A 69572-nucleotide genomic window follows, 5' to 3' on the forward strand; every position below is an offset into this window, starting at 1 on the left:
TTCACAGACGGCTCGAGCCAGCGATGCTGCTGTGTTCGGGGATCGAGGGCTCAGCAACTGGGATTAGCCACAGCTTCACCAGCCTACCACATTCAATTTGGTTCAGATGAGACGGAAAAAGAACCTGTCGCCATTCACTAAGGAAAAACAACAATTTAGCTCAGCTGAGACGGGGATGGACAGATCGCTAGCCGATCGGGAAAAGCAATCCGTTTTGAGCCTTCCATAGAGCAGAGCGATCACTGGATGACAGTGAACGACTTATTTTGTTCTTCGTGCGTCACAAAGTGCGGGTTTTTAGGACGGATGAGCTAGAGATGTGGCGCATTTAATCAAATATCACAGAAGGTGTAAATGAACGGCTGCAGAGCTCCAGAGACGGCGGCGCAGCGACGGACGCGGCGTATTGTGCACTTAGCTGGGCGTTCTTACCAGTCCTACATACTACTAGTAATTCCTAACATAAATAGGTAGAAGCTTTTCCGGCATCCAGACTGACTTGTAAAATTTTCATGGCAATAATCAAAGTCAAGAAGAGTTAACCCGGCGGCCGCTGGGCCTCCGCGCCACCCGCCGGCCGCTGGGGGGGGGGGGCATATAGTTGCCCCCCCCCTTTACTTCCGCGGCGATATCGTCGCAACGCGAAGAGATAGAGAAGCGAAACTTTGCACACATCTTCCTGAATACCTAGCCGAGGTTGTGTCCAAATTTGGTGTCGATCCCATTTGAAATGACGTCACAGTGACGTCATAAGTCAAATTATAGATTTGCGACTCTCAGTTTCCTCACGATACATCAGGTATATGGGACCGAATATAAAGGGCCGATTATTGGTTAGGAACTAGATGGAAGTGTACTTATATGTTTTAGGATGACAGCAGGTGCTGTCTAGTTCATTTACAGTTGAGTTTCATGCTCAGCGTCATCAGAAACGGTCCATATCGGAAAACGACAAAACTTTATGACGTCACTGTGACGTCATCTTAGATGCTACAACCACCAAACTTTCTTCAAACATTGCCTAGGTATTCATTTGAAGCTATGCCAAGTTTCACGTTCGTAGCTCATCAGGTTTCGGAGATATTCCACAAAACGTAAAGGGGGGGCAACTTTATGCCCCCCCCCCCCCCCCCAGCGGCTCGTGGGTTAAACCGTTAAGTCAGTGCAACTGTAAAATGTGAAAAGGTTCCATCCTCACTTTTCGGGCAAGCAAAATAAGTATTTCGGTCTACAGCCGATATTCCGCGCTGTCGGCGCCGTCCACAGTCGTCCCACTTAAGGCGGCACCTGGTCAGCCAATCAATAAACCCCATCTGCCTCGCCAACAGTGCTGACCACAAACGCCGTCACAGCCTGTGCACCGCCAGCGGTTCCTCCCACCTCGCCACCTTACACGGTAGCTGCTCGCCAGCGGCCGGAGCCGGGCGCCGGCGCGGGCCGGCCCGTTCAGCCTCCGCCGGGCCGGTCGCGCCTCACCGTTACAGGCCCGCGCCACTACAGCGCGCGCGGTCGCGTGTTTCTCAGGGCGCGAACGGCGGCGCTTCCCAGAGCGGTGCAGGGCCGAGCAGCGGTGACGGCGGTTCGCAGCACACATGATCAAGGTAATCCTTCTGGTTTGTGACCGCAGCACCGCCAGTGCAGTGGCCCAGTGCGCCGAGCGCTGGACGAGCCCCGGCGCGAATCGGGCGCCGCGCTGGTGCCGGCGTAAGCAGCGGTGTAGTGTGGTCACGGCTTGGGCTCTTGAGACCGCGTGACTCCATTCAAGCCGGCCGGAGCTGGTGTAAGGCGCTGTACAAAGATCACAGAAAAACTTTGCGAGTCTTGAGATGGTATAATAACGCAGTTTCTTAAATTTGATAACACTAGGATTATTCTGACTCCAGAGGGGTCGGATAGGTTCGGATTTTGCCGAATTTCCCTGATGGGTCGTGCTGAGGTTCGCTTGGCTTCAGTGAGTTCCAGCGTAATCGACTGGGGTTCAGTGGGTTCCAGCGGGTTCCGCTGGGTCCCCAGAGAGTCTCACACTGGGGACACACTGGGGTCTCACAGGTCGCTGGGCCGCCCCCGGTCGGCTCCCCGGCCTGCCATGAGCGGTAGTTTCGCCACCGGAGCGGGAGCCGGACGCTGCGCGGCAGCCCGACTCCGAACCGGTCCGCCAAGGGAGAGAGAGAGCGGCTCGATCCGGCCGCCCCGGCCCCCGTGGCAGCCCGCCGCCAGCAGGCGCCGGCTGACCGCCGTGTCAAGCCCGTGTCTGAGCCGTCATCAAACACGACTGAGAGTATTTCTTCCGATATACCTACGGCTCTCAGCTGATGGTCGCGTCACCTCCGCAGGTCATCCATGAGCCGCGGATATCCCAGAGCCTTTTCATTTCCAGAGCCCGTGTAGCCAATTACAAACAATGTCACATTATCACCCATTCACCCATTCACGGTAGCTCTTATCAGCTGTTTTTTCTGTCCGCGCCAGCCGCGAGTGCCGGGCTCCCGGCTGCCGGCCGTCGGACAATGGTCCGCCTGCTGACGGCGTTCCGGCCGACCGTGCCGACCGCTGTCTGCTGAGCTGGCCGCTGTCGGTCCCGGCGTTCCCGGGGACGGGTGTGTGGTTCCACACAGTGTCCCGGATTGTCCCGCCGAGTGGGTAGAGTGGCTGCCCGCCGAGGCGGACCGGCAGCTATGTCCGACAGCTCGTCGGCAGACCGCAGGACAGCGCTATGGGGCAGCCGACACCGAGAACGGCGCGGCCGATAACGCGATGGTAAATAGGTGAATGTCTCGCTGCAATAGTGACCGGACGGAGGTGCGGCTGTACCGGGTGAATGTGCGCCGACCAGATACGGGCGCTGATAGGGGCAGCGTTGACCAAGCAGAGGTGTGTCTGTGACCGGCGCCAAGTGAATGTAAGTACTCCGGCCCTATAGCGGACGTACCGCCCGCGTGCAGGCTTGGCTAAGCAGAATGGCCAACAAGCGTGAGGGCATGGATCCGAGGGAAAAACCATTGCTCGAAAGCATTTTTTGCACGCGTAAAAACAAAGTGCTGTGCAAAGGCATGGCTTCCTTATTGATGCAACATCAATATGTTTCAAGCTGTTTCATGAGCAGCTCTACGCTTCACTGCAGTCCTCTGGAAGCTCACGACACCGTTGATAACAAATTGTCTCATCGAGCAGTTGCCATCAGCATCCATTTTGGAGACACAGCAATGTCAATAATCAGAACATCAAACGTCAATGACGAATGACGTCACGATGACAGATGACGTCATCCGATGACATACGGCCGAATACCAGCGGATATACCAGGACGGCAGCAGCGCTGTCCGGCAGAGATAGCAGCGCTGACATGGAAACCAGCTGCCAAATCAGTAAACGTGGTACCTACCTCAGTGAGACGGTGGGAGACAAGACGCAAAGGTGGTGTGGCATCTACAGGATTATCGACCATAGCCGTTGCAGACCTGTGCATGTTAGTCGACTTTGCCGTCATTTATCAGGAACGGAATTCCATATCAAACGTCCGAATCGAAGTCGGGCAAAGTGGAAGGTGGAAGAGCTGAAGTCGAAGATCATTGAGCGACCTGTGTTCCGCAAGACGGACGACCAGTGTCATTCCCCTCCCTACCGTAGCACATTATGCCGCCCGTGTGCGACGATCCCCATGCGGTCGCTGGACGATGACGTACTGAAGCCGCACCCCTCTGCCCAACGCACCAGCAGCTGTCCAACCCGACTGCATCCGGTCAGCGCTCGGTAAAAACCGCCCCCGCCCGAGCCGCCCGGCCTGCACTGCACTGGGGGCGGCGCGGAATCCAACGTACCGCCAAATCAATGCCGTGCCAGCAGGGCGCCTCGGCCGCCGCCGGCGGTACGTATTGATCGAGCGACTGCGAACGGAACGTGAGCGCGCGCCAGAGTCGACTCGGAGTCTGACTGACTGACTGCCGGACGACTCGGAGTCGGTCTGACTGACTGCAGGACGACTCGGAGTCGGTCTGACTGACTGCCGGACGACTCGGAGTCGGTCTGACTGCAGGACGACTCGGAGTCGGTCTGACTGACTGCAGGACGACTCGGAGTCGGTCTGACTGACTGCCGGACGACTCGGAGTCGGTCTGAGTGCCGGAGTCGGCCGGCGGAGTCCGCTCCGGGCGGCGAGAGTCAGGACCGGAGTCGCCCGGACCGGCGGTGATGGACGGCGACGGAGAGGAGCGGCACGGCTCTGTGTCGGCCGTGTCGGCGCGGCACAAACGGGCTCCGACAGCGCCGAGCGACCCGCACTCCGCACAGGTTTCACCTGACGAGCGGCTCCGCGTACTTTGACATCTCATTTGGCGTCAGTCGTGTGCCGTTATTTATTGTGTCGGCTGCGTCACACAAAGTTGATGGGATGCTCCATCTGGTGGGCATTATCAGTGTGAACGTGGAGGAAAGCTGGAACAGCTGGGCGGGAGCAGCAAACAATGCCCGGTGAAGATTCATGTAATTGCCGGCGACACCCTCCTCCAGTGCTCTCCAGAGTCGTTTTCAGGGATTTCTAGACCACTTGAAAGCTGGTTATTTCGGAGCGTTCCGAGCCGACTCTATTGATCCAGCCATTCTCGGCTGGTCGTCGGGGCGTGTTTGTTTACCCGCACACCGACACTGGCAGGCTTCCCGGAAACCTTTGTGCTGAGTGTGATCGCCCGTTTCCCGGCCTGGGCAATTTGTTCTCGGGTTGGGTGGCAAACGTAAATAAAGGGAGACTGGGCACTGTGAAGTAGATCGAGGTAGTCGGTAGAGATACAAGAGGAATAAGCATAGTAGGTATTTCTAGTTTAAAAGGTCAGTCCAGGTCACGTTCGGTCATTTGAGGTCATGTGATGTCACTGAAATTATGCGGTGTCAGGTCAAGTCACGTGGAGTCAGTCAAGGTCAAGTTGAATCATTAAAGGTCATTTAGTGTCACTTTAAGTCACACAGTGTCAGTCCAGGTGGCTTTGGGTCATTTAAAGAGATTTTAGGTCACCTGACTATCCAATCCAAGGTCATGTGATATCAGCTGAGGTCACATTTGGTTGATCCAGGTCAGGTAGGGTCGGTCCAAGTCACGTGAGGTCAGCTCGAGGTATGTGATTCACGGTCACGTGGGGCATTTCAGGCGACCAGGGTTCAGTTCAGGTCTCGTGGGTGGTGTTCGTGCGGGTCACCCAGGTCACTCCGTGTCACATGGTCAAAATGGCGCCATCTGGAAAAGTGCCACCAGGCGTCCCAGCTCAATATCAAACTCGCCTCGCCTCTACATCAGCTCAGTTGGGATGTCCCAGCAGCGTCTTACGTAATGATAATCTCCTGCAGCACACCGAGAACGAGAACTGAAATCCTGAATTACGGCTTCCAGGATTCGCCAACGGCAGTCTTACGACTGGTCCATGGAAAGTTGCCGGCCATGGTACACCATTACCATCTCGTACGGTCCAATATGGTGAATTTCCACTGGGCGAAGGTAAAATTCAAATCAACCATGATCCTAAAATAACAATGTCCGTCAGTAATCCTCAGAAACTGCGAACAAAGTCACGGCCAGTTCAAGCAACAATAAATTCAAACGAAATCCACTTACCAGTTTCTGTGTCCGAAATCAAAATGGCAAATCCGTTGGTGATCGAACACCAAATCAAAAGTCTGACTGCACAGATGAGCACCAATGGTGTTGGCCGTCACATAAACGTCACGAAATCAGGGTTCTCGCTGGTTATCATGACGCCACTCGTCTCTCCCAGACACAGCCCACGCACAGTCACACCACACCACACCGCCAGCGGAGGCCCGGCGCGCGCGACTGCGGGCGCCGCGGCGGCCGCGCGCAGCAGACGACCGGCCGGCTGTGACGTCACACGGGCTGGCTGTGGGTGACGTCACACTCGGGTCGAACGCGCTCGGAGTTCGGACCCTGAGCACTGAGCAGTAGGGTTGTTAATAGCAGGGCTGCGGAGTCGATGGATTTTCGGCGACTCCGGTACTCCGATTCCGACTCCGGCTTTCAAAAACCAGCTCCGATTCCGACTCCGACTCCGGGCAGAATTGTCGACTCCGACCGACTCCAACTCCCGACTCCGACTCCGCAGACCTAGCAGGGCTGCGGAGTCGACAGATTTTGGGTGACTCCGACTCCGACTCCGGCTCGGGTTTCTAAAATCGACTCCGACTCCGACTCCGACTCCGGTCACAACTGTCGACTCCGACCGACTCCGACTCCGACTCCGACTCCGACTCCGCAGCCCTGGTTAATAGGGTCATGAAATTTTCAGGGTAGGTGTAAAATTGATCAACGTGTATACTGAAAGTTTCGCGAGTTATTCGCGAAAAACCGAGGGGTGTCCGTTCGACTCTCCCCCCCCCCCCCCTACACGGGCGAGGGAGACTGCAACGCCGGGCGCCGCTGAAACTCTTAAATTTGAATCGGCCGGGCCCGGCGCCGTACGAATTTTTCGTGCAGAAAAAAGAACGGTATCACATAGCTTCATTAGGCACAGCACAGGGAACAAGGAAAATCATAGGGAACGCTTGATCTGAGAGAAATGGTATTAGCCGTTTTCACGACGGGCTATCCGGCGAGTGTACCTAATTTCACCAAATCTGCACCTAATCTCTTTTACAGCAAATATCTTTTTTATGAATTTATTTCAGTGTTTTAATCGATGATGCTCTCTGATAATATGGCAAAGCATGGGCATATATAGATAAGCAATTAGTGCAACCCTAGATGATAGCTTCCTACTAAGAGACACACTGAACCTAATTTGACCAAATCTGCACTTAATCTGCACCAAATGTGCACCAAATGTGTACCAGATGGCCGTCGTGAAAACGTCTATTGTCGATATGACACACTCCTAGCTTAGAGTGTCCAGCCCGGAGTGGGAGTTGCGCCGTGGTTGGTTGCTTTGGGTTAAGCACCACATCCAGTGGACCAAGGCGCTAGCCGGAACTCTCACGCTGTTCCAAACGGTCAGGCATAGACCCGGGAACAGGGGGGGCAGCGGGGGCGCTTGCCCCCCCCAACTTGAGAGCCGAGGGGGCGGCGCCCCCTCAACATTGAGGCATCGAGAAAGGATCTTTCCTCCCTTTTCCGGACTTCTTTCCTTCTTGTTTCCTTCATACATCTAAACATCAACACACGGTATATTCCTTGCCATCTGAATGGTTTCTGCTGATTGGTACAGTAGGTATCGATTTGACAACATCTGCTATTGTCATCCCGCTTTAGTTTGAGCCTGACCTTGGCCATAAGTTTGGCAGGCCAGATTTTATAATGGACCATTTTGAGTCAACTTTGAGAAATACATAACGTACAAACAACGGTGATAAAATCGTTGCTATAGGTGTATCACAGTTTACCCGCTCCGGGTGTGAGGGAGGGGTGTAGGGCAATGAGTGCACTGACGTGGCGGCTGGCGCCCTCGGAGGGCCGGTATGGGATTAAAGCTCAGTGACACTAAGGGCTTGTGTGGTGCCCTCAGAATAACCACCGCAGGGCCCTCAGAGCCGCCGGTAAGGGGCCTTTAGAGTTTAGAGGCACTGGTGTGGGGCCGTCATGCAGGTGCCGGTGTGGGCACTCAGAGGTGCCGGTGAGGGTCCTTACAGGCGTTGCTGTAGGTCCTCATAGACGCTGGTGTGGAGCCGTTACAGACGGGTGTGGGGCCTTTAGAGCTGCTGACGCGAGCTCTCTACAGCCGGCAGAGGGTCTCAGTGACCGGCAAGGGGTCCTTAGGCCGACAGAAGAAGTCCTGTAGGGTCCTTAGAGACCGGCATGGTACTTTCAGACGCCGGTGGGGCCCTCAGAGTCACCGGTGTGGGGCCCTCAAAAGTCACCAGTGGATGGCCTTTAGATGCGCAGGTGTTGGTTGGGTCCTCGGAGCGCCGATATAGGGCTTTTAGGCACTGGTTTAGGCACTCAGAGTTGGGAGTGTGAAACCCTCAGAGACACCGATATGGCCGTGGGCCCTCATAGGCGCCGATGAGGGCCCCACAGTTGCCGTGGGGCCCTCAGAAAAATAAGTGCGGGACCATTACAGGCGGGAAATGCCCCTAGAAGTGGCCCCTCATAGGCCGGTAAGAACTCTCAAGAGGCCAGTAACGGGCCTTTGGAGACCACCGAGGGGCCCTTAAAAGCCATAAGAGGCCCTCAGAAGCCGGCGTGGGGCCCTTATGGAGATCTTAGTGTGGCTAGTTGGGGCCCATGAGGTACTCTAACGAGCCCCATGGGGCCCTTCTAAGTCGAAATATGGCAATCGTTAGCCCTCAGCGGTCAAATGACGCCACAGGGCCCCTCGGACCCGAGGGTCCCTTTGAACCCGATGGGGGGGGGGTACGTGTCCCCTTAGACCCCTAGCTACGCCACTGTTTCATATGCATCATGTCAGGTATTTTAGGCTCGCCCCCCCAACTTGAAAATCGTTCCCGGGCCCCTGCGGTCAGGTAGCGGCAATGCCACGTGCGTAATGCCCGGGAATCGAACCCGGATGGCCGAATCTACAGGCAAGTAACTTATCCCTAGGACCGGAATGCTCCCCAGTTGCCGCGTGGAGGAGAAAGATTTCAGCATCCTGAGGATGGTAACGACGGAACGGGGGTCATGTACGTCAAGACGAGCACCTCATTGATACCTCACCGTGACCGTGCAGAGCCTATTTTAAGGGAATTTGACTGGGGGGGGGGGGGCAACCTGGAAAATTGTCTTTAATAATCCATTAACCCTCGTCCGTATTGGTGTTTTCCAGCTGCGAACGTAGGGGAGATCCGTGTAAGACGCCCAGGGTCGGTAAGAGGCCCCATCGCTTTTTTTACCAAACCAATAATGTTATTTATTTTTTAATGTTCTTGTAAAGCAGAAGCCCTCTTGAAACAACAACTCACGAAACCTGAGGTATCAGGTGCGTCGCAGCGACTTTTGGTAAGCCTGTTTCTGTTTTTGCCCCTTTACTTGCTAGATATATGCATCTTTATCACCCTTATATATCTGAAAAAACAATGACTATTAAATGCAATCTTATCTCATCGAAATTGTCACATGTTAGCTTCAGAATAGACCATGTTCTGGTGCGCTGCAAATGTCTCATAAACCATAAATATTGTGACGTTAAAACACTGCATTTTTTTAAGAGGCCCTCCCTTCGAGGATTATAAAACGCCCCCCCGATAAAAAACGCCCCCGATGCTAAAACGCCTGCACCTGCGGCAGGCGTGGCATTCTTTTTTCAAGGAGTTTGTTTTTGTTTCTTTTTTTTCTGTTTCTTTTTCTAGAGGTAATAGGTACAATTTTCGTTGGTCATCAGCGTTTGGTTGTGCTAGTTTTCGCATTGTTCGAGCGCTTTGGAAGTGTTATTGGTTTCGATAACACCGTATTTGCTTAGCTTTTCGAAATAAAAGGCCTTGCAGCTGTGTTCGCAAAACGTCTTTTACAAGTCGACTTGCCTTGTTAAACGCCCGAGGGGGGGGGGCGTCTTATCATACCCATAGTGTAAGAGGCCCTTTTGCAAAAAATGTTAAAGTTTACGGTTTGTGTACCCCCTAGATTCATTTGGAATGCAAATATGTATGGGAAAATGATGCATGCTCACAGCGCATGCACACGTTAGCTCTTAAATATTATCAGTTGTCTAAAAATAGCAACTGAGCTTAAGGGGGGGCCTCCTGCACCACTCTCCCCTATATGGGGGTGGGGGTCCGTTGGACCCTCCCCCTTGCCGTTTCGCCCCTGATCTAGCTAGAGCTTTGCGGGAAAAAAACGACCGTGTTGCCCGTGATGAAAGTAAGCCGATGATACCCAATTTTAAGGTCCTAGGTCATTGGTTGATCTTCCAGATCAGGTCAATGACCCAAAAGTCGGGAAAAATGGGACCTGTTAGAGCGTCGTAAAGGGTGGCTGCTATGGTTTTTCCGGGGTGCTGATCACGAATATCATGTTAGTTATGATCATAGATGATGTCTTCATGCATTTAGGCCAGGTCGGGTCAGGTCAGCTCAGGTCAACCAGTAAGGGTTTTGCCGACCGTATTCGTAGTAGGTGGCAACCGCCTCTGACAGTTTCGTAGCATGTTACGAAGGCACCAAAACTACTTCGTAAACGTTCAAATGGTTGCTAAATTCGAATTCAGATCCAAAAACTAGCCTAGAAACATATAAAACTCGAAAATGTGAACCGAGGCCATCAAAGATAAATGACCTGACCTGACCTTCCGGTGACCTTGACACCCACCCTAATGAATGGGAGCAACATCATATCCCATGTTTGAACGTTTGAAACCACGAAAAGACTGCAAACGCGCGACTAATGCGAGGCGACATACGCCGAATCGCGATCCTGGCCAAACATGGTGCCATGGTGCTTGGCCGCCGGTGCATCTGAAAGAACTGTGGTGCCCCTGACAAGCCTGAAGTTCCAACGACAGGCCCGTGGTGCCCCTGACAGGCCCATGATGCCCTTGCGAGGCTGGTGGTGTCCCGGCTAGGCCGGTGGTGCCTCTGCTAGGCTGCTGGTGCCCCTGGGCCCTGACAGGACTGTGATGCTCCTAACAAGTCTGGAGAGTCTCCGACAGGTACGTGGTGCCACTAACAGGCCCAATGCGTCCCTGCGAGGCCGGTGGTGCCCCTGCCAGGCATGTGGTGTCCCTGCTAGGCCTCTGGTGCCCCTGACAGGCCTGTGGTGCCCCTGAAAGGACTGCAGTGTCCTTTGGCCCTGACAAGCCTGAGGTGCCCCCGACAGGTCCGTGGTGTCGCTGACAGGTCCGTGGTGTCCTTGCTAGGCCTGTTGCGCCTCTGGCAGGCCTGTAGTGCTCCTGGCGGGCCTGTGGTGGTACCCCTGGCAGGCCCAAGGTGGTGCCCCTGCGAGGCCGGTGGGGCCCCTGGCAGGTCTGTGGTGCCCCTGGCAGACCTATGGAGTATGGTGCTCCTGCTAGGCCGATGGTGCTGGCTCATGAAATGAAATGAAATGCTCCTGACAGGCCTGTGGTGTCCCTGACAAACTTGTGGTGCCCCCGACAGGTCCGTGGTGCCCCTGTTAGGCCCCAGGTGCCCCTGCGAGGTCGGTGGGGCCCCTGGCAGACCTATGGTGCTCTTGCTAGGTCTAAGGTCGGTGGTGCTCCCAACAGGCCTGTGGTGCCCCTGGCAGGCCTGTGGTGTCCCCGGGCCCCAAGGGGGCGGGGGTCATGGACTCATGACTCATATGGCTATATCACCCTTGGATCCACCACTGGTCATTATAACTTGCAGACTGACCAATTTGACATCCATTGCAAAACTAGTCACAGTTGACAGTAGTATGTTTGTCACCCTGTTCCTTGATGCCCATTGGCCATTTTTATAGTGGGAAAATCTCAACAGCTGGAGGAGGGGGCAATTCTGCTGAGTGCGGGGGCATTTGCCCCCCCCCCCCAGTTAACACGTTAAAATAGACCAGGGCCTCCTCTAAGGAACTTTCACTGGGGGGCCAGAGGCTCAGAAGTCAAACCTAGGGTACCCCCAAATCCAGGTTTCTCATCGGATTTAGGCCACTTATTTTTCGTCACAGCCCTGATGCCATGATTTTTATTTTTTTATTTGGGAAAAATATTCAAGAAATGGTAGGCCACGCCACCCTACTGGTGGATCCAGGCGGCAGGGTCACATTTTAGGTACCTAACTAGTCCGGCAGCGTCCGAAATGGACGAAAATTTCTGGCTTTTCGACTTTCAAGAATAAAACAAAATGCCTATATTAAAAGAAAGAAATTGTATTAAACGGCACGCAGTGCATCAGGAATCTAACCGACCCCAGAAAGTGTGAGGGTTAATCTTTCCCAATTCCCACTGACACTGGAATCCATTAACTAACAGCTACCTACTTGCCTGAAACCAGCTCACCATCCTTAAAAGCTACCGGCCTGAAAATGACTTAAGAAACAGGCCACAGGTCAATAGTAATGAAGGCTAGGGACCAGGGTCATGAAATTTTCAGGAAATGTGCAGCCAATTGACAGTCACAAGAATACTAAAAGTTTTGCCACGCTGGGCCACTTTTTACGTGAGCTATTTACGAAAACCTTAGGGGAGGGTCTACCTAACGGCTAACCCCTCAATAAGTGTGAGGGCTTGTCGCTTCCAGTGCCAAACACTGGGGAATAAAAACTTTTCCTGTGCTATAAAGCTCCGCCGCGTTCTCATTTGACCGTAGCAAGATTTCCTCTTCAAGAATGAACCCGTTTCTCGAATAAAATAGTCCCTCCGTGTTGAAGCGTGAGCATTTGACTGATTGAGAGGGCGACCCGCCGAGACGCTTCTTTCTCAAAGGAATTCATCAATGGCCATGCCCCGTTCGGGCTTCAGTCGGTGTTCGATTATAAAAACTGCAATGTCTGGCTTCATTCCGCGGCTCATCTTAGGCAACAGGCGGATGTGAAATGTTCTTTGTAGATAAAAACAACGATATAAGAAAACTAAAATTAGTAACGTAGTGATCGTGGAGATAGTCTGGATCGGTCTGCATTGTTTGTGTGGTACGCTTTTAGTGAAATTTCCTCATTTTTCTACATTATTTGGTTTAACGGTGTGGCCCCCCAGTGACGCGATTTCAGCTCCACTGGGGGGGGGGCAGCGGCATCACTGGGGGGGCCACGCCCCCCCCCCCCAGTTAACATGTTAGAGGAGGCCCTGAAATAGACCCAGTTTGGGATCGCCATGTAAAGATCTCGAGGATTTCGTATGCAGCGAAAAAAAACTTCATATGGCATCCATAGAGAAAAGAGAAGAAAATATTTTGCTTATTATCGACTGTCGATAATAAACAAAACATTTTCTCTTTTTCAAGATTGCATAGTCCTTTGATTTCATTTTTTTGCGAAAATTAAAAAAATGCAGCTTACTGATAAGCAGTTTTATACGAAATAAAATGGAGCACGGCAAATGTTGACGTATATGCGCCACAATCGGCTACACGACTACGCATGCATGCATGCAGCTGATCGTGTGAAAACGCATGGCGCCTGAAAATTTGTTCCTGCAGTGGTTTGGGTCAGTTTGGGTATTCCTGGGCTCAAAATTTTCCATTCAAACAGATTTCAGCGTTATTTAGGGGCGCAAGATACGCATCTTGGACTCACCTACCGCGAGTACAGCATGGTACTGCTGTGTCAAGTGGTTATAAACATCTATCACTGTAACTTTGATTTGCTGCGGGAGGAAGACTGATAAGAATTGAATTTCCACAAGAAGTTGAATCAGAAAGTCACCTTATTTCAAGAACAATAATGAGCGAAGACGCCTTTAATGGGAGCTCTCAGCCCCTCAGTTTCCTTGAGCCAGAGGAAAATGATATGCTGGGTGCTGATACGCAGGGGTCAGAGTTTGACTTCACAGATTTTACTGTACCTTCGCAAAGTCAAACACTTCCATCACAGATTGACCTGGCATCTCAAGTGAGTGATTTTCTTTTTGTTTTTCTGCAAGTGTGTCTGTCAGTGTTACTGTTGTTTATGATCAATTATGTATGTATGTATTTATCTAATCTATATTACTATTTGAGGAGGGTCAGTCCCACGCACAAGGGGGAAAAGCTAAAAAAATTGAGCGCTCAAAATATTGAGCGTGTGACGTCAGAGACTCCCATAGGCGTAATGCTGAGGGCTCAAAAAATTGAGCCGTTTCAGGAACACGTTTTGCAAAAGCAACTCGCAACACCTAGGGAGAAATGGCAACACCCTAGGAGAATCACTAATGATGCAAAACAGATTAGGCTTTCATATTTTTCACTGCTCAAGCTTCAATGATTGGGGGAACACCAATTTATAGGTCGAAATCTTACGGCATACCAGGATGACTTAAAAACAGGCCAATATTTATTTCGAAATTAAAGTTATTTTTTGTCCATTCACGTTTTTTACTAGGGTTCTGTTGGAAAGAGCATTTTTCATACTACCCAAAATGATTGCGACTCAATTTCACATTACCCATATCGGAGAATATTTTTCATTTGGCGGCGCCGTTTGTTTATTTCGTCGCGACGTCTCCGGTCGCGTGGTTGTCGTCGTCCTTGTGTTGAAGGTAAGTTTTTATCGTTTTAGTTATACTTAGATGTTAAAAGGTACTTTGAAAAGTTTGAATATGCTGTGATTTTAAATTTGGAAACACGTAAACGTCAATCAATTCATGTTTTCCTCGATTTATGTGCAGATAAGTAACTGTCGACGAAAGTGGCGCCATCCGATATGTTTTGAAGGAAGGAGACACACCATATTTACGTGAATTTTTTGTTTTTTAGTGGTCTAAGTGCTTCAAAGAGGCTGTGGATGTTTTCTTCACACAATTTTTCATTAGGTATGATGAGGTAAAAGGTAGTTTCAGTCTTAACTTTCATATAATTGACATTAAAACATATGATAGTCCACTGCTATCAGTGATTGAGTACCTTGATATTTGGCATTTCTTATTAATTTGAATGTATTCTCTATCCATATGTCCTGATAGTAAGTGACAATACTCTGCCAATATGTTTCCACAGTTTTCACATTCATTTTCCAGTCCTTTACATAACATCACAATTTATAATCAACAAAACTCAACTCCTTCGTTACTTCACAACACTGACAGCATGACAGACTGACAGTCAACCATTGTGTGTGTGAATGCTGAAACAGGATAGCCACTTTGCTGACTGGCTCATATGAAATAAGATAAAAATGATCCTTTATATCATTTCCAACTGGAGGATCGGAGTCAACGGAAAAGGAAGGCCACTTTCAAGCCTCAAGGTCTAGGCCGCCAGACGCCAGTCGGCAGTCACCACCAAATTTATAATAGATTAATTCATCATTATACTTTGAGACCCTTAGGTCACTGAATCGGCATCACATTTTCAGTTTCAATATAGTAAAGGTTTTAATTTGTATGATGTGAAATATTTTCCTGAATCAGAATTTAATTATCCCTAGGTACCTGGTAGAGGTTTTGGATTTAATGCTCATTGTTGGTGTGCAGTCAGGATTTTTTTGACAGGTCCAGATAGGGAATCCTGAGCAATTTTATAGTAAAGTGGTCTCCTTATAATCACCACACATTTTATCAAAAGCATTTGCAGAATTCATTCAATGAAGAATTTTATCAATGTTGCACCCATTTCTTAGACGACCTAGGCTGCATCTTTTTTTAGTTCCTGTTGTATGACATATTTTCCATTTTGTTCCACTGCATAAAGAAAAAAATCGTTTGAGATCACCAAACAGCTTTTCTTTTTCTGGCAGGTCTGCACAACCAAGCGGTCGCTGGCGGGGACGTCGGCCGTCCCTGTGGGTAAGGTCATCTGCTCAGCCTTTGTGGAGATCAGCAAGACGTCACCAAGATGAAGACTTCGCTGGAGCAGAAGCTGCTGACCCGTGTCCGATCGGGCAGGTCATGCTCGACGGCATGAGCCACAACTTGAACGACTCGGTGACATCAACAACATGGTGGAGCAGGTGAATGAGTTTGGCAACGTGTTGTGCGACTGCAAGAAGGGTTGTCTGCGTGTTCTGGCTGGCGGAGTGGCGATGCTGCGCAGTCTGCTGGCGGTGAGCAGCTGGCCGTGGTGACCGCGCGCGCCCACATGCGCCGACAACCTGTGCGGCTTCGACGGCCCCGGGACAGCCCGATGCCGCCCACTATGCGACGCCGACCGCGCACTGTCTGCACGGCCACATGGAGGTGTGCCCGCGCCTTTTGCCCGCACGCCGCTACCTCGCAGCTGGTCTGCAACCACGCCGTCGCCGCCTGTAGCCCGATAACAAAACGGCTGTCTGATAATGCCGCATATTCTTTGTGATGTTGCTACTGTAATGGTTGCTGCTGCTGGTCTGAGACTCGATGTTTCCATTCGTCCTTTACATGTTAAGGATTTGATAATGATTAGCTTAGTCCGAGCTTAGGTCGTTTATATCATTTGTTATATGGGATATTTTGGATCAAAGCAGTACGACACTGCCTCCTGCTTTTGTGATGTATGCTGGCAAGACGCAGGTTCCGGTCGCAGGTCACCCGGTTCCAATGTGGTTGGGGTGGCATGCGATAATGTGATGTTGTTTTGCTCGTCTCTGTGTTCCACACTTGATGATGTTTGTGAATCTAACCCACATTGTATAGTATTTTTGTTTGTTTGCGGCCGATGGCCTTGTAAGTTGTAACCGTGGCAATACAGTTTTTCCTGCTATAATTCTCCAATATTCAAGCGTGGGTGGATATCTTTCTGTATTCACGTATTCCCTTCTCCCAGTACAGTCAGAGAATATCAATACAGTATTCATACGGATTATTCAAGCCCTGTATAATTATTTGAGGTGTGCCGAATCCGAAAGGCGACCGATAAAACTACTAGCGGAAAATGTGACATGATGCCATGGGTTTGTGAAAAGTTTGGGTACCACGTAGCATTCAACTTCCTGCATTTCTGTTTCAACTCAGTTTAACGTATTTCAACGAACATAACATCAAAAATGGCAGCCAGTACCGGCTTCACCTGTCACGGAGAACGCTCAAAAAATTGAGTGTAGATGCTGGCCGGCACTCAATTTTTTGAGCGCCAGCTGACTGTCGTCTGTCGTGGCGCTCAATTTATTGAGTATCGCGGTCCCGAACGACAAGTGGCGCTCAAAAAGTTGAGCGTCTTTAGGGCATTTTCTTTCCAAAAACACCGATATAAATTATCACGGCGAGTGTTCGAGAAGAAACCTTGTTGCTCCCTCTTGCCATTGATACCTTATTTGGATACGATAGTTGCCGTAGTGTGACGCTACAGGCATTGTAAAATACCATCGTTTCGCCTATTCCTTCATAATGGGGCCCGCTCAATTTTTTGAGCGCTCAATTTTTTGAGCTTTTCCCCCTTGTGCGTGGGACTGGGGTGCGTCTGTCCGTTACCGAGGTCCCGACTTGGCGGTGCTTTGCGTGGACTACAGGCCAGACCGTTGCACCTAACCCGGTGAAATTTGCACAACTTATAGATCAAGGATGCGCGACGTGCCTTTGAGGGTCTGAGCTCGATCGGGTCGATAGTGAGTGCGTAGCGCGTGCTCAAAAAGTGCAAATTCGCGTCATAGACTTTACATGTATAAATCGGCTTGCGAAATCGGGCGAAAACGGCAAATTTTGGCCGACACGGTTCCGCTCCCGGTGCCATATCTTGGTGACCAGGGGTCCGACCGGCACGGGGAAATCAGCATCGTGTAGATAATTGAACGAGCTATCGAATGGTGTGCGGTGCTTGGAATGGCACGCGCCACGTGCACCGGGGAGGGCACTTTTATGTGGAAAATTGACGTTTTGGACGGATTTTGGAATTTATATTATTTTCAGGTGACCGTCAGACGGAGCGAGTTGAAACAACGCCTATTGGCAATAAAAATGTACCCCTCTCATGGAAAAATTGTGGAAAGCTGATTGATCCAAATCAAGATGGTACAAATCACGGAAGAAAATGGTGTTTGTCAATTTTGTGCCACTTTGTTAATCAAAATGGTTTTGCTCCATGATCTGATATCTCTGGCAATTAATAATGGCACCGTTGGAAAGAGCATTCAATTCTGTCCAAGGTTCAGTCTTCATTTTTGCATGATGAGCAACAGTATTCTTAAAAATGTAAATGTTCCAAACCATTACATTGTTATTTTTAGCGAAATTCATCAATGGCCATCAAAAGACTTCACGCCAGTTTTCGAATCATTCTAAAGTAGAACGCATGATAATACAACACGGGCACCTCGATGCGATGTATCTTTTTTTACAAAACGCTTGGCCGTCAAATGTATTTATCTAAACGTCAACAAGTATCACACCCAGGTACAGATGTAGTCATTGATTAAAACAAGATACCAATTACCATCTGCAGATGGTTTCACAAGTCTGAACAGGTTAAACGATAGTTACAGTAAACCGGGATGACAATGATCATAGACCAATTTGGGGCTAAAAATGAGCATTTTGCAGCTGTGAACTGTTTTCTATGCCAATGGTTATATAAAGCAATGAAGCATTATAGAAGACACTTTGGTCCCACTTAAAAGAGTGATGTTCTGGTTCATGTCACAGATTGTTTTATTTTTGTCTTTGACATGGAGTATTAATTAGCTAGCATCTCCAGCAATAATAATGGTAAAGATGAGAAAGACCCAGATAAATAAAGAGAAAGCAAAGACTTAGATACTGAGGATGGAGGATGAGCATTGAGCTGCTTTATCTGTGGTAATTGGAGCATCAAAGGGAAGTGAAAAAGACGATCAATTGGGAGGTGCATGAGCAGTCTGGCAAGTGGTCCCACAGCCACCTGCAGACAAAGTGTGATGTAGGACAGGTAGCCTGTGGCTTAGGACATCTGTGACTGTTACTTAATCTTGAAGCCAGAGGTTAGCGTTGCTAATTTTGCTGCTTATAGCTCTGTAATGCGAGTTTAGACCCGGAGCATGCATCTTTATTTTAATACCTCAATGATTCATAGTTTTGTTGTGAAATGTGTGGGCTCTTCTGAGAGCTCCTATGGCACATGTAAGGTGATTTTTTTGTATTGATCATAGTTACCCCGACCTCTGGGTGAGAATGTTCACTTTTTTGTTAGAAAAAAAAAATATTAATGAAAAATCTCAAGACATTTACTGTACTCAGTTAGATAGAAATTTGTTCAATTGGTTTGATGAAACAATTTCCAGAGTAAAATATCAACTGATATAGAAGATATTGTACCATAATGGTCAAAAGTGATATAAAGTCACCCCGGTTTACGGTAGGCACCTATTTTCCATCATGAGGTATCTACCTACCTCATAATCCTCTGATCCCTTTGAACAGTATGTGCTTAAATCTTATCTTGAACTTGAGCGTAAAGGGACCCTTCCACTTTCAAAAAAAGTTAATGAATTGGCTTAAAAGTGATGTTGGTAGTGTATTCTTAAATCTTAGGTTTTGAGCTATTTGACTTTTATTTTTGTTCATTTTTGGGGGCCTCCACTGTTCTACTGACGTCATTTTGGAGCAATAATTTTGTATCTTAATTCTTAACCCTCGCCAGGCGAGGGCCTTTTCCATAACACGGACAGCGAGGGGGGTTGGTACGACCCCCCCCCCTGGCGATTGGCTCCTATGGCACTTAGAAACGCCAAATTTACAGAGTAGGTGGGTCCATAGGAGATCTCGCCCCTGTGAAAATTTGGTGGCTCTAAGTCAATATTTAGACAACACCAAACCAACACCAAACCAACAAGGACCCAACACCCAAGGGACTGTAAACAAACTCAGAAAATCACCAAAGAACCGCAGACTGAGATCGAAGATGAACCTGAACCTACATTACAACTCAAGGTGCCAAGAAATACCGTTGAGAAATTCATTTCAGCCTGCCAGAATAACACAGCCAGAAACATTCAAGATTATTAGTTTTCGAAGGAATCAGCGACTTCGACTCGACTTCACGACCTCTTCACGCCTCACGTTTTTGTTTTTACTTTTTTCTGTTTTAGGGCCCTGGTGATATCCTTTTCGGTATCCTTGCACAGGCTGTTGATGTGCGCAGCGCCTGTGGCAGCAGCAGCACTCACAGTCCTGTTAACAATTGCTCAACTTCCCATATCCTTTCCGTCACATTCCATAGTAATTTGTCTCATATCATTCATAATCACCTTGGCAGAATAGCCACAGCACCTACTTGTGGAGTCCTTGTATGTCTAAATAAATAAATAAATAAATAAATAAATTAGGGAAGTTTTGGGTGGTATAAGTGCAACAATTTTGCTAAGGCATGTCAAAAGTTTTTCACCTATAACTTTTTATCTGGTAAAGATAGAGCAAAAATAAAAGCACTAGTGAATTGAGGATGTCCGCGCACATCGAATTATATACTTTGTTACCAATTTAATTGAACTTAGATTTTTCTTAAAAATTAAGTAAATATAAAGTAATTGATTAAGTTTAACTTAATCAAAATGCATCATGTCGCATATCATTCGAACTGCCTGATCACAAGGAACACAATGACACCATTTTTGAAGCTTTAGCCTCATTGTGTGCCAAGTTATAAGCAAAAAAGTAGTTTGACCTTAGTTGACCTCAGTTGACCCGACCCAAGCGTTCTTGTAGCTTGCAAACACCAAGTAAATGTAAATCAAGGTATTACAACACAAAAACGTTAAAAGAAAGCACAAATCTCATCTTTACGCATTCAGGCAAATTTCCTTAAAATTGTCATGACCTCTAGATGACCTCAGGTTAACCGAATTTGAAAATATGGGATGCATATGATGGCACTCGGTGACCTTAGCATATCTTGCAAGTTTGAAGCAAATTGATGAAGAACTCTAGTATCCATGAACAAAATAGTGCATTTTCAGTGCCATTTTGACAATGTACCGGTTTTTGTGACCTTGCGACCTGACCTCAGGTCACTGGAACCTAAAAATCCCTGGTCAAGTGGCATATACCGAGATGCCCCAAGTGGTGTCTGAAATTCGGTAGCACTACGTTCCATTGCACTCACGCTATTAACGAATAACTCTGGGCATTCCGTTGCCGCTAAACTAGTCCTATTTTCCACTGACCCTGTACTGGGGCCGTATTCAAGCCGATTATATTCGCAAGAATTTCCTTGCGAATGACCTACTTCTCAAGCAAATTTTTTTAACCCGCGCCTGCTGGGGGGGGGGTGTTTGAACACCCCCCTTGTGGTTTTTCGCGAATATCTCAAAACGCCGCCGTTTTTGGTACACCTTATCATACATCAATTCTACACATGTTGTGAAAATTTCAGACCAAGGTCATTCAAGGTCAGGTCACCAGGTCACTTGAAGTGACCTCACCTCATAAAAAGTTTCAATGTCTGCCATAGCTACACCGAGTGACCGATGGCTTTGAAACTTTCAGCGATTGACAAGGGGAACAGTATCTATAAAATGTTTATCTCGTAATTTCGATATCGGTGACCTAAGGTCAGGTCAATTTTGCGACCACCCCATTATAAGTCAATGGGAGAAAATTGAAATGCGCCTCTTTTAGACGAAAGACATTATAAACACTGAATAACACTAACACTGAATTACAAGTGGTTTAGACACACTCAACATGAAAATGGTGTCCGTGACCCCTAATTATGCCCCTGAGGTCATCTCAGGTCACGAATGGTCTCTAACAGTTTTTCGCAAATAACTTTTGATAGAGGCATGCTAGAGCGGTGAAAACGCCTTAGCTGTGTTCAGCTCGACGATATGGATCGACAGTTATGCAACATGACCTTTTCCGGTCAGGTCATGACCTTGACCTGAGGTCATATTTTCAAGTTGACCTTTCAATGTCAAGTTATAGTTCATTCGATGCGTCTTGACGAGAGGAATACGATGCCGGTAAAAGTTAGCTCGTACAAGGCTTGGGTCAAAAGTTATTGCAGAAAAACTGTTTCCGAAAAAAATCGGCTATTTTGCAGTTATTGCCCCCTGCAGGCAAAACCGTTGACGTTAGGTCAAATCTGAGAGGATTGCTCAGAAAGGGCGTTAATAGGGCTATCGAAAGCGCTTTTCCGCGGCGCTGTAGCTCTATTGGTTCCCGAGTTATGCGTTGGCTTCCTGGAAATTGTCGACATTCGACCTGAAAATCGGCGAAATTTTGCCTTCAATGACCTCTGGTGACCTGACCTTTGACCTGACCAAAAAAGTGACCGTAGTGATTTCGTCATTCTTTTTGGCGCTCTTTCGAACGCCGCCTTCCGCGTATCCACCCCCCCCCCCCCCCCCCCAGCAGGGCGTGGAAATCCAGGACCCCCAGCCGGGCGCGGGTTAATCACGTGAACTCCGTCGATAAAAACTTAAGAAGTGTCGACGTGAATACCAAATTATACTTACGAAAGAAAATCGGCTTGCGAAGTCGACGTGAATACGGCCCCTGGTTTTTGTGACCTAGTGACCTGACCTGAAAAGACTATACTCTGTTCCGTTTCAAGTTTGCAGCCGAAGTGCCCTGCTGAAAGCAGTGCGTGATTTCTGTATATACAGCTCTTACATTTTAAGACGCAAATTCTTGAGCGGAGGAGCGATCTGCCGAAGAAACTCCAACTGCAAGCTTGATATGGAACAGACTATAAGACTTGAAATTTTTAGGATAGGTGCGAAAAGGTTGCCCCAGAAGCTATGCCAAATTTGGCGGCACTACCGCCGTTTTTAGGTTATTTCCGAAAAACCTAGGGGGGGGGGATTGCATTGATCCCCCTCGCCGGGCGAAGGTTAAATTTCAATTAATAACATACCTACCTACCAATCATAAATAAAGCCATTTTTGCATTGAATTTTGATGTAACACACTCAAATCTGATGTTTACTTACATGTGCTATTTCTTTGTTGTTTTGTTGCATTATGTTCTATTTCAAGCCTGATTTTTCATGCTTATGATAATTTGATAAACACTTGCTTTATGCAGTCACAGTTCAAATCATGTTCAGCAGACTCACCTAGTGAATCTAGAGCATTTTAGGTGCATTTTAATGGGCACAGTGGATTTTAAAATTGTTGTTGGACTTACCAGCCAGTACTCAGTAGTCAGCAGTGTTCAGTTATCCACAGCTTCATAGGTCTATTGCGCGTAGCCACATATTAAGTATAGGTACCTATTGATGGGTTGGTTACACTGTATCCATAAAGTGTCATCTCATGGTGTATAATTTCATTGTCATTTTTCACAGCTGAATGGCCAAACCCTGAACGGTGATATCAACCAGGTGGCCTCCCAGCTGGGTGAGCTCCAGTTCGAAGAGGAAGATGAAGATGGATTTTACAACAAGGTGGGTGCAATAACAGAACTGAACTGCAATATTACTAACACAACTGCAATAACAGAACTCACCAACAGAAAAATAGCCAACTGCCGGAATTTTTTGCCTAAAGACCGTTTTACATACGGAGCGTAAACAGTAAAGCCCTATCCGCTTACGTGCCCATCGCCTTTACCCTCCGTATGTGAAGCGGTCTTTAGGCAAAAAATTCCGGCAGATGGCTATTTTTCGGTTGGTAAAACTGGCTTCTGTGCTGGTATTAAAGGAGGGGCAGCAAAGCTTCATCTGCTGTTCCTTTATGTTCGAGGAAATATTAAGTATCAACTTGGTTATTCAGAGTATTGGAATACGTGGATAGCCTTCTCAATATGCTTCATCAACTGATTGAAAGCAGACAGGATATCTATAGATGGCATTATCCTACACATTATCCTCTTTTACACATTTTCCAATAAATTGTCTGAATCTTTTGAGATGAAGGATTGATAAGGACAGAGTCCTCATTAACCCTCGCCCTGCTGGAGGGGGGGGGAGGGGGGGGGGTTGAACACCCCACTGTGGTTTTTCGTTTCCGCGCCACCGTTTTTTTTTTGACACACCTTATCATACATAAATTCTACACATGTTGTGAAAATTTCAAACCAAGGTCATTCAAGGTCAGGTCACTAGGTCACTTCAAGTGACCTCACCTCATAAAAAAATTTCAACGTCTGCTATAGCTACACCGAGTGAGCGATTGTTTTGAAACTTTCAGCGATTGTTAAGAGAAATATTGGGTACAAAATGTGTATCTCGGAATTTTGATATCGATGACCTAAGGTCAGGTCAATTTTGCGACCTCCCCATTATAAGTCAATGGGAGAAAATTGAAAGGCGCCTCTTTTGGACGAAAGCCGTTATAAACACTCTCAAACAGTGAAATACAAGTAACTTTGACACATTGGACGTGAAAATGGTACCTGTGACCCCTGTTTATGCCCCTGAGGTCATCTCAGGGCACAAATGATATCTAACAGTTTTTCGCGAATAACTTTTGATAGATGCACGATAGAGCGATGAAAACGACTTGGTTGTGTTCAGCTCGACGATACGGATCGACTGCTATGCAACATGACCCTTTCGGGTCGGGTCACTCATGACCTTGACCTGAGGTCAAATTTTCAAGTGGACCTTTCAAGGTCAAATTATAGTTTTTCGATGCGTCTTGACGAGAGGAATACGATGCCGTTAATAGCATGCTCGGCAAGGCCTGAGTCAAAAGTGATTGCAAAAAAACAGTTCCTGAAAAAATCGGCTATTTTGGCAGTTTTTGCCCCCTGCAGGCAAAACCGCTGACGCTAGGTCAAATATAAAAACGACACGCAGAAAGGGTGTTAATAGGGCTACCGAATGCGCTTTTCCGCGTGCTGTAGCTCTATACGTTCCCGAGTTATGCGTTGGCTTCTTGGAAATTGTCCACATTCAACCTGAAAATTGGCGAATTTTTGCCTTCAATGACCTCTGGTGACCTGACATTTGAGCTGACCAAAAAAAGAAAAATGACTAAAGTGTTTTCGTCATTATTTTTTGGCGCTCTTTCGAACGCCGCCTTCCGCTTATTACTACGTGGCCCAGGAGCCGAGTTAGAGGGGGAGGGGTGTTCAAACACTCCCCCCCCAGCAGGGCGTGGAAATCCAGGACCCCCAGCGGGGCGCGGGTTAATTAGATTTTTCTGTATTGGCCTGCCCTCTACCCTCCAATCGCACAAGTCCTGTCTATGACAGAATTTAGAGTCTGAAGTTTAACCTACACACATAGCCGCGCACGTCCGGTCCCCTCACTAATTCGGCTGGCTCCGGCCTGCCACCAACCGCAACCGTACCTGTCAGGATTCTAGTTAACATTGAGCGACCGTCGCGCTTCGAACCCAGGACTTTTATATCCGGGACGCGTGCTCCTACCACGCGGAGCCAAACGCTCTACTGACTAAGCTACACCTACCGGCACTTTATTATCAATGCTTCTAAAAATAAAAAACATTGCAATCACATTACTTTCATTTTTGAAAAATAAGCTTTTGTTTATTGCCAATGTTTTCAGTGAGATCCAAAGGCTATTATGCAAACACTACTACTAGACAGCTGATGTATGCTTGTGCCACCAGCATATCTTGTGCCATCCATAGAGGCGACTGTTGTCTGATATAGCTGAATGCCTTCACCTACCCTGTGCACTGACTCAGCCACCCGGCCTCCACCCTGTGCCCCGCGCAGGAGCTGCCCGCCCACGCCTGCAAGTACTGCGGCATCCACGACCCCGGCTGCGTGGTCATGTGCAACATCTGTAAGCGCTGGTTCTGCAACGGGCGCGGCAACACGTCCGGCTCGCACATCGTCAACCACCTGGTGCGGGCCAAACACAAGGTGCGCCTTCGACCGGCAACCGCTACCGCCTGCTGCTGTCCCGGCCGGCCTGGATAGCCTGCGGTGTCCTGCTGGGGTGGTGCTATGGAGATATTTCTAGTAATATTATGCATTCAGTTATGATTTCCTTGTCTATGAAATTGATTGATTGGAGGTTAGGTTGACTGAACACATGCAAGTTTAAACGATGCTATTTGAATAGGCCGGTCTGGGGCTTGTTTTGAAAAATGAAAGCACTCTTTACTTTCAGCCGTTTGCTCGCTTATCAACCAAAGCATTGTGAAGTATTCCAGCAGTGACTACGGAAATGGCTTGTCTCACTGACATGCTGCACTGACGGTCTGATCTGCGGACCTCCCGGCTGCCCTCTCCTGACCGTGCCTCTGCCCCCCCCCCTAACCGCGCCCCTGCTCGCCGCCCAGGAGGTGACCCTCCACCGGGACGGCCCGCTCGGAGAGACTGTGCTCGAGTGCTACTCGTGCGGCGTGCGCAACGTGTTCGTCATGGGCTTCATCCCGGCCAAGGCGAACTCTGTGGTGGTGCTGCTCTGCCGGCAGCCGTGCGCCGCCCAGACCGCCCTGCGAGACGTCAACTGGTCAGTACCGGCCGGGGCGGGACCGGAGGAGATGGGCGCGGTGCGCGGGATTCGGGTGGATTATCTCAGCTGTTGTGATGATGTGTTTGACTCAGTGATGCGCGGCGATGGTCAGTGGGTAATTGTCAATCGTTTTGAAAAGGGTAGCAGTAAGCCTTCCGGTTATCGCGATCAAAGCGGGTGATTGACAAACCGGTCGGGGCAAAGTGGCTAGTTGCACCTTCGGACTTCCAGAAACTAAACCAATGACATGGCTTCGAACCTGCCTGTTCACTTCCTAAAGAGATTTAAAGGAGCTGCGCTTTGCAACGTCTTGGCTGGTCATTGACCTCTATCGTATTTGCTCGGTTTGGAGGTGCTGAGCCGTATGGACGGCAAATGACAGTCTTCATCGACAAACTTCACCCCTTATGGCTGTACTATGTAAAACACTTTTTATCGAAAGGAACCAGCCCTTTGTTTAATTTGGCACTAAGATATGTAGGCAGTATATATCGTATGTCCGTAGTTTCGGTAGGTGCGCCCTGTCGGCGCGTCAGTGACCGCCCCGGTCCGCCCCCAGGGACCCGGAGCAGTGGAAGCCGCTGATCCTGGACCGCAGCTTCCTCTCCTGGCTGGTAAAGGTGCCCTCGGAGCAGGAGCAGCTGCGCGCCCGCCAAATCTCCGCCCAGCAGATCAACAAGCTGGAGGAGCTGTGGAAGGATAACGTGGACGCCACCTTCCAGGACCTGGAGAAGCCGGGAGTGGACGAGGACCCCAACCAGGTCCTGCTCCGGTGAGCCGCTAACTGAGATTGTCTGGGCTGCCCAGGCTCCAGTGCTGTGTCGTAGTTGGTACAGTTTTTTCATGCTGCACCGCCGTACGGATAGTGATGCTGATCGATCGCTGCTGCAATATATTAATCAAAGATCAAATTAAGCACACTCAGTTATGTTGCAAATTGCAATGCCTTCTCATAAGATGACAGCTTACTTAGTAACCAGAGGTTGTATTATACAAGCTTGTTCTTGTGAAGATCGTGTAAGTGATTCAGATACAGCAGATGTTAGCCGCTTGAGAGCGGTGTAATTGTCTGCAAGAGCCGGCGATAGTATCGCAGTTGTGCCGCTGCGGCCGCATCCGTTTGGCTAACCGGTCGGCGGCGGCTGCCGTGTGTGTGTGTTTCAGGTACGAGGACGGCTACCAGTCGACTAACCGGTCGGCGGCGGCTGCCGTGTGTGCGTGTTTCAGGTACGAGGACGGCTACCAGTCGACTAACCGGTCGGCGGCGGCTGCCGTGTGTGTGTTTCAGGTACGAGGACGGCTACCAGTCGGCTAACCGGTCGGCGGCGGCTGCCGTGTGTGCGTGTTTCAGGTACGAGGACGGCTACCAGTCGGCTAACCGGTCGGCGGCGGCTGCCGTGTGTGTGTGTTTCAGGTACGAGGACGGCTAACAGTCGGCTAACCGGTCGGCGGCGGCTGCCGTGTGTGTTTGTTTCAGGTACGAGGACGGCTACCAGTCGACTAACCGGTCGGCGGCGGCTGCCGCGTGTGCGTGTTTCAGGTACGAGGACGGTTACCAGTACCAGAATATCTTCGGGCCGCTGGTGAAACTCGAGGCCGACTACGACAAGAAGCTGAAGGAGTCGCAGACGCAGGACAACATCGAGGTACGCTGGGACCAGGGCCTCAACAAGAAGACGATCGCCTACTTCAGCATGGCCAAGACGGACGGCGACATGCGCCTGATGCACGGCGACGAGCTGCGGATTCGCTATCTCGGCGAGCTGCACAAGCCCTGGTCGGGCGTCGGCCACGTCATCAAAGTCTCCGACAACCGCGGCGACGAGGTCGGCATCGAGCTCAAAAACAACTTGGGCATCCCGCTGGAGTGCACGCACAACTTCGTGGTGGACTTTGTGTGGAAGTCGACGTCGTTCGACCGGATGCAGGCGGCGCTGAAGAAGTTTGCCGTGGACGACCAGTCGGTGTCGTCCTACATCTACCACCGGCTGCTCGGCCACGAGATCGACGAGGTGCTCTTCCGCTGCCACCTGCCCAAGCACTTTTCGGCGCCGAACCTGCCCGAGCTGAACCGCTCCCAGGTGTTCGCCGTCAAGTCGGCGCTGCAGCGGCCGCTGTCGCTGATCCAGGGCCCGCCCGGCACCGGCAAGACGGTCACCTCGGCCACCATCGTCTACCACCTGGTGAAGCAGACGCACGGCAGCGTGCTCGTCTGCGCGCCCTCCAACATCGCCGTCGACCAGCTGACCGAGAAGATCCACCAGACGGGGCTCAAGGTGGTGCGCGTGTGCGCCAAGTCGCGCGAGGCCATCGACAGCCCGGTGTCGTACCTGGCGCTGCACCACCAGGTGCGCAACCTGCCCAGCTCTGGCGAGCTGCAGAAGCTCCAGCAGCTGATGGACGAGGCCGGAGAGCTCTCCGCGGCCGACGAGAAGCGCTACCGCATCCTGAAGAAGACGGCCGAGAAGGAGCTGCTGGAGGCCGCCGACGTCATCTGCTGCACGTGCGTCGGCGCCGGGGACCCGCGGCTGGCGCGGCTGCGCTTCCAGTCGATCCTCATCGACGAGAGCATGCAGGCCACCGAGCCGGAGTGCATGGTGCCGGTGGTGCTGGGCGCCAAGCAGCTGATCCTGGTGGGCGACCACTGCCAGCTGGGCCCGGTGGTGATGTGTAAGCGGGCGGCGCGCGCCGGACTCTCGCAGTCGCTGTTCGAGCGGCTGGTGGTGCTCGGCATCCGGCCGTTCCGGCTGGAGGTGCAGTACCGCATGCACCCAGCGCTCAGCCGCTTCCCCTCCGACTTCTTCTACGAGGGCAGCCTCCAGAACGGCGTCGTGGCGGGTGAGAACCGACTGCGGGCGGGCCGCGGGTGGGGCACGACTGGGTGAAACTGGGCAGGCGGTGATGGAACAGGCGACACAGGTTGCTCACTCTGAGCTCGCATAACTTGCATACGCAAGAGATTTGGTAGTTTTCATTACTAACTGGCGTATTTTTATCGGGAAGGTTTTCGATATTATGAGTTGACAGTTTTTTGCGTAACTATTTAGTGATTTTAAATAATGGTTGTTCTTATCCTGGCACTTTGTTTTCATTCGAGGAAAATGTTATGCATTACGAGCTCTACTACAAAATCACCAGAAAAAAAAAAATAGCACGAACCTAATACCGCATCCATGTAATGTGACTGCTTCTAACTATCTGCCCCCCCCCCCCCTTCCCCCGTTTATCTTCAGACGAGCGTAAGCTGAAGACGGTCGACTTCCCGTGGCCGCAGCAGGAGACGCCCATGTTCTTCTTTGTCACCTCCGGCCAGGAGGAGATCGCCGGCTCGGGCACCTCCTACCTGAACCGCACCGAGGCCGCCAACGTGGAGAAGGTGGTGACCCGCTTCCTGAAGGCGGGCCTGAAGCCGGAGCAGATTGGCGTCATCACGCCGTACGAGGGCCAGCGCAGCTACCTGGTCACCACCATGCAGTACCAGGGATCGCTGCACGCCAAGCTCTACCAGGAGGTGGAGGTGGCCAGCGTGGACGCCTTCCAGGGCCGCGAGAAGGACGTCATCATCATGTCCTGCGTGCGCTCCAACGAGCACCAGGGCATCGGCTTCCTCAACGACCCGCGACGACTCAACGTGGCACTCACACGAGCCAGGTCAGACTCACGGACCGCGCCGCGGCGCTGGCCGTGGCCGCCGGGGAATCAGCAGGCTCGGTATTTTACGTTTGAGATGCTTGTGATTTTACGCATATGGTCATTTTGTTTCACATAAGCTGATATCGTTATTGGCGGCTCGCTATAGCCTAGCGGTTCTCATTGATGAACTATTGGCATGTTTTCAGCTCGGTGTTGTGTTAAGGGCGACACTCTCTCCCATAAGCAGCTGATTTTGAAGCTAGCACGCCATTCCACCTAATCCACTCACACCGACCCGACGTCTTGTGACAGGTTCGGTATCATCATCATCGGCAACCCGAAGGTGCTGTCGAAGCAGCCGCTGTGGAACCACCTGTTGACCTTCTACAAGGAGCAGAAGGTGCTAGTCGAGGGCACCCTCAACAGCTTCAAGGAGTCGATGATCCAGGTGAACCATAGCCGGGTGTGTCGTGGAGCAGCCGCTTTGAGTATGTTTGAGCCGGACGTGGCTGTGGTGTGGTCGTGCAGCTGTGTTGATAAAACATTTCCGCATATTTTGGCGCTGAACAGTTGTGTTGCAGCTGTTTCGGGCTTGTGGAGGGGTTTTCCGACGCTGGCTTTTACCACTTGTACCGATAAATATATCAGATGGCTTATTAGTTAGGGTGTCCTAAAACCCATTCCCCCAACACCTGTTCAAACATGTCCTCATAACAAAACACTGTGTTTAAGTAGCGAGTATTTTGTTGCGGTTTTACTCGCGTTCCGCAGAGTACACTGTCTGACCTTTCCCCCTCCGGTTCTGTTTTCAGTTCGCCAAGCCGCGGACACTGGTGAACAACCTGAACCCGGGCCAGCACTTTATGAGGACGACCACGTACGACGCGCGCCAGGCTATGGTGCCGGGTAGTATGTACGACCGCAGCGGCCAGATGGCCGGCATGGCCAACCCCTACATGGGACGCGGTGAGACAGGGCGTGCGGACGGGTAACACGGTATGTGAGGACGGAAGGCAAGAGTTTGTGGGGGTTGTGGTGCAGGGTGGCTGCGTTAGGGAAGCCATTTGATAGCTCGTAATGTCTCCTTATAAAAATGAGTCACCAGTTTCAGAATCGGTTGTGGTTGTGCATGTGTTGTCCGTGGCTTGCAGTCACGTGCATCCATGTTACTTGTTATGCTCAGTGCCTTGACTGGAAATCCTCGTGTCAGATATCCTGAGTCATTGGTGACATCAGCGTTTCCCTGTGGCTATAACTGTCGCCACGTCACAGTGTGTCCATTTGTCTCAATGTGCGGTGTAACTGTTGTGTTATCGGCAACTGTGCTGACAATTTGACACCCCTGCTCTTCCAGTGTGTTGGGCGCAAAATGACCTCGCAGTCGACGCGCCCCTAACCCCCAACAAACAAACAAACTCTTCCAGTGTATGACTCCCCGCTGACCCTGTATCCCCCTCGCTCTGCACTGCTCTACCAGTGACGTATGACTCCCCACTGACATGACTGTATCCCCCCGCGCGCTCCCCTCCGCCAGGTATGGGCATGGTGGACTTTTCCCGCACCCACGACCCGATGGGCTACATCTCGCCCGAGCACGCGCAGGCGGCGCTCAACGTTTCGCTGCCGGTCAGCATGTTCATGAACATGTCGCACATCCCGCCGCGCTTCTTCAACCAGCACCAGCAGGCCGGCATGCAGGGTGAGCCGCGGCGGCCTCGGGGGGGCTGTGTGTGTGTGTGTGTGTGGCGGAGATACCAGCGGGCCGGGACGATGTCAGAGGAGCTGCTCACTGTTTTTTTTTTTATTTTGTGTGTGTGTGTGGGGGGGGGATGTTCGGATGTTTGGGAATGGATGGGACGGTGGTAAATACCTGTGATTGACGTACCGTTTATATTCTGGTATGGTATGCTGCGATAGCTTAGATGGGTATGGGTCTGTTAGGTGCAAAGGTCAGCTATGCGGTTTTCAATTTTGTGTTGATACCCTACCTATCGCCGTTTTCGGGGCAAAGTACATATTTTGTAGCTCCTAGACGTCCGTTACTCAGCGCCTTTTTCCGTGACTGAGCGTTATACTGACGTCCGGTGGTAAGTAGCTCAGGACCAGCAGGCTGACAATATATATATACTTTGGCATTGATAGCCCTCCCGCGTCCCCTGTCGTCCCATTCCTTTCAGGTGCCGTGTACTGACGCCTCCTCACCCCGCTCTGTGCCGACAGGACGCGACTCGGGCCGCGGCCGGGGCGGCAGCCGGCGCGGCCGCGGCGGGCGGCCCAGCACGGCCGGCGTCAACTCTCAGGGCTCGCAGGGTCTGTCCCAGCAGGGCTACAGCCAGGACGGCACTCAGCAGTACACCCAGCAACAGGGCGGCGCCCAGCTCACTCAGAACATGTCCCAGGTGCGTGTGGGGCCAGCGGCCACCGCGTGCCTGTGGTTAGTGTTAGGGCCGAGGGGATGATAGAGTGCCGTAACGAAGATGTGTCGAGTTGTGTCGTGTACGCTGGTAACGTAATCATTTAACCGCACTACAGAATATCGCATGAATATCGGTCACTTTTCTGGGATTATCGAAACATCATCGAGTTGTTATCGATTATCGAAATATTGTCGAGTTGATCGAATTGAAGTCGTCTTTTCCATAGTCGTTCAGCAGCTGGGTTAGCACTAAGCATCTTGTGGTTTTCGTAATTGCTGACAATCTAGGCTAAACAGCTGTTTCCACTTATGTTGTCAATATGTATAGGATAGGATCCTCGATATCAACATTGCAGTGTAAGTTAGAGCTGACCGCTCGGCTCACCCCGCGCGCGTCGGTCCGCCCCGCTCACCCATCGGTCCGGTCTGCTGTGTCGCAGTCGATGTCGCAGCCGGGCGGCGGGTTCAGCCTGTCGCAGCCGGGCCTGTCGCAGCCGGAGCTCTCCCAGGAGCCGTACGCCATGGGCGAGTTCCACTCGCAGGCCGACGGGCTGCTCTCGCAGGACTCCACCTACCAGGGCGACCGGAGCGCCTTCCTGCCGGGCGCCTCGCAGGGCGCCCAGTTCTCCCAGGTGAGGACGCCCGCGCGGCCAACGAGGGTGCCGAAAGATAGCGTGATAAAATGTCATTTTAGGTTTGACTGATACGGATCAAACAGCCAGGCAGAACAGACATGAAATCATCCCTTCCAGGGTGCTTTATAAATGTATTTTTTGTTGTTCGGCATGTCAGCGCTTTCGTTTACATATGAGCTACGCTTTGACGACCATCTCGTGACAGGCTGCTGCTCACTGCAGCTCGCTGCTGACCCGTCCGTCGTTTGTGTGGCCGTGTTTCAGCCCTACTGAGCGATGTCCGGTCCTGCTGAGATAGAACGGCGACAAAGTGGTCAGCCACGGTGCGGCCCGGGAATCCCGCATTCACACTCGCAGACAGACCAGGAGACGACGCAGGAGCCCTGGAGGCGCAGGAGCCACCACTCCTGAGGAGGGCGCCCGCGTAGGAGACGACGCGGAGAGGCGAGAGCCATTCAGCGGCCATCAGCCGAGCTTTGGAGAGCGGAGGAGCCGCAGGGAGAGAGGTATGCCAGAGCGGAGGGAAGAGCAGCAGGAGGAGGAGCAGTCGCGGCAGGATAACACGGAGCCCACACACCAGCCAGCGGGCGCAGTGATCCGGCCAGTCAGCCAGCCAGAGGCGGAGGGGCGGCCCTCACCACACAACTAGCGCTGCCGAGCCGCCGCGGCGGGGCGCGCCGGGCAGTCGCGACCGCCGCTGTGCCTACAACCGGCCACCGAGCGGCCGCCAGCGGAGCCCCACCAGCCACAGACAGCCGTCCCACCAGCCACCGACCGGCCGATGAACCCCACCCAGCCGGCCAGTCGGTGGGACGGAGGGCGGCGGCGGTCCGCCGGGACAGCACTGGGCGGCGGGTGACGCGGCCAGCTGCACAGGGCCCCTGGAGAGGCCGTCTCCCGGCCGGCGACCTCGCGCCGGGTCCCGCCCCAGGCCGGGCCCGTCAGCGCGGTTCAGTTTTGATTGTCAGACTGCCCGACTTTCCGGAGTCGCTCTTTCTCTCTCTCCTTCTATGATTCTTGTCGAAAAGGCGACGGCGGCCAGAGCTTGGCCGATTCTGTTTTTGGGTGCTAATTTGGTTTTATGACGTGGTTAATAAATTTGTTACGCTTGCTGATGCTTTGAATACATTTAGTTTAAGAACCGGATTGTTTGCGACAAAGAGAGGCAAAGTATAGGGCTTCGTCGGAGGGAGAGGACTTTGGTGCAGTGCAGGAGGCTGGCTGACGCATTGACGGGGTGACTAGGACCTATCATGGACGTGTCGCGGCTTGCACATTGACTAGGGACCAGCTTCTTGCATCATCAGGACCGATTGTGGATGTGACGTCAGACGTGGAACAGTAATCGAGATGGCCTAAGTCGTCCTTCAGTCGTCACGGATGTAGGTTGAGTCTGGATGATAGGGTTCTCCACACTTCTTGGTGAGAAAGAGGCTTCACTTTCAGACTAATGATAAGTTAACTATTCAGTGGTAGATGCGTCCAAAAAGTCACTGGCTTTCTGCGGTCCAATATAAGCTTGTTGCAGTCAGCATTGCATAATTATCCCCCCCCCCCCGCATCACTCATAGGAGCCAGTCATAAATCTTACCACTACTGCGCATGCGTGTAGGTCACGTGACCGTGGGGAACTGGCGCATTGTGGACCGCATTGTAATCGCGGGTTTTGGTGAGATTGGTTACGGGTGATTGCTTGGCCATTTATTTGATTTTGCGGTTATTTCGGTGTGTCAAGTGGCTTTTATTTTATTATTCCTCGTATCTTTCTATCAATGTGCCATGTTACATTGATTTTCTCCTATTAAAGCGCTCCTTGCCGGGAGTGGCACGATACTGGTGATAGGGTGTTTTTCCGCCATAAACGTCTTTATTTCTAGTGGCTTAAGTGCTAGGAGGCTATATAATTGGCCATTTTAGCACTTAAATGGCATATTAATTCATACTTTACAGGGTTTTTGCGTAATTTGCTTCAAATGTGCGGAGGTTTACAGATGCGGCGAAAGTGGCGCAGTGTGTTCTTTGTTTAGAAGCGTGGCCTGCACGACGATGATGTAGCGTTGAATTATTTCACTGCACATGCCTGTAAATCTACCATCTTTCCATTATTTTCTCTTGATAAATTGGTGCTTGATCATTAGTTTCGATAGTCACAGGCTGACGTACCTTAAGTTGTGTTACTTTTACGTTCCCACATGGTCAGCTGATTAGTGCTTATTGCTGAATAATAAATGCAACCACAAATCTAGAAAGCCAAGGGTTCACTTAATATCTCTTTTTGGTCCTTGCACATTCACGATCCTTTTCATAACATCCTCAGTCTGCTCTGAGAAGCCTCGGTCTATTCTACAGCCGCGCCCAGTGCTTCTAGCATTGCAATGGATTTCACGAATAAAAATGTCTGACCAGTGACAGGAGCATGGTAATATGAATTTCATCCCTTATTACCAGTAATTGGTTTTAGTTAAGTGCTCATTTTTTTATGTCATTTTGGAGGAAACATAAAATTCAAGATGATCTATTGGATTCCATCTAGTTGTTTCTAGTTGTATTTATAAAGAAAATAGCACCTATTTTTGTGCAAAAAAGCTTAATTTAATCCTTTTTGCACAGGATAATTTTTCAAATCTGATGAGTTTAGATTATTTGCTCACCTTTGGTCTGTAGTACCTACAGCTGACCACAATCACATCCATTTAGTATGTGGTAATCTTGAAAATACTATAGTATTGATCTTGAACACTATCCATGGTCTTTGAAAACTAAACTAAACCCATGGCTTAAAAATAGAGATCTAGTTTTCAGTGGTAGCCCAATTTTTGCACTATTCTTCCATGTTAGTTTTATTTTGCAGTCACCAACCAATCTTGTGTACTTGTTTGATGTTGCCCACATCATTATGCAAATGGATCTTTATATTTACCATGTAGGTAGTTTGTGTTTTACATTTGGATATTATAGCTTATCAAACCTCAGTATTTTTTTTTTTTTGCTGCAAGGCTGAATTCCCTATTTTTCCTTTCCTTAGGGTCAGGTTTTGACAATACAGAATAATTGATGCACAGCAAGCCTTTTCCTTTTTGTGTAATCTTCATTTTTGGGATACTTGTTTGGCATTTTGGTTTTGGTAACCAGAGCAGACTGTAGTTGGAGCTGGAGCATTGAATGTCTCTTGGATTGCAGAATGCTTGATATGCAGAACTAAAGATTTTTCACTGGCTTTTAGATTGTTAAGGTGATAACGACCTTGGTCCCCAATCCCATAGTGCAGTGAGGATGGCCAGACTTTAAAAATTTGAACTGTTTCCAGTCTTATCTTTCAGCTTGCTATCACCATTGCTGTGATTTCTTCTTATTTTTAGAATGGACAGGCCAGGAAGTTGTTTGAGTTAGGACCTTATCTCTGCTATCTCCCAAATGCTTTCTTAGCAATCAGGAAATGGAAATGTGAAGGAAATATCAAGGGTGGCGCCCGCACATGCCTTCCTCTGGAAAGTGGATGCTTGGCCCTGCGCGAGAGCGATTTGAGGACTATTTGGCGGTCATGCACTCATAATTCACATGCACAAGCATACAATCTACAAATCTACAATCTCTGTAACTGCCTCCACACTTCAACCTTGCTATTCTTGCAGTTGTTGCTAAATCCATCTGAATCTGTCTGCTGCCCTGTGACTGTCTGCAAGTGTATCCCTGAGCATAGTGTATATAAAAAGTTGTCCCTGAGCAGTGCTCTTATGTCATAAGCTCTTCTGAACAGTACTAATAATCATGACATAGTCACTCATTGTGAATGGTCCAAGAATAAGCAGACTAGATGGGTATTTAGCCAGCAGCTTGGCCAGGCTTGAAGTGGTTTGGTTGGCTAAAATGATGATTGGTGTGTAGTGGAGGAGAGTCATGCCATTAAGGATACAGACCAAGTGCTGTTTTGATGTACCTATGCTGCATGCCATGGGTTCAGGTGGTCAATTCTCATGGGCTGGGAACTGAGAAACAAGCAGAGAAGAGCAATATTTTATACAGCTGCACTTAATTGTATCATTAAATTTGGTAAGGAAGGGTGTGCACCAAGGAACTGAGCATTGTTAGAGGGGGAGGAATACGTCGCTATCCATCGGTTTGGCACTAGATAACAGTAGTAAACCTGCTGAGTTTACTACATTTGCACTTGTGTCCTGTCGTCTTCCCGACCGCTCACCTGTGTGTTTGTTCTGTCGGCAGATTTATGTACATACTGTACATAGGAGGGCGTGTTTTGTTGTCTGTCGGCCGTGGGCTCAGCGTGTGACACAGTGGGTGGACCATGAGTTCTGGGCGCAGCGCGGGACGCAGCGGCGGCGGCCGCGCCGGCAGGGCCGAGCGGGCCGCCGGCAAAGCAGACACAGCGGCGCCGGCCGGCGGCGGCGGCGGCGGCTCGCAGAGTCAGCCGGAGAAGCCGGCCACCAAACCTCACACCCACCACAGCAAACTGGTGAGCGCCGCAGCGCGGCAGGCGAGGGGTCAGCGGCGTGCTGTGAACCGCTGCAGTGTAGCCCTGCACAAGGAACGTCTTGCTCTGGCCAGTCGGCGTCTTGTGGTGGACACAGCAGGGCTTTTACCATCATCTGATTGCTAGATATATGGTAACATTTTGCATTTATCATGATGTTGGTGACATGCCATGATCAGTAATACGTAGGTCGTAGGTGATGATAGGGGACTGCCGCGTATCGATTATTCTAATCCTGTTCTGCTCGCTTTCAGAAAGAAGATAAGGTATATGAAGACAAAATCAGTCAGGTTGTACAGCTCACAGGCAAAACCAAAGACGAGGCAGAGATCGCGCTGTACGACTGTGATTATGACCCCACCCGGGCCATCAACATGCTGCTAGAAGGTGACGACCAGGTAAGCTTCGCGACACATTGCTCTGTCTGTTGTCGTCTTACGTAATGAAGTTCATATTTAGTCTAGTTGGCGGCCCATGTCTGATAATAAATGCTTCTGACGAGCGTCCTTGGCTCTGCAGAGCGAAGGGTAGGATGGTGCGAAGGTGAAAGGACTTTACTTCCTATCTGAGCTTTCTAATCGTACTGCTCTTCACCAATGAGCCCTTCTTCCCCAGGGTGAATGGGTGGAGAAGACGAAGAAGAAGAAGCCTCCGAAGCCGACGCCGCCGGAGTCGCGCTCCGCGGAGAACCACCGGCCGCAGGAGGACGAGCGGGCAGAGCGGGACCGGTCGCGGGCCGGCCGCGGCGGTCAGCCCCCGAGACTGCGGCGCGGCGGCGGCCAGGACCGCAGCTGTGAGTGGCGACTGGGACTGGTGGGAGAGGGCAGCTGGGACTGGTGGGAGTGGCGGCTGGGACTGGACTGGGGCACTGTGGGCACTGTGGGAGTGGCGGCTGGGACAGTGGGTACTAACGGCCGGGCGGGGTGGAGCGACCGATGGCCAGCGAAAGCTATTCTTGATTTCAAGTGTATACTGTTTGAAGGTGTCATTGTGATGACTTCTTTGGTGATATATTCGGTTTCTATAGTTTGGTGGTTGCTTTTAGGCGCCAAAGCTGGGAAATGATCCGTCGTTGTTATATATCTTATCACCAAATTTTATTACAATGGACAAGCTGGAACGTTCATAAAGGCTGTATGCACTTGTTCAGTCAGCGTCGACTGCCTCAATGCTGGACAAATGCTGCTTACTGACCCAACCTTCCGGACCTGACCCTCAGGGAAGGCGAGGGAGACACGGGAAAACGAGAAGAACGCGGCCGGCGGCGGCGGCGACGGCGAGCGGCCGCGGTGGGGTCGGGGCGGCGCGCGAGGCGGCCGCGGCGGCCGGCGCGGGCTCGGGGCGCGCAGCTTCCAGGGCCGGCCGCGCGGCGACGACTTCGCCTCGATCGACACGTGGACGAACCCGGGCGGCGACGCCGGCGGCAGCTGGGACCAGACGTTCCCGCCGGCCGACGACTGGGACAACGAGGAGTGGGCCGGCTCACTGTCCGACACCAAGGTGTTCACGCCCAGCGCGCCCGCGCAGCCGGCCGCCGCGCCGGCGCCCGACGCCTCGCCGCCGGCCGCGCTGGCCGAGCCGCCGGCCGCCTCCACCCTGGGGCCCAGCCTGGACCTGAGCGCGCTGCTCGGCAAACCGGCCGCCGGCAGCGGCACCAACGGCGCCGGCACGTACTCGCAGTTCGGCTCGGCGCCGCCAGAGGGGGACACGGCGTCGGCCAGCTCTGCGCCGAGCGCGTCCGCGGGCGGCACGTACAGCTACAGCAGCGCCACGGCGCCGGCCGCGCCCGCCTACCCGTCCGGCTACACCAACCCGCCAGGTAGGCGCTCCCACTCCGTTAGCTGGCCCGACCAGGATGGCAGACTTATGGGTAGCTCTGCTGCTGACTGCTGAGCTCTGCTTTATGAGATGGCTTGGGCCTTGGCTCTTCTATTCATTAGATAGTTTTCAACAGGAAAGCCTCCGTAGCATCGCGTGGGAGCTGCTTCTTGGCCGTCAGCTCTTTTTTTCTCTTGCATCTTCTCCAATATAAGGGCTTTATGGCTTTTTATGTTATGAATACTTACTTGTCATCAGTTTGTAATCAATGTGAGACATGGGCACCATTTTCTCTGCCTTGGTGACTGCAGCAGCATCGTATAACCTCCCGCTGCCCTGCCGCTCAGGTCTGATCTACTCGTCGTCCAACTACGTGTCGGAGAGCTACCAGAGCCCGCTCAAGTCGTCGGCTCCGGCGGCAGCGGCGTCCCCCGCGCCGGCTGCGACGACCGTCAGCCAGGCCCCGTCAATACCTCAGCCGAGAACCAGGGTACAAAGGCCACCGCCAAAGGTACGGTGGTCCATATTCTTTTAGGGCTCCAGACAAATATAGTATCTTTCTCTATCCAGTGACCTTTTCCTCTGGCATTTCATCAACCGGCTCATGTATCTATTTTTGTGTCGTCTTGTCATAATTAGTTTCGTCACCAGTCATGCTTACCGATGCCCGTTCGCGTTGTTTCAGATACCCGAGTCTGCCGTGGAGATGCCCGAAGAGCTGGTATCCTCGCTGGAGGTGAAGTTCGGAGGGCTGGGCTTTGGGCTGGCCGACACCAAGTCCTCGTTTACGGCCGCCTCCGAGAGCGACACGGACGGCTTCTCGTCCAGCGGCGCGCCGCCGGCGGCCGAGCAGCAGACGTTGGCGCCGCTCTCTGCGCCCAGCCAGCCGGCAAAGGTAGGCCGGACGCGGCCGTGACCCGGCCTGGCGACACCCTGACCCGTACCTCGCTAACACCGCCCGCGCCAGGCCTAACTCGGTCCGACTGCCGTGCTGTGTGCTGTGTGTGTGTGCTGTAGTCAGTCCCCGGCGGCCGTCCATCCGTAGCGCCGCTCTAGCCCGCCGCTCGCTGTCCACAGAGCCCGCTGGAGGCGCCGGCCGGCTACTCGGCGCCCAGCAGCGCGGCGGCGGCCGACCCGGCGGCCAGCGCGGCCTCGTTCCCGCCGGCGCCGGGCCTCTACTCCTCGCCGTCCAAGGCGGCGGCGTCCAGCGGCGCGCCGGCCGGCTTCCCGCCGGCGCCCAGCGTCAGTGGCGCCTCGTTCGCGCAGCTCTCGGCCGGCTACAGCGGCCAGGTGACGGCGCCCGGCTTCAGCCCGCCGGCGGCCTCCACGGCGGCCCCCTCGGCCTTCAGCCAGGCGGCCGCCTCCAGCGCCTTCCCCAGCAGCAGCTTCGCCAGCAGCAGCTACAGCGGCGCCGGCGCCTTCAACGGCGGCGCGTACTCGGTGCCCGGCTCGGCGGCGCTCACCGGGAACTCGCTCCAGGAGAAACTGACCAACGCGCTGGCGGGCGCGGCCAAAGCCAGTCAGGTGAGCGCCGGTCCGGGCCGCGGGCCGCCCGCAGCAGCGGGCACCGACAGGTCAGCCGCCGACTCAGTGTGCGCTCAGAGAGCGGTGGCCCGGAGCGGCGTGGTGTGTCCCGTCCCCGACCCGGTCTAGTCACCACCCGAGGCTGCTAACATAGCGATAACAGTGTCCGAGTACCGAGCGGAGCCGGGGTGACCGCTTCCTCCGTAGTACGACGGAGTACGGACTGAGTGGTGTGGTGGCGACATTCGAGCGCTGAGAGAGTGCTCTATGGACTATGAATTGGTTGTTGCGAGATTATAGTGCATTTGGATTATAGTGTCATTTAAATCTCAAGCACTCATTCATGGGATAAGGCTTACCTCGCTTAGATAATTCATGCTGCTTGCATAAACTCATTTCCATTTAGAATCAAACTATAATGCCACCGATGGGTGACCCTCTCCGACATTTCCGGCCGCCCATGTTTCTGCCGTCCCGGCCTCCGACTGTCCCCCTCTGACAGCCCCGTCTCCGCCGTCTCGGCCTCCGACTGTCCCCCTCTGACGGCCCCGTCTCGGCTGTCCCGGTCCCCGCTGTCCCCCTCTGACGGCCCCGTCTCGGCCGTCCCGGCAGCACGACCCGTCCAGCCCGGCCAGCTCGCCGTCCCGGCTGTCCCCGCTGTCCCCCTCTGACAGCCCCGTCCCGGCTGTCCCCGCTGCCCCCTTCTGACAGCCCCGTCTCGGCCGTCCCGGCAGCACGACCCGTCCAGCCCGGCCAGCTCGCCGTCCCGGCTGTCCCCGCTGTCCCCCTCTGACAGCCCCGTCCCGGCTGTCCCCGCTGCCCCCCTCTGACAGCCCCGTCTCGGCCGTCCCGGCAGCACGACCCGTCCAGCCCGGCCAGCTCGCCGTCCCGGCTGTCCCCGCTGTCCCCCTCTGACAGCCCCGTCCCGGCTGTCCCCGCTGCCCCCCTCTGACAGCCCCGTCTCGGCCGTCCCGGCAGTACGACCCGTCCAGCCCGGCCAGCTCGCCGTCCCGGCTGTCCCCGCTGTCCCCCTCTGACAGCCCCGTCCCGGCTGTCCCCGCTGCCCCCCTCTGACAGCCCCGTCTCGGCCGTCCCGGCAGTACGACCCGTCCAGCCCGGCCAGCTCGCTGTCGGACGGCGTGTCCACGGCCGCCTCGTCTCTGCCGGCCGGGCTGAGCAGCAGCGCCACCAGCGCGGGCCCCAGCTCGGCGCAGAACGCCTCCGCACGGACACACGCCGCGTCCAGTGAGTACCGCCAACCGGCCGGCTGAAGGGCCGCCCGTCCGCCGCCCTGGAGGCTGGGGAGGCTGCTCAGTGCTCATGCAGAACTGCTGTGTGAAATTCATGGATCATAGTACGGACCAGTAGTTGTTATTCTCTCAGCCGTGTTCCGAAGTCGTTCCTTGCTTCTGGCCGGGTGTTTGTGTCGTGTTACGGCGCGGTCGGGGAGCTGCATCCTCTCTGCCCTGTCCTGAAGGTAACCCTCTGTTCCGGCGCGGTCGGGGAGCTGTATTCTCTCTGCCCTGTCCTGAAGGTACCCCTCTGTTCCAGCGCGGTCGGGGAGTTGTATTCTCTCTGCCGTGCTCCAAAGGCACGGCCTCACTGATCGGGTGTGTTTGCTGTGTTTCAGCGCGGTCGGGCAGCGTGCCTAGCGTGCCGCCGGGCGTGCCGATGCAGTACTTTGTCGGCCAGACGGGCATGCCCACCTTCTACCCGGGTGTGCAGCAGATCTACGGCTACGAGGAGATGCAGGCGCTTCAGCAGCGGCTCCCGCACCTGGTGAGCGGCGGCGCCAGCGGCACAGCCCGGGGCTGTGGCACAAAAGTGGTGTAATCGATAATTATCGCTTCATTGCGAGCCGTTGTGACGTAGCCTTGTAAGAAATGTTTTCAGAGGACTGCTATTTCATTTAGTGGGCTAGGTTTACTACTTTTTATTGCTACTTGCAAATCGCTCGATTGTGTTTATATTCTTTCCCAGTTTCCAACTGTTTTTATAATACGCTAGTTACCAGTAAAACGCCTTTTGGGCGAAGAACGAGCGAGCGAGATAGTGAGCCCTGCACGTGCGGAAGGGCGAGAGGGTACTTCCAACGGGCTTGCGCAAAGCACCCTTCTAACCGGTCGCTAGCGGTGTACCAAATTTGAACGCAATCGGCCCAGCCGTTCCTGAGATCTGGAAGCGGCATTCTGCACGTGCGCACGTGCAAACGGGGTCCAAACTGACTTTTGCACGGCACCCTACTAACCGGTCTCCAACCGTGTACCAAATTTGAGCGCAATCGGCCCAGCCGTTCTCGAGATCTGGAAGCGCCCCCTGCACGTGCGCACGTGCAGTAGCACCCTAACCGATTCACATGGGAATGCATTGCCTGGTGGGTGCCTACCTGTATGCCAAGTTTCAGCGAAATCGCCCCAGTAATTACTGAGTTATTAAAATGGGAACAAATTTCACACCTCTTATTGTTGTATTTTGCACGTGCACTGAGGGTGACCCACATGTATCGAGAGTATCCTATTTTTGGTAGCAAGGATGCAGCTACCCTATAAAAATTACCGCAAGTCAATCGCCCAAGCGGCTGCTGAGATATGAGCCTCTCAAAATCACTACTTTTGCAAAACAGCTTGAACACCCTTGACTTTTCACGTGGTACGTGCCACGACGGTCACTGAGATGTATCAAAAGTAGTCAATTACGGGGTAGAAGGGATGGGGCTACCCAGCAAAAAAGGCCGCAGGCCAATCGGTCCAGCGGTTGCTGAGATATAAGCCTCTCAAAAGCGTTACAGGCCGGGCCGGGCCGGGCCGCTCGATTGAGATTTTTCCGTTATATTGAAAAGACTCGCTTCGCTCGCTGCGCTCGCTCGCTCGTAACCAGCGGAACTCAGTAGATTGTGACAAACTGCGTCGTGAGTCCGAAGCTACACACGCATGCACCCTAACCGGCCGCGACTGGCCAGTGTTCCTGTCCGTACCTGACCGCCGCCCTCCCCGCGTGTCGCAGCAGCAGCAGCAGCAGCAGGCGGCGGCGGCGGCGGCGGCGCAGCAGGCGGGCGGCAGCCAGGGCCGCGGCGACGCGGCCGCCGCGCTGGTCGCCGCCATGGCCGACACCAAGTACAGCCGCCAGGAGGCCGCCTCGCCCGTCCAGTCGTCCCTCAACCAGCAGGTGAAGGTGTGTCCGCCAGTCCGCCAGTCCGCCCCGCTTCATCGGCCGCCGCCGCCCGCACGCGCAGCTTGTAGCGCCTCAGTGGAGTCGGCCCCGCAGGTCTACTCCGACGGCTGAGGCCGCGCGGTAGTCCGTCTACCGAGGCTCTCTTATAGACTTCTAGGCTTTTTATCTGTCTAGTCTCTCTAGGCTGCGTTCCTTCCAGCTGGTTTGCGCTTGTCTCACGCGATGCTAATATTGGCCGCTAACTTTCGCTGCTGCTAGTTTCTCTTCCCCTCTTCTGATGAAACTTGTTTATCACTTTTTGCTTTTGATAATATATTTTTCGTTAGTTCTTTGCGTATTTTCTTTCGTCTTATTACAGCGTTAATATATTCCAGATAGTCACTTGACAAACATTATGTTCCTACGCTCATTTTCTTGTTTCGGCAGTCTTATTATCAGACTTATCCGCTAAATCGAACGAGATATGTGTGCTCTATTACCGCTCTAGCTCATGTGGACGGCGTGTTTTTATTGCACATCCCTGTTACGTTTCTCCCATCAGATTAACCATTACCCAACACGCAGCCTGTGGCCGTCGCCCGTCACTGACGCTCCCCCCCCCCTTCCTCAGGGCCAGCAGCAGCAGCAGCCGTTCTTCAACGCGGCGGCGGCGGCGGGCATCCCGCCCAACTACACCTACTTCCCGTTCGTGCCGCAGTACAGCATCTACACGCCGATGCCGCCGGCGACGAACGCGGCGCACCAGGCCTCCAGCGGCGGCAGCCAGTACCCCAAGATGGCCTACAACGCCGCCTCGTTCGCCGGCAGCGCCTACGACACGCTGGCGTCGGCGGCCGGCGCCGACTACAAGGCGGCCCAGTTCGGCAGCTCGGCCGCCCACAAGCTGGCCGGCTCGGGCTCGGCCGGCGCCGCAGACCTCTACGGCAAGATGCAGCAGCTCGGCGGCAAGTTCGACAACAAGGGCTTCCACGCGGCCACGCCGCCGCCGTTCAGCCTGGCTGCTGGCCAGCCGCAGACGACGCCGCTGGCGGCGCCGGGCGGCTACGCGCCGCACATGTTCATCCAGCCGCTGCCGGCGCAGCACCAGCTGGTGCACCCGGCGCACGCCGAGTCGGCCGGCGGCGGCCCGCAGCGCGCCGCCGCCGCCAACAAGCCGGCCGCCAAGAATAGCTACGGCGGCGGCTACTGGCCGGCCAACTGAGTGCGCCGCCGCCGGGCCGCCCTCCTCCGTACCTACCGGCGGCGCGTGTCGCCACTTTCCGCTCCCGTGTGCAGCGTGTGCGTGCGAGACTCGAAACGGCAAAACGGACCCGCTCTTCTGTGTTCGATGTTAAATATGTGGTAGTGTGTGCCGCTGCCCGTCTGTACATAGGCGCTTCACAGTGAGGCACAAATTGTTTGGAAGATAATCATGTGTTTTGGTACAAAGGCGCGTGGTGGCCGGGCGGCGGTGCCACCGGCCCGGCGGCGCCCGTACCGCGGCGGTTTTAACCTCAGTAAGTCCGCTCGGCCGCCGGCCACGTACCTTTAGACTTGTGATACGGCCGGCCGGTGGCCCGCGGTGCCGGCCAGGGCATTGGAGGAACCACGAGTCGGTGTGTGTGAGCGCGCGCGAGAGAGAGGACACAGGACGGGAGAGCCGGTGTACATACTGTGTTGCTCGCGCTGACTCTGCGCCGTTTTGGAAATTAGGTGTCGCGATAACTTACTACTTTCATGTTTTGTAATGCCTTCCTTGAGGTACTTCGCCGTCAATACAAAACCCAAGAAGTGATTTCACTGGTTCTCAAAGGCTAAAGATCAAAGGCTGGGTGGGGACTAGATAGGAAGCCCCTCTCAGGAATTAATGCTGTATTATTCATCTCGCTTATCGGGGAGGAGGACAGTGGGAATACATCGGCACAGCTCGCTTGTCTGCGAGATTAAAAAAGTAAATCCACATACGCAATAACAAATCAAAACGGCCGTCACATTGAGCCCCCCCCCCCCCCCACTTGTCAGCTGATACATAGCCTACACCTCAGTCTCGCGCCCTGGGTGGGAGCCTGTCCAAGTGCCTGCCCTCACGGACCATTTTAGAATGCTCGGCTGCCGGCCGCTCGCCAACTGGTCGGTCGTGTTGGTTGCGTGGCTGTCTTGTCAGTGTACGAGCGTACCCCGTCCTACGCTGAAGTGCGTACTGCGAGCTTGTAAAATCTAACGTTTTAGAGCTAAAGTTTCTCTTATGAGTTCTTCAATACACTAGTTTACTAGATTTATGCGTCCCAATCCAAAACAGCAAAGCTGAAAAACGAAAATCATAGGTATTAACATTATTCTTATTTTTAGCTGCCAGCTTTCCTGCGCCTACTATTATTTAGTACCGCCAACTTTTGTAAGTGCTGGCGCGGCAGATACAAAAGTGAGTTACTGTGAAAACGGTGAAAACCATGGTGATTATTTTGATGAGTATTTATAGTTATTTACAGTGCGCACTTGGTCACCGTTCCGTGCTTCTATCCTCAGGATACTGAAATCCTTCTCCTCCACGCCGCAACCCCCATCCGGGCTGGACAGGCAACTTTATCTCATGCGGGCTGCTCCCTTGGAGCGGCACCGCTGCTCCCGAGGGAGCGCACCCCGTAGCCGGGTGCAGTGAGTACCTTGGGGCTGGGTGGCCTGTCTTCGGACGGGCTCAGCCCCGGCGACTCACTAGGGTGCCTGCCCAGACCAATGTCTCCCCCTAATTCCTATCATCCTTCCGGCTCTGCAATGGTCTTGTCGACCGAAAGGGCCTAACCCAACAAAACAAACAAAGCGCACTTGGTAACGAAACACTGAGGAACCTTCCAGGATTCCTAGGACCTAGAGATAACCTACGTGCCAACTGCCAAGGCACTGAAGAAGCTGATAATGAAGGAAGATGATTTTATACAATCATGTGCCTTATTTTTTGTCTTCATACCAAACTGTGCTGCAGTCAATAAAAACATAATGTTCTGCAGCGATGGGAAAGCAACTGAACTAGGTGAGTAGGTACCTAACATCAGGCTTAAAATACTGATGAATTTGATTTACTAAGAACATCGTTGACTGCGTTGACTGTTATCAGATGACTGTTATTGTAGAATTGTTGAGGCTGCCCCATGTTTTGTGAATGTCACTTACTATTGATGAAGCAGATGTGCAAAGTTAATGTTATTTCCCTGCATTCTGCAATTTGCCATTGAAATGCTGATAAAATAACTATTGTATCAGTAATCACTATTCCATTCCGATTCATGGATCGCTCTTTACTGTTGAAGCATAGGCACCTACCTACACATGCCTTCATACATACCAATGTTATCCACATTTTGTAACTGTATTAATTTTAAAATTCATATGTTTCTTACTTTTGTAATTGTATCTAGATACCAATATACAATTGTATTATTTTCATTTTGAAAAGCTTAACCACACTTACATCAGATATTAAGATATAGCCTCTTTTAGTGTCTACTATCCTTGTTTGCTGATGGATTGCCTTCTTCAGTCTGCTATTTACTAACAGACATAGGCTATTTATTATTTTGATAGCTACCTGATATATCATTTCTCAGATAAATCAGCAGCATGCTTCTTAGTCCATTCAAAGGGAAAATGTTGGTGAGCTGCCATGATACTCATTTTGTCTTGTTATGCTTCACAGCATATAGCGCAATAGATGAATGTCAGTGGAGTAAATGTCCCTTGAAGGCACATGAAATCAACAGGCTAAAATTAACCTGTTTGATTCAAGAGAATTTGGACCATCAAAGGTATTTGTTGGAAAAGCTTCAAGACATGGTTGGTATTTTGTTATATTAATCTCTATTGTGTGGCTTGTTCTCTCCACCCATTTGTTTTCCATAGTGCTATACCATGTTAATTGTTAAGGCTACTGTGCATGGACTACTTAAACCTAACCCAATTAGTAATTTCAGATTCATCATGGGACATGAATCACAATTTTGTGGTGCAATGGCAGCCCAGCTTATTTGCTTATTTTGGAAATTATAACCCTGTCCATGTGTGCCACACAGCAAGGGAAACCTTAGATTCTGCTTTTTAGATTAAAAGTTACTGGTTCAGCTCAGGTTGGTAGGCACTAGGCAATAGGTAGACTCCTGAATGGGTGTCATAATCTCATCTTGGAACATGATTTTACCTTACCTCTGTGGCTTTGTGGAGCCACTTGGTGATGTTGTAGACAATTTATCAGATTCATTTGAATTAGTGCTTTAGACCTTTCTACCTTGACAATAGAGCATGAAGTACAGTTCAATTTTTGGAGTAATCAAGTTTTACAGATGGTTTAATTATTCATGAGTGTCTGAAATTGCTATAATTTACAGGCTAGGCTGCATTTATAGCTAATTCTTATTGTCTCAGGATAACTACTCAAGTAACATCATACCTATGTAGTATGCACTGTTATGGGAAGGTAAGTATAATCTCAAATCTGTAAAAAAAAACATTTATACCTAATTCGCATAGTTCATACATATCATACCATACTGTGTTTTACATACCTACCTGCTAATGTTTTGATGCATAAGACAAAACAATCATCTTGATATGTGTCATAATATGTGATACCATATTTTTACAAGATACATTTTCTAGCAAATGCTGTTTTGTTTCATTACTAGGACATAACACATGACTACAAGAACACCAGTAGTTATACTGTATTTCTTTTTTATTCAATGATTGGTAGGACTGAATGAAGACTTCGGTACACTTTGTCACAAATGAAGAACTTCTGGCTAAAGTTTGCTACAGTGTGTTACGGTTCTCGGGGCGCTGGCCGACTGACCCGCCGCCGCTCCGTCGCAGGAGGTGGGGGCTGCCCTCCCGCTGTACGGCGGCGGGGCGCAGCTGCGGCCCGGCCGGCTGCAGCTGCCCGCCCAGCTGCGCCAGCTCACCGAGCGGCTGGCGCAGCTGCAGCTGCGGCCGCAGCCGCTGACGGCCCGGCTGGTGCGGCGCGTCTCGGAGCTGCTGCACCAGCTGCGCCCCAGCGGAGCGCCGGCGGCCGGCTGGCGCCAGGCCGCGCAGGTGAGGGGTCAGGGGAGCGCCGCCGGGCTGGGCACGTCAGAGACAGAGTAAGAGAGGTGGCGAGCACCCGGCACTGCTACATTGTGAGGCGTGTTTCGATAAACCGGGTGTCTTTGGTTTGTTTGACAATCATGCTTTGATATTATTCGGATGTTTAAGATATTCTTCGTTTGCCGATATAGGATCATCGCGGAGATCGTAGGCGAAGTCCGGCTACCAGCAGCTCCCGACAGCCGGCTCCTCTGTTCTCAGTCGCTGTCGCGGAAGGGCCCGTTTGAGCCGTGGCCGGGGTTCGGAGACACGCTGGTTGCCATGGCAACCGGCCGCATCACCAGCGCAGATGTCGCCACGGTCGGCAGCCAGCTGAAGCTGCTGCTGACACTGGAGGGAGACCAGCAGATTCTGTTCAAGCCGCAATGGTGAATCCCCTCTGTCGGTCGTACCTTTCGGCCTCCAGGGACCGGACGTTTGCCGCTCTCTCTGGCTGTGGTGGCCTGATGTAATACACCCTCCTACCTTGTCATAATCAGTGAGGGGAACCTGCTGACTACTCGGAGCAGTGGTATATTTCTAACTCTTCGCTGGCTGTCGGATACACCTCCAACACCCCATGACTGCCCGGCGCCGTGCAGGTACGGTCGGATGTGGGTACCTCTAACACCCTTCCTCCCCCGTGCAGGTACCGCCGGGACCGTCCGCTGCGCGGCGGCCTGCTCTCGGGCCGAGACCGGCCGCACGCCGAGCTGGCCAGCTGGCACCTGCAGCGGCTGCTGGCTGTGGGCCGCGCGCCGCCCGTCACCGGACGCGCCCTGCGGCTCGACGCCGAGGTGCGGCCCGTGGCCACCGCCCGACTGCGACGGACCATCACCCGGAGAGGTGGGACGGCGGTGTGGCAATCTTTGAAAATCCCCTTTCGCGCATTTGTCGTCAGCTTCATGCGTACTCTGGCTGTGGTATGACTGTGACCGGTGGACGGTGGCTCACCATCGGCGTTTGGCCGTGACCGTTGTCGCCCCGTGCGCCAGGACCCCGCTGCTGTGTGTCGGGCGAGTGCCGCTACTGCTCCCCGGAGCGGCCCGTCTGCACGGACAGCGCCGGGCTGCTGGCGGGCGCTGCGGTCCTCTGGCTGCCGGCCGGCGGCTCGCTGCGCAGCCACCCGCACCCCTGGCAGCGCACCTACACCGGCCAGCCGGCGAGGTAAGAGACCCACAGTCCGCACCCCTGGCAGCGCACCTACAACGGCCAGCCGGCGAGGTAAGGGACCGGGGGGGGGGGGGGGTCCTGGCTGGGAGGGAGACGTGGGCATAGGCGGCGGTACGAGGGGGGCACCGTGCCCCCTTTGATTTTGGCATTTTAACATTATCCCTATGGGCGTTGCATGCTAAGAATGGGACCAAAAGTAGGCAGTGTCCCCCTTAATCGAAGGTGTTCCGCCGCCACTGGACGTGGGTACGACCACAGTGTGAGCTGCGAGCTCACCGAGCTGTGACTGGTTTGATGAATAGCTGTTTTATATGGCAGCCGCGGTAGGGTGCCGTTTGGATGCGATAGGTTCTGTTTATTGAGCCGGCGAAGGTGGTGATCTACTCGACGCGCTGTGTTTTTGTTGGCTCCTGGTGTTTTGTCGCTGCTCTCATTCAACCCTGTATTGACCTCGGGTAAATGCAGTTTTATGGTAATTTCTTTAAATGCTCGCGACTTTTTCATTTGTAAAATAATTTTTCTTGGCAACTTTGTCTTTGTTTTGATCATTACTCAGTTAATTAATCAAGTCAGTCAGGATTGCGCTTCGCTGCTCATTTATATTCGTTCGCTCATGCATACATTTGCCGACTCACTCCTTTAAAAAGTAATCACATTTTTTTCATTTTGTCACGTTAATTGCACTACCATAATAATACCATCCGGAACAGTCCGCATTTTCTCTCCAAGTTTCCAATGCTGTGGTTTACCAACAAGACAATAAATATTCTGGTTGATATACCGCGATTGCTCATGTAGTTAGTGTTTACTGTTTTGCCTACCAGCGGGGCATTGCCGCCGTCGCCGGCTACATTCGCCGTGTATTTGTCTCCGTGCTGTGACCGCGCCGTGCCCCGGCGTCCGTCCAGGTGGGAGCAGGAGGCCCAGTTCTGCCGCCACGTGCGCTCCCTGCTCAAACCGCACCGACTGCTCGACCTTGTGGACGCCGCTGTGTTGGACTTCCTGATTCAGAACGGCGACCGGCACCACTACGAGACGCTCGGCCGCGGCGGGCCCATGGTGCTCATCGACAACGGCAAGAGGTCAGGATCGCCGCATCAAAGCCGTGTACAAGCGTAAGGGGATTTGTGGGCAATATGTATCTAGTTCGTAGTTCGTCTTACTGCGCAAAGAACAGAGATGAATTGTCGAAACACTTCAAATGACTTGTGTTGTTGCTGCCTGCCCTGTTTATCGAGGCAGATTATACCAATACATTGGAACGGTATTTGTAAGAAGTCAGCAACCTCAAACCGCCTCAGCTGCCATGTACACTGTACAGTGCTATGGGTGTGTATTGTGTAATTGTTGTGACAGCGCTGACTTACGGTCGGGTTGTTGGCTGCCGCCGCCAGTTTCGGGGACGCTGATGTGGACCACCTGGACATCCTGGCGCCGCTGCTGCAGTGCTGCAGGTCAGTCAGTAGACGGACAGTCCCGCTCCTTTCCACCGAGCGAACTCGGACTACCAGTGCTGTCAGGGACGGGTCAGTGCCGGCAGCAGGACACTGGAGGGTGTACTGGGGCCTGGGGCCTGCCAGTTCAGTCCTTCTTTGAGGAATGCCAGAGTACTACTGTACCCATTTCCAACTTTTAGCGATGGTGTTGAAAAGCTTCCACCTAACTGCTCACTATGTATCTGCTATTTATAGTCACCGTGGTATCTTTTTGACCCGACTGCTGCTCTCAGCATCCCGCCTGGTCATTCTTTTTGGCAAGTTTTTCGGTTATGCTCAGTGCAATACAGCTATTTGTGTGTTGCTGTGCCCACACGGCACCCTGCACTCTGCATAGTGCACATACCGTCCCGATATAGTCCCCCCCCTCCCCTCCCCACCCCACGCTGACGCCGGGCGCCGTGTTCCCAGCCTGCGCCGGCGCACGTGGCGCGCGCTGCGCGCGGTGCCGGCCGGCCAGCTGGGTCCGCTGATGTCGGTGGTCGCCGCCGACCGTCTGGGGCCGCTGCTCACGGCGCCGCACCTGAGCGCGCTCAGCCGCCGCCACCAGGTGGTGCTGGAGGTGGTGCGCTGGTGCGAGCAGCACAGCCGGCCCGGCCACCACGTCCTCGTGGGGGACTGATGTACGGACCTCGCGGGCGACTGATGTACAGTCCTCGCGGGCGACTGATGGACGGTCCTCGTGGGCGACTGATGTACGGACCTCTGGGCGACTGATGTACGCACCTCGTGGGCGACTGATGTACGGACCTCATGGGCGACTGATGTACGGTCCTCATGGGCGACTGATGTACAGTCCTCGTGGGCGACTGATGTACGGACCTCGTGGGCGACTGATGTACGGTCCTCGTGGGCGACTGATGTACGGACCTCGTGGGCGACTGATGTACGGTCCTCGCGGGCGACTGATGTACGCACCTCGTGGGCGACTGATGTGGGGTTCTGGCGGGCGACTGATGTGGGGTTCTGGCGGGCGACTGATGTGGGGTTCTGGCGGGCGACTGATGTGGGGTACAGGTGGGCGACTGGCCGTTGGGCTAAGGGCCGAGCGTGGTATGGCCGAAGCGGGACACAAGTGTGACCGGAGTTCGAGCCAAGTGTCGCTGGAGTTGGAGCCGAGTGTAATGGGAGTTGGAGCCGAGTGTAGTCGGAGTTGGAGCCGAGTGTAGTCGGAGTTGGAGCCGGGTGTGGCTGGAGTTGGAGCCGAGTGTTAGTCGGAGTTGGAGCCGAGTGTAGTCGGAGTTAGAGCCGAGTGTGGCTGGAGTTGGAGCCGAGTGCAGTCTGAGTTCGAGCCGAGTGTGGCTGGAGTTGGAGCCGAGTGCAGTCTGAGTTCGAGCCGAGTGTGGTGGCAGCTGGGGCGGAGTGAGGTCGGGATTCGGAAAGGCCTGGCCGAGGTGTTGAGTGGAGAGTGGACGTGGTCGGACCCGTATTCGATGATGAGGATTGTGGATGGACGAACACAGAGTAGCGAAAGGGTGGCGACAAAGTGAGAGAGGGCTGTATAAACCGGGCTGCCGCGGCCCTCACTTCATGCCAATCCGTCAATAACTGCTGTGTGTTGACGGTATTAACTGAAGTGCAAAATACATGCGCATTACACAAGGCTAGTCGCGTTGAGAATGCGGTTTTATAGTAATATAGATGTACCGTGCACCGGTGATCTTGCTATAGAGGTATGTCTTACTGTTAGACTGCTTCGTGAAGTACATTGTCAGGCATTTTGGTTTGCCGCTGCTTAGTGCACGGTTCGTATTAGCTAGCGCTAGTTCACGTATCTTTTTTTTTACTTTTAAGCCAATAACCATTTGGTGCGCTATTTGTTGTTTCTACCATTGTGTCGAGCACCTCTGTATCACCGAAGTTCGCTACAATATACCAACAATGCGGCCGTACCGTGAATTCAATTTAATAATCTAAATAACGGTAGTTTCGCATTAACACAAACTGTAAAAGTACTAGTATCCCTCGCCAGACCTATTGGTTTTCTACATACCTACGCGCCGGCCGAGGGGGGGAGGGCGGTACGAACCCCCTCGCCGTTTCACCCCTGGTGGAGCTAGCGCGTCGCGGAAAAAAACGAGCGTGTGCGCCGTTACGAGACGCAGAGATTGATACCCAGTTTTAAGGTCCTAGGTCAACCGGTGACCTCTGAGGTCAGGTCAAGTGCCCCAAGGTACGGTTCCGTTGTTGGTGAATAATTTCGCAAATAAACGGCCACAGAGCCGCAATTTCGGCAGCTCGTGTTCGCCTCGCTCAGGCGCGTCGAATGATATACTTTTTATTTGGGTGAGGCCAACTTGGGACGTTGACCCCGGGTCACAGTCAGGTCAGCACTCCCAGGTCACGAAATTGGTTGAAGTAGGTCATGTCGCATATCGTATCATTCTATTTGGCAAGTCTTCCTGGGACTATTGGTGCCCGGTGGCTTTCTCGACTCGCTATCTCAATTTGATCGGTAGTTATTGACGAAAAACTAATATGACCCTAATGAAGTCACGCAAGGTCAACATTGCAAAAGTGACGCATCTGACCTTGCAAGGAGTGCATCATATCACGATTCTGTGTGCTTGAGATAGTTGGAGATCGTTTCCGGCGCTAGAATAGCAGTTTTCATTTTCCCCATTGACCCTAATAGTGGAGGTCACGAAAATGACCTGACCTCATAGGACCTTTAGGAAAAATCTGAGATATGCAAGTTGTGAGACTCGTAATAGATATTAGATCCTGCAAGTTTCATTTCCCTGTGAAAGCTCCCCTGGCAGTGAGGGCGTTGCGAAGTTGCGACATCTGAAGACCGTGCAGAGGTTCACTTATGACGTCATACGGTCATAGGTCAGTGACCTGACCTGACCCGAAAATGCAGTTGGTGTGAAAAGATCCGGCTGGAATCAAAGGTCAGGTATACCAAGTTTCAGCTCTCTATCCCCAGCGTGTTCGGAGCTATCGCGAAAAAATTCCAATGGGGGGGGGGGCGGCACCCGCCCCCTCCCCTCGGCCGGTGAGGGGTATATCGCTGCTGCCTTCAAAGGTGGCGGCGGCTTGAATGCTCGCGAGCCCGCAGCTCAAATTGACTTTTGCTGAAACCGGAAATCTTGGAATAGCTCATCTTTATTTCAGCTCAAGAGCACAGATGCCGCGGAGTGACGGACACCTAGCGGTGAAGATGGCAGTGGTACTTACAATTTGGCCGCTAGGTGGCGACGAGGAAAACGCCTGAATGCAGGCTGTACCGCATAGCACAGTTCGGACGAGCGTCACCGCCTGCCGTACGCGTTACGTACACCTACTTTCATTGGCGGATGCAAAAAGGTGGCATTGACGCTTCGAGGAGCCGTAATCTCCAATAAGCTTCCCTACTATTGCAAACAATAAGGAAATTCACCGAATCTTTGCTACCTTGTGTTCTGCTGCATGACCTGTGCGGTTCAATACCTACGGATACGGACATTACACTGAACTTTGTTTTGTTAATTTATAGGTATGTTAAGCGTTTATTTTTGTAAATTTCGGACGTTGCCTAGAAGACCCTTCCCAAAATTATATTTACCTAATTTCCAAGCAGCACAAAAAGCGCCTAATTCAATTGACAGCTGCGGAGATGTCTGTCTGATGTTCCAACCAAATGGTCCATCTTACACCCTGTAGGTCATCTATCAAAAGTCATCAAAGGGTTCCAGCAATTTCGACCATAATTTTTTATTTAGACATTAATGTCTAAACTTTAAATGTCTGACCTTGAGTGAATTCACTCAAGAGCGATGAAAGCACTTTGAATACCTATGTACACATGTTCAGCTCAGGTGCTCAGCAACACGGATCGACTGACACGTGCACTATGCATGCATAGTGATGATGACCTATCGCGGTCAAATTAGGTATAACCTAACCTAAGCTTTGATAAAATTTTCAAAATAAGCTTAACCATCGCCCGTATAGGGGGGTCGAACGGACCCCCCTCGGTTTTTCGCGAATAACTCGCGTAAAAAGCGGCCGATCGCGATGAAACTTTCAGTACCCTCGAGTTGATCAATTTTACACCTACCCTGAAAATTTCATGACCCTGACCCAAATGACCTTTGACCTGTGACCTACTTTTCGAGACCATGTTTGGCCGGAATCGCGATTCGGCGTATGTCGGCTCGCATTAGCGGCGCGTTTGCAGTCTTTTCGTGGTTTCAAGCGTTCAAACATCTGAAATGATGTTGGTCCCATGCATTAGGGTGGGTGTCAAGGTCACCTGAAGGTCAGGTCAGGTCATTGACCTTTGATGACCTCGGTTCACTTTTTCGAGTTTTACATGTTTCTAGGCCAGTTTTTGGAGCTGAATTCGAATTTAACAACCATATGAACGTTTACAAAGTAGTTTTGGTGCCTTCGTAACATGTTACGAAGCTGTTAGAGGCGGTTGACACCTACTACGAATACCCGGCAGGACCCCTACTGGTTGACCTGACCTGACCTGACCCGACCTGGCCTAAATGCATGAAGACATCATCTGTGATCAAAACTAACACGATATTCGTGATCAGCACCCCGAAAAACCTATTAGCAGCCACACTATACGACATTCTAACAGGTCCCGATTTTCCCGACTTTTGGGTCATTGACCTGACCTGGAAGGTCAACCAATGACCTAGGACCTTAAAATTGGGTATCTTCGGCTTCCTCTCGTCACGGGCAACACGCTCGTTTTTTCCGAGAAGCCTCTAGCTCGATCAGGGGCGAAACGGCAAGAGGGGGGGGGGGGTCCAACGTGTTAGGGCCAAGTAAAGCTGCATATACCACGACACGGTGTATTGTGCTTCCAGCGACCGAAGACCAAGCACGGACACGGCGACCCGCCGACTGACCCAGTCCGGTCACGGTCGCGCCCTTATATAACCACGGCACAGAGCGCATGCGCGGTGACCGCGCGGCGGTCAGGCGGCTCGCCGGCCGGCCGGCCGAGCCGCCGGCCCGGCCCGCGCCTCGGCCCCGCACGACCGGTCCGCGGTCACAATATCCCAACACTCCTCCCCCCATAAAAGAAACGTTTCCACTTGGTCAAGTAACAAAGAAACGCGACACACTACGCGACCGGAACGCGACCGGAAATACAAACTGATTCAGACACTGGTGATGCACATCGAGAGCATCCGAGGCCTAGGATTGAAAACGATCTGGGGGGAGCGACACTCTGCCAGACCTGGTCACATACGCGCCCCGCACAGATGTACCCCCATTCCCCACCTGATCTCGGGCCCGCCGGCAGAGGTAGTACAACGCCAGTGGATCCGGTCCAGTCTCCTCGGACCCCGTCTGCTTCCTGGGACGCGTTTCTGTGGCTGTGTCCGATGCGTCGTCCCTCCGGGTGCTTCCAGACGTTTCCTGTTTGTGGGACTCCCGTTCCACAGCTGGCTTTAGCTGGTTGAAGTGCAGAGCCTTTTCCTTGCCCTTGTCGTCACGGACGAGGTACGTTACTCCTCTCTCCCCTCCAAGGCGGCCGATGATGGTGCCCGGGCCTTTGTAGTACAGTCCCAGCTTCGGCTTCCCGCCGACCGAGACCCTATTATCCCGAATCCATACCCGGTCACCAGCCTCGAACCCTTTTCCGCTCGCGCGCTGGTTGAATCGGGTCGCAGCCTCCGTAGCACTGGCCCGGGTTTTCCTGATAGTCGTCTGATAAGCCTCTGAAATGGCCTTTAGACGCTCTTCAAGGTAGCACCGGATATTTACCGCCCGATCCGGAGGGTTGATGACCGCATCGAGTGGCGTTTTCGGGTGGAATCCGTGCAGCAGAAAGAACGGGGAATATCCGGTGACGCTGTGCACAGAGGTGTTGTAGGCCATGCAGTACGCCTTGATGTCAGCGTCCCAGTTCGCTCCTTGAGGGTCAACGTATTTGGCGACCATGTCCTTGAGTGTTCTCATAAAACGCTCCACCATACCATCACTCTCAGGGTGATAGGGCGTTGTACGCGTTTTCTGGATGCCCAGTCGCTTGCACATGCACTGGAACAATGCAGACTCAAATTGGCCTCCTTGGTCCGAGTGAATCCTGTCTGGCACCCCCATGTCGTAAACCCAATCCAACAGCACCGTGGTTACGGTTTCGGCATCCTGCCGTCTGACTGGGTACACTCGGACGTATTTAGAAAAATAGTCCATGATGACTACTGCATATCGGTTGCCATTCTTCGACACCGGCATCTCAGTGATGTCAATGGCGATTCTGCGGAATGGTTGACTCGTGACCTCCGTCACCAGAGGAGCCCGTTTCTTCGGTGCAGGGCGATGGCGCCGTTGGCAAAGGTCACACGTGCTGCAGTACCGACGGATGTCCGCGAACATGCCGGGCCAGAGGAAGCGCTGTCGCACTCTTTCCGTCGTTCGACTCCGTCCCAAGTGTGCGGACGTCGGATGGTCATGGGCGAGCGTCATGATCCTTGATCGCATCGAATCGGGGACCAGGGCCCGGAAGCCCCACTTCGTCCTCATGCCGAGGACGCCCTCCCGCACTTCGAGCTGCGTCCAGCTCCCACGCAGTAGCTCCCACTCGGCGAGAGGGTGATCGTGCGGTGGTTCCCGACTGCCCAGACAGGCATTCCGCATGACACTGAGTACCGCGTCCTCTTGTTGCGCCGTCTGCAACTCCGATTGTCCTGGTGCTTCAGTGATTAGGCGTCCCGCCCGGTCACCCTTCGCACTAGGTGGCGCAGTAGGCAGTGCGCAGACTTGGTCAAGTTCTGCTGCGCCTCGAGTCTTCCCCTCACATTCTTCCTCTTCACCAGAAGCAGGTTCTTGGGCTCTTGTAGCTGCGGTATGCACGGGTGCTTGATCGGTTTCGGCGGGACAAGACTTGCTGCGCTTACCCGTCCAGATATTGCCGTTGACTGGTCGCTGCCGGGACATCGCATCGGCATTGCCGTGATCACGGCCCGGCCGGACAACCACCCGGAACTGGTAAGAGCTCAGCTCGATGGCCCACCGGCCACGTCTTCCCGTCCCGTCACGTTCCACATTGATGGACTCCGGTGCACCCGTGAGTGGTTTGTGATCGGTCACGACTTCGAACTCTGCTCCAACTGTGTACTGGTTGAATCGCCGGATGGCGTGAACGATGGCCCAGAGTTCTTTGTCATATGTTGGCCATCTGCGCTGTTGCTTTGTCAGCACCTTACTGTCGTAGGCGATGACTCTCTCCGTGTCACCCACCCGCTCCGCGAGCACTGAACCGACTGCAGAGTCGGATGCATCCGTGTACAAGACGAATGTACCACGGAACGTAGGGAGGGCTAATACTGGAGGTGCAGTCAGCGCCTGCTTCAGACTCTCAAAAGCTGCTTCAGCTTCCGGCGTCCACGTCAGGTGGTCACCCACCACCTTGGCTTCCCTCAGCGGCTTCGTGAGATCCATGTATTGTGGGACAAAACGGCTGTAATATCCGCACAATCCGAGGAAGCTCTTCATGCCATCTTCCGTCTTCGGTGGAGCCCAGTCGAGTATCTTCTGGATGTTATGCGGGTCCGGTAGGAGTCCCTCCTTTGCGACCCGGTGACCGAGGAACGTAACTTCGCGCTTTGCGAGGCGACACTTTTCTGGTTTGAGCTTCAGCTTCGCCGACCTCACTCGCTTGAAGACGTCACGAAGCGTTGCGATGTGCTCGTCCTCGGATCTGCTTGATATGATGATGTCATCAAGGTAGACTAAACAGCGTTTCGAGTCCAGACCCGCCAGCACCAGTTCCATGAGTCGCTGGAATGTGGCTCCAGCATTTTTGAGACCCATGGCCATCACCCTGAACTGATGGAGTCCTTTGCCCGTGGAGAACGCCGTCTTTTCTCGGTCCTCTGCGGCCAGCGGGACCTGCCAGTAACCGGTCGCCATGTCGAGCGTCGTGTACCACGTTGCCCCCGCTAGGGTATCCAACGCCTCGTCGACCCTCGGCAGAGGATGCGCACATCCGCGAGTTCGGCTGTTGATCGCGCGGAGATCGACGCAGAAGCGGAAACTTCCATCTTTCTTTCTGGCCAGGACGACTGGGGAGCACCACGGACTTGTACTCTCTTCAATTATTCCATCTTTCATCATCTGCGTCTTCTGCATCTCGACTTGCTCGCGGAGTTTAACTGGTACCCGCCGTGGTCTCTGCTTCACGGGAGCCTCCTCCCCTGTGTCGATGTGGTGTTCGAGCAAATCTGTCTTGCCGATATCACCCGCATACTGACTGAAGATGTCTGCATATTCGCTGAGAATGGTTCTGAGCTTCTCCTTTCCTTCCGCTGAGAAGTCAGATCCGTCCACATCAAGTACTTCTGTCACCGTCGTATTCTGACGCCTTTCTGTTCTGCAGCTCACATCATCAACGTCATCATCATCACTGTCCTCGACGCCTCCGTCTGCAGCCAGGCACAACTTGTACTCGCAGTCCTTCTCGTTTGTAGCATCATAAAATGTCCCTAGGTCACTGCCTCTGAGAACACGGACTTCTTCAGACCCAACATTTGTCAAAATGATCGAGACGCACCCGTCGTCGTCTGCAACGACCAGAGCCCTTGGAGTCAGGAGTCCCTCCCGCTCCGCTACGGTTGATGGCTCGAATATCCCGGCTGCACCCATTTCATCACTCTGCACGCCGTCCACTCTCTCCAGCTTACCGGCTACCACGCTCTCTGACCGTGCTGGAATGACGACGTTCGACAGTAATCGCACTCGCGCACGTCTTGGTCGAACCTGCTCCCGGCTCGGCAGGGGAACGCTCATGGTTCCAATCTTGAATGAGCCAGCGTCGTCGTCGATGACCGTGCGATGCATGCACGTGAAGTCGCGACCTAGTATCACGTCGTACACGAGGTCGTCTGCCACGGTCACTACCGGGCATCGGAAGCTGACTCCATCAATGCATAATGAGAGGTTTTCCAACTCACCAACTACCTGGAGGGAGGTACCTCCCGCTCCGATAGCATTGCGCGCGCTCGGGCTGAGCCGGGTTGCTCTGAGTGCTGGGTTCCCCTCATAAAATCCTCTTCGCATCATGGTGAAGTCGGCACCAGTGTCCACCAGCGCCCATGTCGGAGCGCCGTGAATGACGACCCGAACGGCCGACGCCGTGAGTGGGGACGCTTTCGAGAGGACTGGGACCTGTCCCACGGCTCCAGTCCGGTTCAGTTTTCCTGATGCGCACCGGCGCCCCGCCGGGGATCAGCAGCTCTTGTCTCGGAGTGGCCTCCGCCAGTGCTGCCACACTGGAAGTATTGGCACCCCGCCATCCAGTGGCCCTGCTGCCCGCAACATAAGCAGAGCGGCAGCGCGCGCCCATCCCTTGTCGACGGCAATGAAATGGGGCAGTGTCGCTTGAGGTGACCCAATTCTCCGCAGCCGAAGCATCTGACGCTAGGTGAACCACGGCTACGCTCGGGGCAGTCTCGCTGAAAATGACCCGGCTGCTCGCAGCGGTAGCACCGGGGAAGTCGGCGAGACTTACTCGCATCAGTTGTCGTCTTCGGCGCCATTGTGATGGCCGATATCGACTCGTGCAGCCCGCGAATGTGATCTTCGATGGCTGTGAGCCGGTTGTTGTCCGTCACAGTCTTTTCTGCTTGACCCGCGGTTGCTTCACCCCCGACCGGGCGAACCGCCCCGATGACGTCGATCTCATGATTTCGCACTGCCTTGATCGTCTTCCTCGTCTCCTCGAATTCTTTACTAACGCGTACCGCGTCAGTCAGTGTGGATACGTTTTGACTGATTAACCTCTCTTGCAATTGCGTGTCACGGAGGCCACAGATGAATCGGCCGCACTGGAATCCCTCCATAGCGCTGTGGTCGCTGGGCAGAGCCGGCTGGGCTAGCCCACTCAGCTCCCTGATCCTGGCTGAGAAGTCTTCAACAGACTCCGAAGGTGATTGGCAAACTCGGTTGAGTTCGGCATGAGCCTGCAACGTGCTTATTTGCCGACCGAACCGACTTTTCAGTGCTTCAACCACCCTGCCGTAGTCCTTCCGTGACTCTTCGGTGAGTGACGCGAATGTGTCCAGTGCGACTCCGTCCAAAAGACCCACCATAGCCGCCAGCCGGTCCCCGGCTTTCATGCTCGCCGTCTGAGCTTCGAATCGGCAGAACCATTTCTGCCACACTTCCCCCGACTCTCCACTAAATTTCGAAACTCTTGAAAGGAAAATGGTAGATAAATCCATAGTTTGTTATACTGAACTCTACTGGAGAGAGCCTCTCACCACCCAAAGTCTCTACTCACCGGCTCCGTCCACCTTTTCCACCGTGAGCTTGCGTAGGCCGTCACAGAACTCTCACCGCAATCTTCTTTCTTAAAAACTCATATGCAGCCCATTTACGTTATTGGTCCTACCGACCGCGCCAAAATATGTTAGGGCCAAGTAAAGCTGCATATACCACGACACGGTGTATTGTGCTTCCAGCGACCGAAGACCAAGCACGGACACGGCGACCCGCCGACTGACCCAGTCCGGTCACGGTCGCGCCCTTATATAACCACGGCACAGAGCGCATGCGCGGTGACCGCGCGGCGGTCAAGCGGCTCGCCGGCCGGCCGGCCGAGCCGCCGGCCCGGCCCGCGCCTCGGCCCCGCACGACCGGTCCGCGGTCACAATATCCCAACACAACGGACCCCCCCCCCCTTATACGTTCGCGGCTGGAAAAACACCAATACGGCGAGGATTAAGGTTTCAAGGCCATTCTTGCACTCGTCTTGACGAGAGAAACACGATGCTGGTCGTGTTATTGTCGTATGAGCGTTGTGTCAAAAGTTGTGCAGGCAAAAAAAAAATGTTTCGCTAAGTGTCAATTTCGAAGGTTTTTGTCATCTCTGTAGCCTAGGCAACACCGCTCACATTACATTTATCAAATCCGAGGACACCGTTCACAAATAAGTTAAAGAGCTGTCGAATGTGACATGTGTAGGTAGTTTCGCGGCACTGAAGCCGTTAAAGCGAGCAAAGACGTACGTCGCTCGTTGCGGTCGGGCCGTCGAGCCGGCCCGACCTTCCCGGGTCCGCTAATCAATGCCAAATGTTAATGCTGTTGAGTACCTACCTAACTGCTGAATCGTAGAAAAATACGAACGGCGTAGGTATGTATAGGTACGGCCCTCCAGGTATTTAGTGGCTGGTTGCCAACATCACAATAAGCGATCTGCATTGGCGAATACCTACGTCTAATGGCTGTTGAAAACCAGGGTTGAAAACCATTGCCGAAGGGTGTGCACGAACCCTCTTCTCATTTCTATTGTGTCATTTTACAGGAGTGTCTCTGTCATTGAAAGTTATTGCACCAAAAGCACATAGGCTAACTAACCACTCTTTTGCTGGAGTCTCGCGGGTTTTAGCGGTAGGTTTTGCACCTAAATTTTCTATAGAAAATTTAGTGTACTTCAGGCTATATCTTCGTCGTCTTAAGCTTTTAAGTGTTGAAGATGCGATCGACTTGTTGGGTAACAAGCCGGCCATGATCGTGTAAAATGGCTTCATCGTAGATCGATTAGTTTCTGAGATATAACCGGAAATGTAAAAGTGCAAAACCTACCGCTTAATCTCGCGAGACCTGTACATACATGCCTAGTTACCTAGCGCACGAATGGTAGGTAAACTGGCTAATTGACCGTTCTTTTTGGCTGATAGCTCTGCTGTACGCCGAACAGTAACGGCTTGGCGACAGCCGACAGCGTCTGCGTGTGCATAGGCGGTGGAACGGGGAATGTCCGTGAAGTTAGCGTCAGCAACAGCAACGAATACAGCGTCGGATTCAGAATCGCTTAAAAAACTCATATTTGGTCAATTGGGGGACGGGGAGCAAGAATATGACCTTTATTTGGCCCTAGCTCTTACCCCTTACCCCTTAATCGGCCCTTAAAGGAAGGGGCGCGCCAAAAGTGCCTCAAGGGTTCGTCTGATCGCCAAAATAAGGGTCGCAATCGATTCCTCGGGTCAATATCTAGCCGCAGCCTCGGGTTCCAGATGTGTGCAACTTACCCCTTACCCCTTAATCGGCCCTTAAAGGAAGGGGCGCGTCAAAAGTGCCTCAAGGGTTCGTCTGATCGCCAAAATAAGGGTCGCAATCGATTCCCCGGGTCAATATCTAGCCGCAGCCTCGGGTTCCAGATGTGTGCAACTTACCCCTTACCCCTTAATCGGCCCTTAAAGGAAGGGGCGCGTCAAAAGTGCCTCAAGGATTCGTCTGATCGCCAAAATAAGGGTCGCAATCGATTCCTCGGGTCAATATCTAGCCGCAGCCTCGGGTTCCAGATGTGTGCAACTTACCCCTTACCCCTTAATCGGCCCTTAAAGGAAGGGGCGCGTCAAAAGTGCCTCAAGGATTCGTCTGATCGCCAAAATAAGGGTCGCAATCGATTCCTCGGGTCAATATCTAGCCGCAGCCTCGGGTTCCAGATGTGTGCAACTTACCCCTTACCCCTTAATCGGCCCTTAAAGGAAGGGGCGCGTCAAAATTGCCTCAAGGGTTCGTCTGATCGCCAAAATAAGGGTCGCAATCGATTCCTCGGGTCAATATCTAGCCGCAGCCTCGGGTTCCAGATGTGTGCAACTTACCCCTTACTCCTTAATCGGCCCTTAAAGGAAGGGGCGCGTCAAAAGTGCCTCAAGGGTTCGTCTGATCGCCAAAATAACGGTCGCAATCGATTCCCCGGGTCAATATCTAGCCGCAGCCTCGGGTTCCAGATGTGTGCAACTTACCCCTTAACCCTTAATCGACCCTTAAAGGAAGGGGCGCGTCAAAAGTGCCTCAAGGGTTCGTCTGATCGCCAAAATAAGGGTCGCAATCGATTCCTCGGGTCAATATCTAGCCGCAGCCTCGGGTTCCAGATGTGTGCAACTTACCCCTTACCCCTTAATCGGCCCTTAAAGGAAGGGGCGCGTCAAAAGTGCCTCAAGGATTCGTCTGATCGCCAAAATAAGGGTCGCAATCGATTCCTCGGGTCAATATCTAGCCGCAGCCTCGGGTTCCAGATGTGTGCAACTTACCCTTACCCCTTAATCGGCCCTTAAAGGAAGGGGCGCGTCAAAAGTGCCTCAAGGGTTCGTCTGATCGCCAAAATAAGAATCGCAATCGATTCCTCGGGTCAATATCTAGCCGCAGTCTCGGGTTACAGATGTGTGCAACTTACCCCTTACCCCTTAATCGGCCCTTAAAGGAAGGGGCGCGTCAAAAGTGCCTCAAGGGTTCGTCTGATCGCCAAAATAACGGTCGCAATCGATTCCCAGGGTCAATATCTAGCCGCAGCCTCGGGTTCCAGATGTGTGCAACTTACCCCTTACCCCTTAATCGGCCCTTAAAGGAAGGGGCGCGTCAAAAGTGCCTCAAGGGTTCGTCTGATCGCCAAAATAACGGTCGCAATCGATTCCCCGGGTCAATATCTAGCCGCAGCCTCGGGTTCCAGATGTGTGCAACTTACCCCTTACCCCTTAATCGGCCCTTAAGGGAAGGGGCGCATCAAAAGTGCCTCAAGGGTTCGTCTGATCGCCAAAATAATGGTCGCAATCGATTCCTCGGGTCAATATCTAGCCACAGCTTCGGGTTCCAGATGTGTGCAACTTACCCCTTACCCCTTAATCGGCCCTTAAAGGAAGGGGCGCGACAAAAGTGCCTCAAGGGTTCGTCTAATCGCCAAAATAACGGTCGCAATCGATTCCTCGGGTCAATATCTAGCCGCAGCCTCGGGTTCCAGATGTGTGCAACTTACCCCTTACCCCTTAATCGGCCCTTAAAGGAAGGGGCGCGTCAAAAGTGCCTCAAGGGTTCGTCTGATCGCCAAAATAACGGTCGCAATCGATTCCTCGGGTCAATATCTAGCCGCAGCCTCGGGTTGCAGATGTGTGCAACTTACCCCTTACCCCTTAATCGGCCCTTAAAGGAAGGGGCGCGTCAAAAGTGCCTCAAGGGTTCGTCTGATCGCCAAAATAAGGGTCGCAATCGATTCCCCGGGTCAATATCTAGCCGCAGCCTCGGGTTCCAGATGTGTGCAACTTACCCCTTACCCCTTAATCGGCCCTTAAAGGAAGGGGCGCGTCAAAAGTACCTCAAGGGTTCGTCTGATCGCCAAAATAAGGGTCGCAATCGATTCCTCGGGTCAATATCTAGCCGCAGCCTCGGGTTCCAGATGTGTGCAACTTACCCCTTACCCCTTAATCGGCCCTTAAAGGAAGGGGCGCGTCAAAAGTGCCTCAAGGGTTCGTCTGATCGCCAAAATAAGGGTCGCAATCGATTCCTCGGGTCAATATCTAGCCGCAGCCTCGGGTTCCAGATGTGTGCAACTTACCCCTTACCCCTTAATCGGCCCTTAAAGGAAGGGGCGCGTCAAAAGTGCCTCAAGGGTTCGTCTGATCGCCAAAATAAGGGTCGCAATCGATTCCTCGGGTCAATATCTAGCCGCAGCCTCGGGTTCCAGATGTGTGCAACTTACCCCTTACCCCTTAATCGGCCCTTAAAGGAAGGGGCGCGTCAAAAGTGCCTCAAGGATTCGTCTGATCGCCAAAATAAGGGTCGCAATCGATTCCTCGAGTCAATATCTAGCCGCAGCCTCGGGTTCCAGATGTGTGCAACTTACCCCTTACCCCTATATCGGCCCTTAAAGGAAGGGGCGCGTCAAAAGTGCCTCAAGGGTTTGTCTGATCGCCAAAATAAGGGTCGCAATCGATTCCTCGGGTCAATATCTAGCCGCAGCCTCGGGTTCCAGATGTGTGCAACTTACCCCTTACCCCTTAATCGGCCCTTAAAGGAAGGGGCGCGTCAAAAGTGCCTCAAGGGTTCGTCTGATCGCCAAAATAACGGTCGCAATCGATTCCCCGGGTCAATATCTAGCCGCAGCCTCGGGTTCCAGATGTGTGCAACTTACCCCTTACCCCTTAATCGGCCCTTAAAGGAAGGGGCGCGTCAAAAGTGCCTCAAGGGTTCGTCTGATCGCCAAATTAAGGGTCGCAATCGATTCCTCGGGTCAATATCTAGCCGCAGCCTCGGGTTCCAGATGTGTGCAACTTACCCCTTACCCCTTAATCGGCCCTTAAAGGAAGGGGCGCGTCAAAAGTGCCTCAAGGATTCGTCTGATCGCCAAAATAAGGGTCGCAATCGATTCCTCGGGTCAATATCTAGCCGCAGACTCGGGTTCCAGATGTGTGCAACTTACCCCTTACCCCTTAATCGGCCCTTAAAGGAAGGGGCGCGTCAAAAGTGCCTCAAGGGTTCGTCTGATCGCCAAAATAAGGGTCGCAATCGATTCCTCGGGTCAATATCTAGCCGCAGCCTCGGGTTACAGATGTGTGCAACTTACCCCTTACCCCTTAATCGGCCCTTAAAGGAAGGGGCGCGTCAAAAGTGCCTCAAGGGTTCGTCTGATCGCCAAAATAACGGTCGCAATCGATTCCCCGGGTCAATATCTAGCCGCAGCCTCGGGTTCCAGATGTGTGCAACTTACCCCTTACCCCTTAATCGGCCCTTAAAGGAAGGGGCGCGTCAAAAGTGCCTCAAGGGTTCGTCTGATCGCCAAAATAAGGGTCGCAATCGATTCCTCGGGTCAATATCTAGCCACAGCCTCGGGTTCCAGATGTGTGCAACTTACCCCTTACCCCTTAATCGGCCCTTAAAGGAAGGGGCGCGCCAAAAGTGCCTCAAGGGTTCGTCTGATCGCCAAAATAACGGTCGCAATCGATTCCTCGGGTCAATATCTAGCCGCAGCTTCGGGTTCCAGATGTGTGCAACTTACCCCTTACCCCTTAATCGGCCGTTAAAGGAAGGGGCGCGTCAAAAGTGCCTCAAGGGTTCGTCTGATCGCCAAAATAACGGTCGCAATCGATTCCCCGGGTCAATATCTAGCCGCAGCCTCGGGTTGCAGATGTGTGCAACTTACCCCTTACCCCTTAATCGGCCCTTAAAGGAAGGGGCGCGTCAAAAGTGCCTCAAGGGTTCGTCTGATCGCCAAAATAAGGGTCGCAATCGATTCCTCGGGTCAATATCTAGCCGCAGCCTCGGGTTCCAGATGTGTGCAACTTACCCCTTACCCCTTAATCGGCCCTTAAAGGAAGGGGCGCGTCAAAAGTGCCTCAAGGATTCGTCTGATCGCCAAAATAACGGTCGCAATCGATTCCCCGGGTCAATATCTAGCCGCAGCCTCGGGTTCCAGATGTGTGCAACTTACCCCTTACCCCTTAATCGGCCCTTAAAGGAAGGGGCGCGTCAAAAGTGCCTCAAGGGTTCGTCTGATCGCCAAAATAAGGGTCGCAATCGATTCCTCGGGTCAATATCTAGCCGCAGCCTCGGGTTCCAGATATGTGCAACTTACCCCTTACCCCTTAATCGGCCCTTAAAGGAAGGGGCGCGTCAAAAGTGCCTCAAGGGTTCGTCTGATCGCCAAAATAACGGTCGCAATCGATTCCCCGGGTCAATATCTAGCCGCAGCCTCGGGTTCCAGATGTGTGCAACTTACCCCTTACCCCTTAATCGGCCCTTAAAGGAAGGGGCGCGTCAAAAGTGCCTCAAGGGTTCGTCTGATCGCCAAAATAACGGTCGCAATCGATTCCCCGGGTCAATATCTAGCCGCAGCCTCGGGTTCCAGATGTGTGCAACTTACCCCTTACCCCTTAATCGGCCCTTAAAGGAAGGGGCGCGCCAAAAGTGCCTCAAGGGTTCGTCTGATCGCCAAAATAAGGGTCGCAATCGATTCCTCGGGTCAATATCTAGCCGCAGCCTCGGGTTCCAGATGTGTGCAACTTACCCCTTACCCCTTAATCGGCCCTTAAAGGAAGGGGCGCGTCAAAAGTGCCTCAAGGGTTCGTCTGATCGCCAAAATAAGGGTCGCAATCGATTCCCCGGGTCAATATCTAGCCGCAGCCTCGGGTTCCAGATGTGTGCAACTTACCCCTTACCCCTTAATCGGCCCTTAAAGGAAGGGGCGCGTCAAAAGTGCCTCAAGGGTTCGTCTGATCGCCAAAATAAGGGTCGCAATCGATTCCTCGGGTCAATATCTAGCCGCAGCCTCGGGTTCCAGATGTGTGCAACTTACCCCTTACCCCTTAATCGGCCCTTAAAGGAAGGGGCGCGTCAAAAGTGCCTCAAGGATTCGTCTGATCGCCAAAATAAGGGTCGCAATCGATTCCTCGAGTCAATATCTAGCCGCAGCCTCGGGTTCCAGATGTGTGCAACTTACCCCTTACCCCTTAATCGGCCCTTAAAGGAAGGGGCGCGTCAAAAGTGCCTCAAGGGTTCGTCTGATCGCCAAAAAAAGGGTCGCAATCGATTCCTCGGGTCAATATCTAGCCGCAGCCTCGGGTTCCAGATGTGTGCAACTTACCCCTTACCCCTTAATCGGCCCTTAAAGGAAGGGGCGCGTCAAAAGTGCCTCAAGGGTTCGTCTGATCGCCAAAATAAATGTCGCAATCGATTCCCCGGGTCAATATCTAGCCGCAGGCTCGGGTTCCAGATGTGTGCAACTTACCCCTTACCCCTTAATCGGCCCTTAAAGGAAGGGGCGCGTCAAAAGTGCCTCAAGGGTTCGTCTGATCGCCAAAATAAGGGTCGCAATCGATTCCTCGGGTCAATATCTAGCCGCAGCCTCGGGTTCCAGATGTGTGCAACTTACCCCTTACTCCTTAATCGGCCCTTAAAGGAAGGGGCGCGTCAAAAGTGCCTCAAGGATTCGTCTGATCGCCAAAATAAGGGTCGCAATCGATTCCTCGGGTCAATATCTAGCCGCAGCCTCGGGTTCCAGATGTGTGCAACTTACCCCTTACCCCTTAATCGGCCCTTAAAGGAAGGGGCGCGTCAAAAGTGCCTCAAGGGTTCGTCTGATCGCCAAAATAAGGGTCGCAATCGATTCCTCGGGTCAATATCTAGCCGCAGCCTCGGGTTCCAGATGTGTGCAACTTACCCCTTACCCCTTAATCGGCCCTTAAAGGAAGGGGCGCGTCAAAAGTGCCTCAAGGGTTCGTCTGATCGCCAAAATAACGGTCGCAATCGATTCCCCGGGTCAATATCTAGCCGCAGCCTCGGGTTCCAGATGTGTGCAACTTACCCCTTACCCCTTAATCGGCCCTTAAAGGAAGGGGCGCGTCAAAAGTGCCTCAAGGGTTCGTCTGATCGCCAAAATAAGGGTCGCAATCGATTCCCCGGGTCAATATCTAGCCGCAGCCTCGGGTTCCAGATGTGTGCAACTTACCCCTTACCCCTTAATCGGCCCTTAAAGGAAGGGGCGCGTCAAAAGTGCCACAAGGGTTCGTCTGATCGCCAAAATAACGGTCGCAATCGATTCCCGGGTCAATATCTAGCCGCAGCCTCGGGTTGCAGATGTGGGCAACTTACCCCTTACCCCTTAATCGGCCCTTAAAGGAAGGGG

At 52.7% G+C, this 69572-nt stretch overlaps 3 protein-coding genes across 6 annotated transcripts; all 3 read left to right on the forward strand.

The window, feature by feature from the left end:
- The first annotated feature begins 12956 nt into the window (after positions 1-12956).
- LOC122365610 (regulator of nonsense transcripts 1-like) lies at positions 12957-33602 on the forward strand. The gene is made up of 13 exons (XM_043336972.1): positions 12957-13429; positions 22688-22786; positions 25030-25179; positions 25602-25774; positions 26337-26549; positions 27318-28615; positions 29011-29428; positions 29723-29858; positions 30223-30376; positions 30945-31109; positions 31631-31809; positions 32267-32458; positions 32726-33602. Exons 1-13 carry the CDS (start codon positions 13262-13264, stop codon positions 32732-32734), a joined length of 3354 nt encoding a protein of 1117 aa, XP_043192907.1. The 5' UTR covers positions 12957-13261; the 3' UTR covers positions 32735-33602.
- A 508-nt stretch (positions 33603-34110) lies between these two features.
- Positions 34111-45237, forward strand: LOC122365616 (ubiquitin-associated protein 2-like). Of its 3 annotated transcripts, none has more exons than XM_043336981.1 (12): positions 34111-34130; positions 36683-36932; positions 37205-37348; positions 37566-37743; positions 38170-38769; positions 39116-39279; positions 39454-39663; positions 39846-40292; positions 41393-41537; positions 41923-42071; positions 43296-43463; positions 44074-45237. In XM_043336981.1, exons 2-12 carry the CDS (start codon positions 36765-36767, stop codon positions 44662-44664), a joined length of 2964 nt encoding a protein of 987 aa, XP_043192916.1. In that variant the 5' UTR covers positions 34111-34130; positions 36683-36764; the 3' UTR covers positions 44665-45237. The 3 variants fall into 3 exon arrangements, with proteins under 3 accessions (XP_043192916.1, XP_043192917.1, XP_043192918.1); XM_043336982.1 differs by having other exon boundaries at positions 43299-43463; XM_043336983.1 differs by having other exon boundaries at positions 43302-43463.
- A 1000-nt stretch (positions 45238-46237) lies between these two features.
- Positions 46238-53109, forward strand: LOC122365617 (glycosaminoglycan xylosylkinase-like). Of its 2 annotated transcripts, XM_043336984.1 has the most exons (9): positions 46238-46470; positions 47134-47270; positions 48303-48521; positions 48774-48940; positions 49201-49397; positions 49547-49718; positions 50633-50806; positions 51119-51178; positions 51632-53109. In XM_043336984.1, the coding sequence occupies exons 1-9, from the start codon at positions 46356-46358 to the stop codon at positions 51840-51842; spliced, it is 1452 nt and encodes a 483-aa protein (XP_043192919.1). In that variant the 5' UTR covers positions 46238-46355; the 3' UTR covers positions 51843-53109. The 2 variants fall into 2 exon arrangements, with proteins under 2 accessions (XP_043192919.1, XP_043192920.1); XM_043336985.1 differs by lacking the exon at positions 47134-47270 and having other exon boundaries at positions 46240-46470.
- Positions 53110-69572: the final 16463 nt, after the last annotated feature.

The sequence above is a fragment of the Amphibalanus amphitrite genome, unplaced genomic scaffold (genome assembly GCF_019059575.1).
Source record: "Amphibalanus amphitrite isolate SeventyFive unplaced genomic scaffold, NRLGWU_Aamphi_draft 000751F_arrow, whole genome shotgun sequence".
In the NCBI taxonomy this organism is placed as follows: domain Eukaryota; kingdom Metazoa; phylum Arthropoda; class Thecostraca; order Balanomorpha; family Balanidae; genus Amphibalanus; species Amphibalanus amphitrite.

What these genes read in the sequence shown, in the direction of transcription:
- LOC122365610 (XM_043336972.1), top strand. Translation starts at nt 13,262, where the DNA reads ATGAGCGAAGACGCCTTTAATGGGAGCTCTCAGCCCCTCAGTTTCCTT. An exon ending in TGGTGCGGGCCAAACACAAG is followed by an intron (nt 25,180 to 25,601) that starts GTGCGCCTTCGA and finishes CTCGCCGCCCAG; the next exon opens with GAGGTGACCCTCCACCGGGA. An exon ending in CCAGCAGGCCGGCATGCAGG is followed by an intron (nt 31,110 to 31,630) that starts GTGAGCCGCGGC and finishes CTGTGCCGACAG; the next exon opens with GACGCGACTCGGGCCGCGGC.
- LOC122365616 (XM_043336981.1), top strand. Translation starts at nt 36,765, where the DNA reads ATGAGTTCTGGGCGCAGCGCGGGACGCAGCGGCGGCGGCCGCGCCGGC. An exon ending in TACAAAGGCCACCGCCAAAG is followed by an intron (nt 39,280 to 39,453) that starts GTACGGTGGTCC and finishes GCGTTGTTTCAG; the next exon opens with ATACCCGAGTCTGCCGTGGA. An exon ending in CGCCCAGCCAGCCGGCAAAG is followed by an intron (nt 39,664 to 39,845) that starts GTAGGCCGGACG and finishes CGCTGTCCACAG; the next exon opens with AGCCCGCTGGAGGCGCCGGC.
- LOC122365617 (XM_043336984.1), top strand. Translation starts at nt 46,356, where the DNA reads ATGAAGGAAGATGATTTTATACAATCATGTGCCTTATTTTTTGTCTTC. An exon ending in TGGGAAAGCAACTGAACTAG is followed by an intron (nt 46,471 to 47,133) that starts GTGAGTAGGTAC and finishes TATGCTTCACAG; the next exon opens with CATATAGCGCAATAGATGAA. An exon ending in CTCATCGACAACGGCAAGAG is followed by an intron (nt 50,807 to 51,118) that starts GTCAGGATCGCC and finishes TGCCGCCGCCAG; the next exon opens with TTTCGGGGACGCTGATGTGG.